This window comes from Lolium perenne, chromosome 5 (assembly GCF_019359855.2).
Source record: "Lolium perenne isolate Kyuss_39 chromosome 5, Kyuss_2.0, whole genome shotgun sequence".
Classification (NCBI taxonomy): domain Eukaryota; kingdom Viridiplantae; phylum Streptophyta; class Magnoliopsida; order Poales; family Poaceae; genus Lolium; species Lolium perenne.
Window position 1 is genome coordinate 9,492,951 of NC_067248.2, and position 72,089 is coordinate 9,565,039.

The following is a 72,089-nucleotide window of genomic DNA, read 5'->3' on the forward strand; positions in this document are numbered from 1 at the left end:
TTCAGGTTATCATCCGAACCCCCTCCAGTATTAAGTTGCAAAGCAAATGCACAATTGCATTAAGTATGGTGCGTAATGTAATCAACAACTACATCCTTAGACATAGCATCAATGTTTTATCCCTAGTGGCAACAAGACAACACAACCTTAGAACTTTCTCACATCGTCCCAGGTGTCAATGCAGGCATGAACCCACTATCGAGCATAAATACTCCCTCTTGGAGTTACAAGCATCTACTTGGCCAGAGCATCTACTAGTAACGGAGAGCATGCAAGATCATAAACAACACATAGATATAACTTTGATAATCAACATAACAAGTATTCTCTATTCATCGGATCCCAACAAACGCAACATATAGAATTACAGATAGATGATCTTGATCATGTTAGGCAGCTCACAATATCCGACAATGATAGCACAATGGGGAGAAGACAACCATCTAGCTACTGCTATGGACCGATAGTCCAGGGGTAGACTACTCACACATCACTCCGGAGGCGACCATGGCGGCGTAGAGTCCTCCGGGAGATGATTCCCCTCTCCGGCAGGGTGCCGGAGGCGATCTCCTGGATCCCCCGAGATGGGATCGGCGGCGGCGGCTTCTCTGGAAGGTTTTCCGTATCGTGGCTCTCGGTACAGGGGGTTTCGCAACGGAGGCTTTAAGTAGGCGGAAGGGCAGGTCAGGAGGCGGCACGAGGGCCCCACACCACAGGGCCGCGCAGCCAAGGGGGAGGGCCGCGCCGCCCTAGGGTGTGGCCCCCTCGTGGCCCCTCTTCGTCTCCTCTTCGGACTTCTGGAAGCTTCGTGGCAAAATAGGACCCTGGGCGTTGATTTCGTCCAATTCCGAGAATATTTCGTTACTAGGATTTCTGAAACCAAAAACAGCAGAAACAAAGAATCGCACTTCGGCATCTTGTTAATAGGTTAGTTCCAGAAAATGCACGAATATGACATAAAGTGTGCATAAAACATGTAGATAACATCAATAATGTGGCATGGAACATAAGAAATTATCGATACGTCGGAGACGTATCAGCATCCCCAAGCTTAGTTCTGCTCGTCCCGAGCAGGTAAAACGATAACACAGATAATTTCTGGAGTGACATGCCCTCATAACCTTGATCATACTATTTGTAAAGCATATGTAGTGAATGCAGCGATCAAAACAATGTATATGACATGAGTAAACAAGTGAATCATAAAGCAAAGACTTTTCATGAATAGCACTTCAAGACAAGCATCAATAAGTCTTGCATAAGAGTTAACTCATAAAGCAATAATTCATAGTAAAAGCATTGAAGCAACACAAAGGAAGATTAAGTTTCAGCGGTTGCTTTCAACTTGTAACATGTGTATCTCATGGATATTGTCAACATGGAGTAATATAATAAGTGCAATAAGCAAATATGTAGGAATCAATGCACAGTTCACACAAGTGTTTGCTTCTTGAGGTGGAGAGAAATAGGTGAACTGACTCAACATTGAAAGTAAAAGAATGGTCCTCCATAGAGGAAAAGCATCGATTGCTATATTTGTGCTAGAGCTTTGATTTTGAAAACATGAAACAATTTTGTCAACGGTAGTAATAAAGCATATGTATCATGTAAATTATATCTTACAAGTTGCAAGCCTCATGCATAGTGTACTAATAGTGCCCGCACCTTGTCCTAATTAGCTTGGACTACCGGATCATCGCAATGCACATGTTTTAACCAAGTGTCACAATGGGGTACCTCTATGCCGCCTGTACAAAGGTCTAAGGAGAAAGCTCGCATTGGATTTCTCGCTATTGATTATTCTCAACTTAGACATCCATACCGGGACAACATAGACAACAGATAATGGACTCCTCTTTTATGCATAAGCATCTAACAACAATTAATAACTTTCTCATATGAGATTGAGGATATTTGTCCAAAACTGAAACTTCCACCATGGATCATGGCTTTAGTTAGCGGCCCAATGTTCTTCTCTAACAATATGCATGCTTAATCATAAGGTGGTAGATCTCTCTTACTTCAGACAAGACGAACATGCATAGCAACTCACATGAAATTCAACAAAGAGTAGTTGATGGCGTCCCCAGTGAACATGGTTATCGCACAACAAGCAACTTAATAAGAGATAAAGTGCATAATTACATATTCAATACCACAATAGTTTTTAAGCTATTTGTCCCATGAGCTATATATTGCAAAGGTGAATGATGGAATTTTAAAGGTAGCACTCAAGCAATTTACTTTGGAATGGCGGAAAATACCATGTAGTAGGTAGGTATGGTGGACACAAATGGCATAGTGGTTGGCTCAAGTATTTTGGATGCATGAGAAGTATTCCCTCTCGATACAAGGTTTAGGCTAGCAAGGCTTATTTGAAACAAACACAAGGATGAACCGGTGCAGCAAAACTCACATAAAAGACATATTGAAAACATTATAAGACTCTACACCGTCTTCCTTGTTGTTCAAACTCAATACTAGAAATTATCTAGACCTTAGAGAAACCAAATATGCAAACCAAATTTTAGCATGCTCTATGTATTTCTTCATTAATGGGTGCAAAGTATATGATGCAAGAGCTTAAACATGAGCACAACAATTGCCAAGTATCACATTACCCAAGACATTTATAGCAATTACTATATGTATCATTTTCCAATTCCAACCATATAACAATTTAACGAAGAAGAAACTTCGCCATGAATACTATGAGTAGAAACCAAGGACATACTTGTCCATATGCTACAGCGGAGCGTGTCTCTCTCCCATAAAGTGAATGCTAGGATCCATTTTATTCAAACAAAACAAAAAACAAAAACAAACCGACGCTCCAAGCAAAGCACATAAGATGTGATGGAATAAAAATATAGTTTGGGGGGAGGAACCTGATAATGTTGTCGATGAAGAAGGGGATGCCTTGGGCATCCCCAAGCTTAGACGCTTGAGTCTTCTTGATATATGCAGGGGTGGACCACCGGGGCATCCCCAAGCTTAGAGCTTTCACTCTCCTTGATCATGTTGCATCATACTCCTCTCTTGATCCTTGAAAACTTCCTCCACACCAAACTTAGAACAACTCATTAGAGGGTTAGTGACAATAAAAATTAACATATTCAGAGGTGACACAATCATTCTTAACACTTCTGGACATTGCATAAAGCTACTGGACATTAGTGGATCAAAGAAATTCATCCAACATAGCAAAAGAGGCAATGCGAAATAAAAGGCAGAATCTGTCAAAACAGAACAGTTCGTATTGACGAATTTTATTAGGCCACCAGACTTGCTCAAATGAAAATGCTCAAATTGAATGAAAGTTGCGTACATATCTGAGGATCATGCACGTAAATTGGCTTAATTTTCTGAGCTACCTACAGGGAGGTAGACCCAGATTCGTGACAGCAAAGAAATCTGGAACTGCGCAGTAATCCAAATCTAGTACTTACTTTTCTATCAACGGCTTTACTTGGCACAACAAAACACTAAACTAAGATAAGGAGAGGTTGCTACAGTAGTAAACAACTTCCAAGACTCAAAATAAAAACAAAGTACTGTAGGTAAAAACATGGGTTGTCTCCCATAAGCGCTTTTCTTTAACGCCTTTCAGCTAGGCGCAGAAAGTGTGTATCAAGTATTATCAAGAGACGAAGTGTCAACATCATAATTTGTTCTCATAATAGAATCAAAAGGTAACTTCATTCTATTTCTAGGGAAGTGTTCCATACCTTTCTTGAGAGGAAACTGATATTTTATATTACCTTCCTTCATATCAATGATAGCACCAACAGTTCGAAGAAAAGGTCTTCCCAATATAATGGGACAAGATGCATTGCATTCAATATCCAAGACAACAAAATCAACGGGGACAAGGTTATTGTTAACGGTAATGCGAACATTATTAACTTTCCCCAAAGGTTTCTTTGTAGAATGATCAGCAAGATTAACATCCAAATAACAATTTTTCAATGGTGGCAAGTCAAGCATATTATAAATTTTCTTAGGCATAACGGAAATACTTGCACCAAGATCACATAAAGCATTACAATGAAAATCTTTAACCTTCATCTTAATGATGGGCTCCCAACCATCCTCTAGCTTTATAGGAATAGAGGCTTCGCGCTCTAGTTTCTCTTCTCTAGCTTTTATGAGAGCATTTGTAATATGTTGCGTGAAAGCCAAATTTATAGCACTAGCATTAGGACTTTTAACAAGTTTTTGCAAGAACTTTATAACTTCAGAGATGTGGCAATCATCAAAATTCAAACCATTATAATCTAAAGCAATGGGATCATCATCCCCAATGTTGGAAAAAATTTCAGCAGTTTTATCACAGGCAGTTTCAGCTTTAGCGATTTGTGCAGTTTCTCGCGCTTTGCATTAGAAGTGGAAACATTGCTAACACCAATTCTTTTATTATTATTAGTAGGAGGTGCAGCAATATGTGTAGCATTAGCATTACAAGTGGTGGTAATAGTACAAACTTTAGCTACATTCTTCTCTTTAGCTAGTTTTTCATTTTCTTCTCTATCCCACCTAGCACGCAGTTCAGCCATCAATCTTATATTCTCATTAATTCTAACTTGGATGGCATTTGCTGTAGTAGTAATTTTGTCATGATGATTTCCATTAGGCAAAACTTTCGATTTCAAAAGATCAACATCAGCAGCAAGACTATCAACTTTAGAAGCAAGTATATCAATTTTCCCAAGCTTTTCTTCAACAGATTTGTTAAAAGCAGTTTGTGTACTAATAAATTCTTTAAGCATGGCTTCAAGTCCAGGGGGTGAATTCCTATTATTGTTGTAAGAATTCCCATAAGAATTACCATAGCCGTTGCCATTATTATAAGGATATGGCCTATAGTTGTTACTAGAATTGTTCCGGTAAGCATTGTTGTTGAAATTATTATTTTTAATAAAGTTTACATCAACATGTTCTTCTTGTGCAACCAATGAAGCTAACGGAACATTATTAGGATCAATATTAGTCCTATCATTCACAAGCATAGACATAATAGCATCAATCTTATCACTCAAGGAAGAGGTTTCTTCGACAGAATTTACCTTCTTACCTTGTGGAGCTCTTTCCGTGTGCCATTCAGAGTAGTTGATCATCATATTATCAAGAAGCTTTGTTGCTTCACCAAGAGTGATGGATATAAAGGTACCTCCAGCAGCTGAATCCAATAGGTTCCGCGAAGAAAAATTCAGTCCTGCATAGAAGGTTTGGATGATCATCCAAGTAGTCAGTCCATGGGTTGGGCAATTTTTAACCAGAGATTTCATTCTTTCCCAAGCTTGAGCAACATGTTCAGTATCTAATTGTTTAAAATTCATTATGCTACTCCTCAAAGATATAATTTTAGCAGGGGGATAATATCTACAAATAAAAGCATCCTTGCATTTAGTCCATGAATCAATACTATTCTTAGGCAGAGATAGCAACCAATCTTTAGCTCTTCCTCTTAATGAGAAAGGGAACAATTTTAATTTTATAATGTCACCATCTACAACTTTATATTTTTGCATTTCACATAGTTCAACAAAATTATTAAGATGGGCAGCAGCATCATCAGAACTAACACCAGAAAATTGCTCTCGCATAACAAGATTCAAGAAAGCAGTGTTTAATTTCAAAGAATTCTGCTGTAGTAGCAGGTGGAGCAATAGGTGTGCATAAGAAATCATTATTATTTGTGGTTGTGAAGTCACACAACTTAGTATTTTCAGGGTTGGCCATTTTAGCAACAGAAAATAAAGCAAACTAGATAAAGTAAATGCAAGTAACTAATTTTTTTGTGTTTTTGATATAGCAAACAAGATAGCAAATAAAGTAAAACTAGCAACTAATTTTTTTGTATTTTGATTTAGTGCAGCAAACAAAGTAGTAAATAAAACTAAGCAAGACAAAAACAAAGTAAAGAGATTGAGAAGTGGAGACTCCCCTTGCAGCGTGTCTTGATCTCACTGCAAGCAACGGCGCTTAAAAGAGCTTGATGGCGTGTAACTCACACGTTCGTTGGGAACCCCAAGAGGAAGGTATGATGCGCACAGCAGCAAGTTTTCCCTCAGAAAGAAACCAAGGTTTATCGAACCAGGAGGAGCCAAGAAGCACGTTGAAGGTTGATGGCGGCGGGATGTAGTGCGGCGCAACACCAGGGATTCCGGCGCCAACGTGGAACCTGCACAACACAACCAAAGTACTTTGCCCCAACGAAACAGTGAGGTTGTCAATCTCACCAGCTTGCTGTAACAAAGGATTAACCGTATTGTGTGGAAGATGATTGTTTGCAGAAAACAGTAGAACAGTATTGCAGCAGATTGTATTTCAGTATAGAGAATTGGACCGGGGTCCACAGTTCACTAGAGGTGTCTCTCCCATAAGATAAACAACATGTTGGGTGAACAAATTACAGTTGGGCAATTGACAAATAAAGAGGGCATGACCATGCACATACATATCATGATGAGTATAGTAAGATTTAATTGGGCATTACGTCAAAGTACATAGACCGCCATCCAACTGCATCTATGCCTAAAAAGTCCACCTTCAGGTTATCATCCGAACCCCCTCCAGTATTAAGTTGCAAAGCAACAGATAATTGCATTAAGTATGGTGCGTAATGTAATCAACAACTACATCCTTAGACATAGCATCAATGTTTTATCCCTAGTGGCAACAACACAACACAACCTTAGAACTTTCTGTCACTGTCCCAGGTGTCAATGCAGGCATGAACCCACTATCGAGCATAAATACTCCCTCTTGGAGTTACAAGCATCTACTTGGCCAGAGCATCTACTAGTAACGGAGAGCATGCAAGATCATAAACAACACATAGATATAACTTTGATAATCAACATAACAAGTATTCTCTATTCATCGGATCCCAACAAACGCAACATATAGAATTACAGATAGATGATCTTGATCATGTTAGGCAGCTCACAAGATCCGACAATGATAGCACAATGGGGAGAAGACAACCATCTAGCTACTGCTATGGACCCATAGTCCAGGGGTAGACTACTCACACATCACTCCGGAGGCGACCATGGCGGCGTAGAGTCCTCCGGGAGATGATTCCCCTCTCCGGCAGGGTGCCGGAGGCGATCTCCTGGATCCCCCGAGATGGGATCGGCGGCGGCGGCGTCTCTGGAAGGTTTTCCGTATCGTGGCTCTCGGTACAGGGGGTTTCGCAACGGAGGCTTTAAGTAGGCGGAAGGGCAGGTCAGGAGGCGGCACGAGGGCCCCACACCACAGGGCCACGCGGCCAAGGGGGGGCCGCGCCGCCCTAGGGTGTGGCCCCCTCGTGGCCCCTCTTCGTCTCCTCTTCGGACTTCTGGAAGCTTCGTGGCAAAATAGGACCCTGGGCGTTGATTTCGTCCAATTCCGAGAATATTTCGTTACTAGGATTTCTGAAACCAAAAACAGCAGAAAACAGCAACTGGCACTTCGGCATCTTGTTAATAGGTTAGTTCCAGAAAATGCACGAATATGACATAAAGTGTGCATAAAACATGTAGATAACATCAATAATGTGGCATGGAACATAAGAAATTATCGATACGTCGGAGACGTATCATGTATCACAAGGGGTTTTTCTCAGGTGTAATAAGTGAAGCATAAGATTTCATTAATATGCCATTCCAGGGTTCTAATGATATTTCCATAATGGCCATGGGTTTGATTCTCAATTATGGCATGATTTTATATTATGATCACCATAGTGATACTTAAACTAGAGTTGAGATATAATTCTGGTTTATGGAATTGGAATGACCTCATATTGCATTTGCTAGGGCTTAATCTCCCCTAACCATGGTATTATGGTTACTTGCTTTATATCTTATGTGCCTCCCTAATTACTAAGGATTTGAGAATTGGTTTTTATCTTCTACCATTTAACTTCTATTATTATCCTCAATTTATCATTAAAATAACTACATTGGTTATAGTTCTTTTTATAGTTAACTTTGGTCATATGGATGTATGGTTTCTCACCATATAAAGTATAGAGTTTAACTCCAAAGTTTTCTTAGGTTCTTAAATCTTTGGAATATAGATATGGTAGGATTCTACTTATGAGCACCAAGTGATTCACAAGTTAAGGTTGGAATATAAGCATATGGTTGCTTACTAGTGATCTCCCAGTAATTTCATGTGGAAATGAGATCTACTTATCCTATTAGGGTTTATTCTCAATACCTCAAGTTCTTAGGGTTTATGATCATCACTGAATTAATAATGATCAAGGTTTGGCTTCCTAAGGATCTCTCATTAAATGGGGTTCTCACTTCCATGATCAAGTATTGTCTTGATCAGCTAAGGTATAGTACTTATACTTTACTTTCTTGGATGGGACTACTATGGTTGCCTCTAAAGTTTATATCCCAGGAGAATGCCTGAGATATTATGTTAGGGTTCTACTCAACAATGATGATATGATCATCTGGTCATAAGAATAGTTCTCTTTCTCAAATCCAGGTGTTGCCTCATCTATTTTTAGTGTAACTCCATAGCTTGAGTTCTCTCATATAGGAATGGTTGATTCTAGGGTTTATGGTGTACTCCTAATATTTATTTAGGTAGCTGAACTAAAGATTCAATTGTCTAACTTAGTTGGAGTAGTCCAATCCTTATTTCACTAATTCATGGATATAGTCTTATTCCACTTGGTATTTGGTTATCTCATCACTCCCAGATGAAAGGGTTTAACTCCTAATACTTTAGTTCAAATGTTGTCATTTATTCTTAAATAGGTAAAGCTTGGATTAGTATGAATGGTCACTCTCATTTAGGAAGGACTTGAATATTATCCCAAGGTTATGGTCTTAGGATGATGTTTTGATTACATGGATGTATATCTAAGATTTATCTCAAGGTTTGTCATTGCTTCTCTAATAAATAATATAGAACTCTCACCTCTCTAGGTTTGATGTATAATAATTTGGAATGTAGAAGAATATATACTTCTTGAGTGGATCTCCTTGTGATAAATCCAATGTTGAAGTGGAATGAATACCATGAGGTTTCATGGTAGGATCATGGATAGTTTTAAAACATGGAGAAGATAGTCAAGAATGGTTTCTCCATATTATTGTTACTTGGTTTGTAATTGAATAGATGTTCATATGCTATGGCAAGAATTACCATATTGTAATCTTTTATAAGGTCAAGCAGTTGATCATTGAGTAAAGTGTTGTTGTGTTGATTAATAGTTCCATTTGATCTAACCCCTTAGATCAAATCATCTTTACCCAAAACAAGGTTTTAACAAAGTCACATTGAGGTTTATAGCGCTTGACTTGATGAGCTACTTCAATTCCACCAAGGTCAAGTGAAACTTCGCCATTCGTGGATCTGTTTTACTTTAAAGCGCGAAAATTCCCCAGATTTTCTATGCATGAATGCAATGCACACATCTGTTTCCTCTATATTTGTAACCCCAATACCTGGGATATTACATAGTGCCCGCACCTTGTCCTAATTAGCTTGGATTACCGGGATTATCGCAATGCACATGTTTTAACCAAGTGTCACAAAGGGGTACCTCTATGCCGCCTGTACAAAGGTCTAAGGAGAAAGCTCGCATTGGATTTCTCGCTATTGATTATTCTCAACTTAGACATCCATACCGGGACAACATAGACAACAGATAATGGACTCCTCTTTTATGCATAAGCATGTAGCAACAATTAATTTTCTCATATGAGATTGAGGATATATGTCCAAAACTAAAACTTCCACCATGGATCATGGCTTTAGTTAGCGGCCCAATGTTCTTCTCTAACAATATGCACGCTCTAACCATAAGGTGGTAAATCGCACTTACTTCAGACAAGACGAACATGCATAGCAACTCACATGATATTCAACAAAGGGTAGTTGATGGCGTCCCCAGGAACATGGTTATCGCACAACAAGCAACTTATAAGAAATAAAATGCATAAGTACATATTTAATACCACAATAGTTTTTAAGCTATTTGTCCCATGAGCTATATATTGCAAAGGTAGAGGATAGAAATTTAAAGGTAGCACTTCAAGCAATTTACTTTGGAATGGCGGAGAAATACCATGTAGTAGGTAGGTATGGTGGACTCGAATGGCATAGTGGTTGGCTCAAGGGTTTCGGATGCATGAGAAATAATCCCTCTCGATACAAGGCTTAGTCTAGCAAGGTTGTTTGAAACAAACACAATGATGAACCGGTGCAGCAAAACTCACATAAAAGACATATTGTAAACATTATAAGACTCTACACCGCCTTCCTTGTTGTTCAAACTCAATACTAGAAATTATCTAGACCTTAGAGAGACCAATTATGCAAACCAAATTTTAGCAAGCTCTATGTATTTCTTCATTAATAGGTGCAAAGTATATGATGTAAGAGCTTAAACATGAGCACAACAATTGCCAAGTATCACATTATCCAAGACATTCTACCAATTACCACATGTAGTATTTCCCGTTTCCAACCATATAACAATTTAACGAAGCAGTTTCAACCTTCGCCATGAAAATTAAAAACTAAGAACACATGTGTTCATACGAACCAGCGGAGCGTGTCTCTCTCCCACACAAGTATTTATTCAAACAAAAACAAAAACAAGAAACATACAGACGCTCCAAGTAAAGTACATAAGATGTGACCGAATAAAAATATAGTTTCAAGAGAAGGAACCTGATAATTTGTCGATGAAGAAGGGGATGCCTTGGGCATCCCCAAGCTTAGATGCTTGAGTCTTCTTGAAATATGCAGGGGTGAACCACCGGGGCATCCCCAAGCTTAGGCTTTTCACTCTTCTTGATCGCATTGTATCATCCTCCTCTCTTGACCCTTGAAAACTTCCTTCACACCAAACTCAAAACAACTCATTAGAGGGTTAGTGCATAATCAAAAATTCACATGTTCAGAGGTGACACAATCATTGTTAACACTTCTGGACATTGCCCAAAGCTACTGGAAGTTAATGGAACAAAGAAATCCATCCCACGTAGCAAAAGAGGCAATGCGAAATAAAAGGCAGAATCTGTCAAAACAGAACAGTCCGTAAAGACGAATTTTATTGAGGCACCATACTTGCTCAAATGAAAATGCTCAAATTTAATGAAAGTTGCGTACATATCTGAGGATCACTCACGTAAATTGGCATAATTTTCTGAGTTACCTACAGAGAATTTTGCCCAGATTCGTGACAGCAAAGAAATCTGTTTCTGCGCAGTAATCCAAATCTAGTATGAACCTTACTATCAACGACTTTACTTGGCACAACAAAACACAAAACTAAGAGAAGGAGAGGTTGCTACAGTAGTAAACAACTTCCAAGACACAAATATAAAACAAAGTACTGTAGCAAAATAAACACATGGGTTATCTCCCAAGAAGTTCTTTCTTTATAGCCATTAAGATGGGCTCAGCAGTTTTGATGATGCACTCGCAAGAAATGGTATTTGAAGCAAAAGAGAGAATCAAGAGGCAAATTCAAAACACATTTAAGCCTAACATGCTTCCTATGAAAAGGAATCTTGTACATAAACAAGTTCATGAAGAGCAAAGTGACAAGCATAGGAAGATAAAACAAGTATAGCTTCAAAAATTTCAGCACATAGAGAGGCATTTTAGTAACATGAAAATTTCTACAACCATATTTTCCTCTCTCATAATAACTTTCAGTAGCAACATGAGCAAACTCAACAATGTAACTATCACATAAAGCATTCTTATCGTGAGTCTCATGCATAAAATTATTACTCTCCACATAAGCATAATCAATTTTATTAGTTGTAGTGGGAGCAAATTCAACAAAGTAGCTATCATTACTATTCTCATCATCAAATATAAGAGGCATATTGTAATCATAGTCAAATTTATCCTCCATAACAGGTGGCACCAAAAGACTACTATCATTATAATCATCATAAATAGGAGGTAAAGTATCATCAAAGTAAATTTTCTCCTCCATGCTTGGGGGACTAAAAAGATCATGCTCATCAAAACCAGCTTCCCCAAGCTTAGAATTTTCCATAGCATTAGCAACAATAGTGTTCAAAGCATTCATATTAATAACATTCCCATTAGCATGCATATAAAGTTCCATGGGTTTTTTAATTCTCTCTTCAAACACATCATGTCCTAATTCAAGATAAAGTTCATAAAGATCTCTCATATTTTTGTTGTTTTCCATTATGCCTAACTAGTGTAAACAAGAAACAAAAAGTTGCAATTGCAGGATCTAAAGGAAATAGCTTCGAGCACAAACACAATGGCGCCAGAAAAGTACTGTTACCTGGAACCGGAGTATGAGTGCCTTTTACCTTTCCTCCGACAACGGCGCCTTAAAAGTGCTTGATGTCTACGGGAGCTTCTATTCTTGTAGACGGTGTTGGGCCTCCAAGAGCAGAGGTTTGTAGAACAAGACAAGTTTCCCTTAAGTGGATCACCCAAGGTTTATCGATCTCAGGGAGGAAGAGGTCAAAGATATCCCTCTCATGCAACCCTGCAACCACAAAGCAAGAAGTCTCTTGTGTCCCCAACACACCTAATAGGTGCACTAGTTCGGCGAAGAGATAGTGAAATACAGGTGGTATAAATAAGTAGTAGCAGTAGCAACGGCACCAGAAAAGTGCTTTGCTGTCCAGGACTGGCGTGTGGTTGATGGTGGTAATATTGCGGACAGTACAGATGCAGTAGAACAGTAAACAAGCAGCGATAGCAGTATTTAGGAACAAGGCCTAGGGATCATACTTTCACTAGTGGACACTCTCAACATTGATCACATAACAGAATAAATAAATGCTAGACTCTACACCCTCTTGTTGGATGATGAACACCATTGCGTAGGATTACACGAACCCTCAATGCCGGAGTTAACAAGCTCCACAATATTCAATGTTCATATTTAAATAACCTTAGAGTGCAAGATAGATCAACATAACCAAATAGATCACATCAATACCATCATAGTAATAGTTAACTTCATAATCTACAAGAGATCACAATCATAACCTACGCCAAGTACTTCATGATGCACACACTGCCAACATTACATCATGGAGGAGGAATAGACTACTTTAATAACATCACTAGAGTAGCACATAGATGAATTGTGATACAAAACTCATATGAATCTCAATCATGTAAGGCAGCTCATGAGATCATTGTATTGAAGTACATAGGAGAGAAATTAACCACATAGCTACCGGTACAGCCCCGAGCCTCGATGGAGAACTACTCCCTCCTCATGGGAGACAGCAGTGGTGATGAAGATGGCGGTGGAGATGGCAGCGGTGTCGATGGAGAAGCCTTCCGGGGGCACTTCCCCGTCCCGGCGGCGTGCCGGAACAGAGACTCATGTCCCCCAGATCTTGGCTTCGCGATGGCGGCGGCTCTGGAAGGTTTCTCGTACCGTGGCTTTTCCGTCTCGAGGTTTTAGGTCGAGGGGCTTCTTATAGGCGAAGAGGCGGCGTCAGAAGGTCAACGGGGCGACGACACCATAAGGGGGCGCGGGGCACCCCCAGGCCGCGCCGGCCTATGGTCTGGTGGGCCTGTGGCCCCCCCTCTGGCGACTCTCGGGTGTTCTGGATGCTTCCGGGGATTCTAAGATCTTCGGCGTTGATTTCGTCCGATTCCGAGAATATTTCCTTACTAGGATTTCTGAAACCAAAAACAGCAGAAAACAGCAACTGGCCCTTCGGCATCTCGTCAATAGGTTAGTTCCGAAAAAAGCATAAATATGACATAAAGTATGCATAAAACATGTAGATATCATCAATAATGTGGCATGAAACATAAGAAATTATCGATATGTCGAGGACGTATCAATGATTGTTTGCAGAGAACAGTAGAACAAGTATTGCAGTAGATTGTATTCGATGTAAAGAATGGACCGGGGTCCACAGTTCACTAGAGGTGTCTCTCCCATAAGATAAATAGCATGTTGGGTGAACAAATTACAGTTGGGCAATTGACAAATAGAGAGGGCATGACAATGCACATACATGATATGATGAGTATTGTGAGATTTAATTGGGCATTACGACAAAGTACATAGACCGCTATCCAGCATGCATCTATGCCTAAAAAGTCCACCTTCAGGTTATCATCCGAACCCCTTCCAGTATTAAGTTGCAAACAACAGACAATTGCATTAAGTATGGTGCGTAATGTAATCAATAACTACATCCTCGGACATAGCATCAATGTTTTATCCCTAGTGGCAACAACACATCCATAACCTTAGGGGTTTCTGTCACTCCCCCAGATTCACGGAGACATGAACCCACTATCGAGCATAAATACTCCCTCTTGGAGTTACAAGCATCAACTTGGCCAAAGCCTCTACTAGTAACGAAGAGCATGCAAGATCATAAACAACACATAGATTGATATTCAACATAACATAGTATTCTCTATCCATCGGACACAACATATAGTATTACAGATAGATGATCTTGATCATGTTAGGCAGCTCACAAGATCCGACAATGAAGCATAATGAGGAGAAGACAACCATCTAGCTACTGCTATGGACCCATAGTCCAGGGGTGAACTACTCACTCATCACTCCGGAGGCGACCATGGCGGTGAAGAGTCCTCCGGGAGATGATTCCCCTCTCCGGCAGGGTGCCGGAGGCGATCTCCTGAATCCCCCGAGATGGGATTGGCGGCGGCGGCGTCTCTGGAAGGTTTTCCGTATCGTGGCTCTCGGTACTGGGGGTTTCGTGACGAAGGCTATATGTAGGCGGAAGGGCAGGTCAGGGGGCCACACGGGGGCCCCACACAACAGGCCGGCGCGGCCAAGGCCCAGGCCGCGCCGCCCTAGTGTGTCGCCAGCTCGTGGCCCCACTTCGTATCATCTTCGGTCTTCTGGAAGCTTCGTGTGAAAATAGGCCCCTGGGCGTTGATTTCGTCCAATTCCGAGAATATTTCCTTACTAGGATTTCTGAAACCAAAAACAGCAGAAACAAAGAATCGGCTCTTCGGCATCTCGTTAATACGTTAGTGCCGGAAAATGCATAAATATGACATAAAGTATGCATAAAACATGTAGATATCATCAATAATGTGGCATGAAACATAAGAAATTATCGATACGTCGGAGACGTATCAGCTGGTTATTGGCTATAGGTCCTATTAGGCAGGATTGATGATGATTCCTTATTTTCTTCAAAAGAATAACTTTTGAAGAACATACTTCTTAAATAATAAGAAGTATTACAATTAAGGTTGAGGTTGTCTTGTATTAGCCATTGGATCTCTAAGTAGAGAATATGGTTGGTTCTTAAATGGGATGGTTCCTAAGTGTCTCACACTAGTAGAGTTTAGTGGAGTATGGTATGTAATGCTAAACATTAGGTATGATTGTTATTAGGATTCATCACGATGGTGTGATGCTAAGTAAGGATAGTTAAGGATGATTGTTTTTGGTAATAGGATCTAGGGTTTATACTTGGTTAACCCTACTTGATTATCTAGGTCTGATGAAGATGAACACATGGAATGCTAATCTGCTAGTGATAGGGTTCTACATTTGATGTGGTCATAGCAAATATTTAGTTGCTACTATGGTTATATGACTATTATTGAAGTAATATGATCACATGTGAACTTGGGTTTATGTTTGGAAACTATTTAGGGTTCACATGTAATAATGGAACTAGGGTTCCTGATGGAGTTAGGGTTTTAGGGTTTCACATGAAATGATAGGGTTGTACTATCATTCAATATGGAATTAGGGTTTGCTATTTACCATGTAGTTATTTGTTTAATAACTTCATTTTAAAGTTTAAGTTATTAGTAACTTGGAGTTAAAAATAATATTGAATTTGGCATTATATTATTTTTAATGAATTAATAATTAAGGTAATTATTAATTAGGGTTTAAATCCTCCTATTAAGGATTTAATAGATTATAAGCAAAGTAAAATTAGTTTTAATATTTTCCTGATTTGCTTACTGGTTTTTATTAATTTTAGAAGTTTTTCTTAATTATTGAATTTTAATTGAATTTTGAATTAAAATTAAAGGCTTAATTAACAAGTATTAAATAAGTGAATTTTTATTAAAAATAAAAATTTCATTTTATATTTTTATTGGACAGAGTTTTCTTTTCTAAGAATTTTAATATCTCATTTGTATTTTTCTGAATTATTATGAATTTTATATGAATTTGTAAAGTTGTAGTAATTATTGAATTTGAATTTAAACCAGAAAAGCATACAGCTACCCGGGCTTCCTACCCACGAAGACACTGACCAGTGGGTCCTGCATCCACGTCGTCAGCCACGAAGGCGTGGACCAGGCCAAATGCACAGGAGGCCCACGGCCACATCACCTCTCCCCGGTGGCTTGACGCCAGCGGGCAGTCGGCGACGACGCCGTCGAGTTGAGGCCTCCCAGGATACAAGATTCGGTGTTTCTGAACCTCCTCGATGCGGTGAATACGATGGTGGTGGCTCCGCCACCTATTGGTCACCGGAGAGAGCTCCGGCGAACCCTACTGCGGCGGCGCACCCGGCAAGATCTTGAATCGGAGCTACAAGTGGCCCTAGGACGTGATAAAAGATGCTAGAGACGCGGGGGCTCACCCTGATCCTTCCTAGAGGGTCGCCGGAGTCGATCGGAGACGAGGTCGACGATGATTTCCATTTCCGGCGGAATACTGTCGAAAGGGAATGGAGGAGTGGCGGCTTCTGGGATCTCCTCTTCTCGATTCCTTCCACCAGGATGCTCACCAGAGTCGGGCGCATCCCACGACTATGCGCCGGACCGTGAGGTGGCTCCAATTGCCAGGTTCGTCCTCGACACCGGCGAACGTTCACAGAGAGGTGTGAGAGATTGAGGGCTCCAGGGAGGAAATGAGAAGATGGCGATGAACAAGGGCAGCACTTCGGTTCTTCTGACGGTTTTATAGTGCTGGAGGTAGTCGGAAACGACGACACGACTGTGACGGCTGGCGGAGATACACGGCCATGTCGGTGTGGTTTCTGGGCGTGAATCTTGGCGCATCTACTGGCGATGGATGATAGTGGCATCCACCATGGCTCTGGAATGGTGATTGACGTCCGGTTCATCCTTATCGGCGACGAGGACGTGGCGCTGGTCGACGCCGTGGCGGCCTCGCACCGCTGCAGAAGACGAAGACGATAACGTCTTCTCTGCGTGCGTTTTAAGTGAAGAGGTATCCTGGGCTACGAAGTGGCGCTGGGCCAGGCCGTGGGTTGGGCTTCTGGTGGGCTGTGGTGCTGGGCTGCTCGGCCAGGTGAGTCCAGGTAAGGTTTTTCTCCTCTTTTCTTTTTCTGCTTTTAATTTTCTGTTTTGTATTTGCCCATTTGAATTCATATTTGAATTCTATTATTTTTGCAGGTGTCTCAATTATGTTAATTCCATTTGGATGTTGTGAAATGACTATTACACCCATATTCCATTTGAAACAAGTATTTTATATTGGATTATATTACATACTTGTGTTTTATTAAAAATAGCAAATGAGCATGAATTTATATCCTCAATTATATTTTTATGTTTTTCTTGTGGATCAATCTGTTTGAAGTATTAGAGTTGGTAATTCCAGCTTAGGGTATTTTAGAGTTTATTATTAGGACTTGTTATCTTAATTAAGAAGTTGGTTGTTCACATATGATTTTATGTGAGCATCAATCTATTAGGGTTTTATGATTTCTATTACAACCCCCTTATTAAAGTTAATATTATCATTAAAATAACTACATTGGTTATAGTTCTTTTTATAGTTAACTTTGGTCATATGGATGAATGGTTTCTCACTATATTAAGTATGGAGTCTTACTCTAAGGTTTTCTTATGTTTCTTAAGTGAAGAATAAATGGAATGTAGATGTAGTAGAATTCTTCTTATGATCACCAAGTGGTTCACAAGTAAAGGTTGGGGTATAAGCCTAGGGTTGCTTACTAGTTACCTTCCTATAATTTCATGTGGGAATGGGATCTACTTATTCTAGTAGGGTTTAACTTATCCTCACATATCTCAAGAGCATGATCATGGATTAGGCATGATCAACTTGTTCTTAATCTCTTTACCTCAAGTTCTTAGGGTTTATGATTATTACTCAATTTATAATGATCAAGGTTTGGCTTCCTAGGGTATCTCTCATTAAATAGGTTTCTCACTTCCATGATCAAGTATTGTCTTGATTAACTAAGGTATAATATTTCTCTTATAGTTTCTTGGGTGGACATGGCTGTGGTTATTTCAATAGGTTATATCCCAGGAGAATGCCTGAGATATTCTGTTAGGGTTCTACTTAAACAATGTTGATATTATCATCTAGGTATATGGATAGTTCTTTCCTTCAAACTCAGTGTTGGCTTTAACATTCTTGAGGTTAACACCTTAGCTTGGCTCTCTTATAGAGGAATGGTTTATTCTAGGGTTTATGGTGTATTCACCATACCTCAATAGATATCAAGTCTGAAACTCCACTTGACTATCTTGGTTGAATTAATCTCCTCCTTACTTTATCAATGCATAGATATGGTATTGTTCCATGGGATATTAGGTTATCTCACCACTCCAAGGTGAAATGGTTTACAACCTAATACTTTAGTTCAAAGATTGTCCTTTATTCTTAAATAGGTAAAGCTAAGATTGGTATGAGTGGCCTCTCTCTCATTTGGGGAAGGACTTTAGTACTAACCTAAGGTTAGGCTCCATAGAGAATGATGTGGTCACCAATATCTATGGTTAACATAAATGGATTCTCTCTCTAGGAAATATCTTGAATAAGATCCTAGGGTTCCTCTTAAAGATGATGATTTGAATACTTGGATGTATATCCAAGGTTTAACTCAAGGTTTGTTAATGCTTCTCTAATAATTATAATAGAACTCCCACCTCTCTAGGTTTGATGCTTAGCTATTTGGAATAGAGAAGAATATATACTTCTTGAGTGGATCTCCTTGTTATAACTTCCAATGTTGAAGTGGAATAAATACCATGAGGTTTCATGGTAGGATCATGTATTAGTTTTAAGACATGGAGAAGCTAAGTCAAGAATAGTTTCTCCATTTTATTGTTACTTGATTTGCAATTGATTTGATGTTCATATGCTATGACAAGGATTACCATATTATAATCTTTTATAAGATCAATCAATTGATAATTGAGTAAAGTGTTGTTGTGTTGATTATTAGTTCCATTTGATCTAACCCCTTAGATCAAATCATCTCTACCTAAAACAAGGTTTTAACAAAGTCACATTGAGGTTTATAGCGCTTGACTTGATGAGCTACTTCAATTCCACCAAGGTCAAGTGAAACTTCAGTTACTGTGACTGTTTTACTTTAAAGCGCGAAAATTCCTCATATTTTCTATGCATGAATGCAATGCACACATCTGTTTCCTCTATTTTTGTAACCCCATTATCTGGGATATTACAATAGGTCTGGACTCTGTTTCTTCTTTGTTTTTTACTGTCATGAAGCTAGTACAGCCAGGAGAAAATCATAACCAAAATTGATACGGACGTGCTCTATTTGGACTCAAAGTCGATCGGTTAGGAGCAAACATATCTGAGATGCATATAGACGCCATGAGCAAGCACGTCTCGGATACGTACTGGACTTGACGCCATGAGCAAGCAGGACACATGCATGTACGTGTTTGAGTTGGATTCAAATTAAGTCGATGAATACGTGGCTGATCACTTTTGGATTCAAATGAAGATTGGGCCAAGGGCTCCCGAAAGATGTTGGGTCTAAAATTTTTTTTGGCCCGTTTGTGACACCAGCCAGTCACCTATTGCAATTTAATAGTAAAGATAGAAAATACTTTCCAGTTGTCTTAGAGTTCAAATTGAAGACATATTTTTTTGTATCAAGTTTTATTGAGTTTCATTGTGTAACATCATGTTTAATTGTTGAATTTTGTCGAAACAAACGCTTTTTAGGCTTGTTTAAAAGATATCATAAATACACTTATTTATACAGATTGTTAACCGACTTTATATTTTGGTAAATATGGCTCTTTGAAATTTCACACTACAAATTAAATCCACGTATAAATAAGTAAGAGAGATGGTACAAGTGTGGGATCCACATGCATGAAAAGATTATGGTATTTGTGTGGTAATCTCAAAGCAATCCAACATAGCTAGACGGTGGAGACGTGCACGGGAGGTCCCATGCACGCTAGCAACGCTGCTCCCACCACATGTGCCAACACGAGATCTCCCAACAACATCTCTTCAAAGTATATATATTCATTAACCATTATTGTGGGAGGAAACATTGATTTAGATTTCATTTTTTCGGACATTTACCAGCATAAGAGAAATGGGCGGCGATTCAGGAAATGTCCAACAATAAAGGTAAAAAAGAAAACCAAGATTTGTTTGTGAGGACAAGGTCTGATCGGTATTATGATTCTCAAGAAAACATAATCAATTTTTGATTTTAATATTTTTAATTTAGTTACAAATCTTTGTGAGGTAAACATTCTCATAGTGCCTCAATGTAATGGAGAAATTCGCCTGAAATTTGAGAATTCCGAGAAAAATCTAAATCCTTGGGCCGTGTCGGACATGGAGTCAAGAAAACTGTATCGAACTGCAGATTTCCAAATTAGCATCTATAAGCGTATATTTTCAAATAAAAATCCTATTTATTATATAAAAAAGTTAAAGTAGTTCATATGTATATCTCGCTATATGTTCCAAGTGCTGTGTCTAGGATAGTTTTTGAAATCGACTTTTCATATCCATCTGCTTTTTTCTACATATGTTTTTTCTTCACGTAACTTTCACAGATATGAATAACACTACAATGCACGTACAAGATAGAAAAAACCACTCCCTCCGATCCATAATAAGTTTTGGAGATTTCTTATTAACTTAGTACCAATTTTCCGACACTTATTAGGGATCAGAGGGAGTATTTGTATTGATCAAGCCAACGTTTCAACTGTTTTTAATGCAAATTTTTCATTTGAATATTTTGCATTCCTCAATAATTATTTTTGTATAGAAAAGTGATCAAATGTGCCAAATTCCAATGAAATGATCATTACTTACAAAAAAATGCACAACAAATAACCCAAAGAATTGAATTGTGCAAACATAATACCTCTGTTCATAAAAAAAAGTTGTCACAATTTTTTTTTTAGATAACAACTGATGGAATTCAATAATGGCGAAACCGATTACAAACGACTCTACAAGAAAAGTAAAATACAATATGGACCCAGGAGACCACCCACCATACTCCCAAATCGCAGTCAAGCCCATCGTCCTCATCGTCACCACCCAAGTACAGAGACCGAAACCGGAAGCCGCCCGTTTTCAGACACCATCGAGTCACCGCCGCCACCTTCGCCACATTGGGCTTTGAACACCGCAGGAGTGCCCACCCCGAGGGGTGAGAGCTAATAATCTTTTCCAAACCATCAGGCTGGCGGGAGCTGGTGGAGACCAAGCAGAACCTCCAAACCACGGACCCCGAGCAGTAGGTCCCAACCATCGACGCCACGTCAAGCCACCTCCTCCCCTCGCCACCATGGCAGGCCGGAGAAAGCTTCACGACGCGACAGTCGCATCTCAAGAAAAAGGCCCTAAAAACCCTAACGATGAAGGCGATTGTATCGTCCCCTTCCACTCCCTCGCCACCACGGTCGGCCGAGGGGGAGACATCAGAAACAACAGCCCTCCGACTCCCAAAGCTCCAGGCTGAGTTGACAGACGACCCTGCCCGGAGAGACCACCCTCCCCAGATCCACCGATCCGAGAGGAAACCAGGCCAGCAGCTCGCCGGCGCCGCCACACGTGGCCTTACCGAGATGGGGACCGAGCTCCAGCACCTTTATTCTGACGCGACGCTGCCTCCACCATCTCGGCAGCGCCTCCCGAGACCCTAGGGGCCCTCACCACTGGCGGTCCAAAGATCCGCCGCCAGGAGGGCGATCCCATCGCGCAGGAGGCAGATCCGCCAACGTGGAGACGTCCACGCCGCCGCACACCCGCGGCAGCTCGATGCCGGAGCCACCAGAGTCGCCGGAGACGCATCCCGCCGCCACCAGGGGAGCCGCCAATGCGCGAGGGACGAAGCCCCCGTCGCCGCCAGGGCTTTGCCCTGCGGGTCTTCCGGCGGCAGCGAGGGGGAGGGGGCGAAGAGGACGGTGGCAGGCGGCCGGCGGCGGAGGTTGCCCCCGAGTCGCCTAGGGTTAGGCGACGCGAGGGGGTTGGTATCGTGCCAAGAGCTTGTCAGCTAAACTTAAATTATTGCGCAAGTTGTCACAATTTTATTAAAATATACTTGTATCTAATCATGTTTTAGTGTGTAGATAAATAAAAAATTAACAAAGTGAAAACATTCTTTTATGAAGAGAGGGAATATTTTATATTCGAAACAATCGTTTTTGCTGTGTGGGAGAGCAACATGCAAAACTGCAAATGAATTCCTAATTGACTCCACAAACTAATGGCTGCTAGACTAACGGGCCTGCCGGGTGACACTCCGGCGATGCCAGTGACCATGCATGAGACCGAGCTTGTCCGTGCATGCCTGAATGCGGCTCTCTCTCCGTGGCCCCGCTCTGTTCCCTTCCGACAAGGCCGGCCGGAACGTAGGTAGAGCCCCCCTGCGACATGGACGGAGCGCCACCCATCCGGCCATAAACACCACACCCATCATCCATCACCAATTCAGAATTCACACAGCTATCTCACAGCAGCAGCAGCAGCAGCAGCACACACAACAAAAACCAACAAACTGTGAATGGCTTCGTCAAGCAGGATGCTCACCGCGGCGGTGCTGGCGGTGCTGTTCGTGGGCGCGATGTGCGAGGCCCCCGTGACGTTCACGGTGGAGAAGGGCTCCGACGAGAAGAACCTGGCGCTGTCCATCAAGTACAACAAGGCGGGCGACTCCATGGCGGAGGTGGAGCTCAAGGAGCACGGCTCCAACGAGTGGCTGGCCCTCAAGAAGAACGGCGACGGCGTGTGGGAGATCAAGAGCGACAAGCCGCTCAAGGGGCCATTCAACTTCCGCTTCGTGTCCGAGAAGGGGATGAGGAACGTGTTCGATGATGTTGTGCCCGCTGAATTCAAGGTCGGCACCACCTACAAGCCCGAGGAGTAGGCCATGGATTGTCACAAGTATTTGACTTTTCCTCCTATTGGGTCGTCGGGATTGTCTCGTTAATAGTTTTTCAAGACTTTTATTTATGAGGTGTTCATATGTATAATGATTCGGAGAAGCAGCGGCGGATGTGCTTGCTTGCTAGTATCTCTCATGCACCCGCTGTCTTGACGGTTCTTTTTTGGTTTTATAGTTATACACGTATATATCCATATATTGTGATCCATGTCATTGTGCCACTGTCCATGATCACTTTCAATATTCGTGAGCAGTTCATCACGTTTCCGACGACTTGGAAGAAATCCAAAGCAATGGCTTTCATATAAAATTGCAATAAGATTATTTGGCTATTTAACCCTTATGTTGTAACGTTCTAATAGTAATGTGTTGTATTTCTCTGATAGTAACGTTTGAACTTAGACTGCATAACGTCAACACTTAGAGTAGTGCACTGCTCCCTTCGTCAAAAAACAAGTGTATATTTAGCTTTGGTCTAAGCCAAATTATTGAATTTGACTAACTTCTAGAAAAAGTAACAATATTTATGGCACTAAATTAGTTCCACTAAATTCAACTTCAAATGTAGTTTCATATACTAATTTGATGTCATATATGTTGCTATTTTTTTTCAAAATATGTTGATCAAATATGATAAAGTTTGACTTGTGCAAAACGTAAACTGACACTATTCATGAATAGAGGGAGTATATTACAATGGGTTAAAGAGGGAAGGTTGATTTACAATAAACATTCCTGAATCTTGGAGTTAGAGCATAGCCAAATAATTTTCATGTCGGAGTAAATAAGAGTTGTTGAATGTTTTACCGATTTTGACTATCGAAGTCTCCCAAAAAGCAGTTTGTCACGCGCCGAGAATTCCCGTGTGAGACTCTCTCACGCCTCCGTCTCCTGCCCTGCTCCGCTAGACAATGCCCCCATGCCACATGGCTCGTGCGTCATCGACACTAGGTAATGGTGAGCTAGGTGAGAGGGGTTTGGAGCACGTGAGGCCTTCGGTTCTGTCATCGGGTGGGTCTGGGCGTCGCCTACGTAGCATGGACATGCAATGGTCATACGTGGGGAGATCATGTCGTGGGTGACGTTCATGCATGAGAATGGCTCTCACATATACGATACATATATGCACGAATCCGGCTTTGCGTCATGCTGCACGTTATGGTCGTCAGACATCGATCCCAACGACTCCTCTCCATCCTCGTTGGGGTAGCTCGGCCGTTGTTCGTTTCAAGGTAAGTCCTATTCATTTTTTCATGTGTTGTTGTCTTTATTCGTGCTTTCATAGCTGTCATGTAACTATCATGTAACTATGTATTCAACACCAACTATCTTTCTCTCTTTTTGACTGTAGGGTTGGCATAAACCGCTTAGACGATTTCTCCTATGGTTGCCTTCTTTGCATGCGCAAGGCAGGAAGCCTGTTTTGGTGGATACACTTCCGAGGTCTCTACGCCTTTGTCGTTGTAACCATGGTCACCCAACACCTCTTGAACACCCGCGGCAAGTCCTCATCGTTTTCCCATGTGTTGTTCCCTTTACTCGTATTTCGTGTGCATCACTTAATTTCTCTTATGTTTCATCTCTAGGTTAGCCTTGCAACTCGGGTAACTCCGTGGCTTCTATTGAGCTCTTTCCTAAGTTTTTCCGGCCGCGCGGTAAGTCCATTTCTCATACCTATGTCTATTTTTTCCCTAGATACCTTCCCTGCATCACTAACTTTCCCTCTCTTTTCTTTTACGGGGTTAGCTGCTCGATTCATACCACAAGACTGTTCAGCCTCTCTCACCGCTCGTTCTTCTTTCTCCTTTTGTGGCAGCAACATATTAAACAATGGCTTGTGCTTCCATAGACTACTAAGAAAACTTGGAACAATCGAGAGGCATATTCATTTCAACTGACCTCTACATATATAGATATTTACTTTTCTCAGTTCATGTTTAGTTGTGAATGTTATGTTCTTATTTTAATGTATAATGAGACACACTACACATTTTCGTGCCCCCCTACCACCATACTTCTGTCCGTAATGTATATCTTAACATTCTTACTATACAAGTGGAGCTAGGTTTTAACTTATCATGTCAATGGAAAAAATGTGAGGTACTATGTGACTCTACAATTAGGTTCTAAGCATGTGCACCTGCATTCTGAAATCTTCGGGTCCAAAGCCAACATCAATCATATTTCGCCTTGCCGAGTCCTTCTGTTTTTTCATCAAATTTTAATTTGTACATAATATGTTTCTTGTTCATAATTGAATCTTGATGTATTTCATACCATGTATTTCCATCGTAACGCGTGGGTATTCATCTTGAGAGATGGAGAGTGAGTATTCTAATGTTTACAATAATCAAGAAATAATGTCATTCCATGGAAAGTTCCATCGTGCGGCCTTGCATTGATCTAGAATTACATACTATAACCTGATGACTAAGTTATTATAATTTGATAAATAGGAACTCCCTCCATCCCGGTTTGTAGGTTTGCGCGTATTTTTAGATCATCAATTTGATCAATGTAATACATGATATATATTACAAACATATATTATTAAAAACATCGGATGTTATACTTTCCAAATGTTATACTGAGTACTTTTTATGGTGCAAAATTTATGTTACATTAGTCAAACTGAAAATGTAACGCATGATCTATAAACTGAGATGGAGGAAGTAGTTTATACCTAATATGATAACTCACAGATAATGATACGGAAATTAGCCACGGGAAAATATTATCAAAACATGTCAAGATGAGGACTAGTTTTAAAGCTATCATGGATTCGTGGCTAAGCCAACAGTTAAAACAGAACATCAATTGGGTTAGTAGCTGGAGAGTTCTCAAATCCTAACAACGAGTCATGACTGCATGTATTAGTAGTTGACCTGAAAGACTTTAAATAGCTTTAGTTTAAATTTGTCTAAATTTAAATAAAATTGCCAATATTTGTTATGCATTAAAGGGAGCAGAATAACTTTTGGAACGAAGTATATATGGACATGCAACTGAGGGGACCAACGGGTGAGAGCTCGGAGATGTCGGTGACAATGAGACCGAGCGTGTCCGTGCATGCCGTCGTACGAGCGTGGCTCCCTCTCAATCTCTCTCTGTGGCCTGATCTCTGCTCCCTTCCTACAAGCCAGAGCCCGTCGCGACGTCGCCGGAATGCCGCCCATCTGGCCATAAATACCCCACGTACGAATCATCCATCCATCAATTCATCAGCAATTGACAATCCGCAGCAGCGCGCAGTAGCACAAGAACCAACCAAAAAAATTCAGAATGGCTCCCTCAAGCAGGCTGCTCGCCGCGGCGGCGCTGGCGGCGCTGTTCGTGTGCGCGATGTGCGAGGCCCCCGTGACGTTCACGGTGGAGAAGGGCTCCGACGAGAAGAACCTGGCGCTGTCAATCAAGTACAACAAGGAGGGGGACTCCATGGCAGAGGTGGAGCTCAAGGAGCACGGCTCCAACGAGTGGCTGGCCCTCAAGAAGAACGGCGACGGCGTGTGGGAGATCAAGAGCGACAAGCCGCTCAAGGGCCCATTCAACTTCCGCTTCGTGTCCGAGAAGGGGATGAGGAACGTGTTCGACGACGTGGTTCCGGCGGAATTCAAGGTCGGCACCACCTACAAGCCCGAGGAGTAGGGTGGTTGCTACCGACCATGGATGGATCGTCCATCATCGTTGCGACTTTTTTGGCTTTCCATTTCGGCTCGTCAAGATCATATCATAAATAATTGTGAGGTACTTATGTGCGTGATGAGGAGAAGCAACGGCGGATGCATTTGATTGCTAGTAGTATCTCCCATGCACCCACTGTCTTGACCGTTTTTTTTTCGCTGGATGTAAAGACATGCCCTTGTTTCCGACTTAGCACATTGTTAGAAATTTCCAGCAACGAGATAAATGTATAGGCCTATAACATGGTTTTGTCTGTAGCTCCATATTTTAAAGTGCCCCCACCACCTATGAACTGCGAAAAACGACGCTGACGTGTAACCAGTTCTTTGTCGTGTGAAATATTGAGGGGAACTAGGCAAATACATGCTCTGCCGTGTTTGGCCACAAAAAACGCATGTCAACGACCGTGGACATGGCAAAAGACGAGGCAAACACACATCAACAAGGGGGACACAGTAAAGACCGACGAAAACACACGGCAAAAGGTCTAGTGAAGCACACTACAAAGTATCTTTGACGACAAAATTATGGGACACGTGGCCATGGTGGCCACCCTTCACGGATCCATTACAACATGTATTTTTCGAGTGTCCCTAATGGACACTTGGTGACGGGAATCCAGGATACCGGGTTCCTACAGGAGAAGGAGATCTTCCCTGCATCAACGTAGCATAGCCTGACTTCTCACATCTCAGATTACTACCCACTTCATCTTGGGTAGTTGGCCGATGGGACAACACCAAATATCATACCGTAGGGGACGTGGTCTCCTGTATTCTAGGGGTGACGCCACCCCTGGCAATATAAATAGGAACTTCTACTAGATAAGGGGGAGGGCTCGAAGCAACAAAGAGGCCAAGAAAGGCGAAAATCAAGCAAGAACACAAACCCAACAAGCTAGAGCTAAACAAGCCTTAGCACCATGGTCTCTCGCACTCGAAGATAACGAGGCGAGATGACACTCTTTCCATTCCAACATTTCATAATGTAGTTTCTACCCAAGAGGAGGAACAAGCATCAACCAACTTCCCGCCGGAAGCGGCACCCACTCAGACTCACTAGCACCTCACGCACAATCAATAAAAGCACCACCACCAAGAAGTAGGGTTGTTATTGACGATGTATTCTCGGTCCCTAAATTGTATATCTCTCATGTGCATGTGGATGTTACCCAATGGAATCGTGGTCACAAGCCCACCACCTACATAAGAATATAGGACCGGGAACCAAAACCCTGACACTAGGCAAATCATTAGGGCCACGCCGACTATCTCATTCCCGCACGCGTCTAGGTTTCCCACCCGTTTCTACCCCCGCGTGGGTATCCCCCATCATTCTTGTTTGTATTGGTCCAAAAAATCGGCAAAGTTTGCTTTGCCGTGTGTATTCATATAACACTCGATAATGACCCCATCAGCCTTATTTTTTTTTATTGTTTCCTTCCTGCCTTTTCTTCCCCGCGATCTTTCACCCCTTGTGTCCCTATATATACCCATCTCTTGGATACATAATTCACAACTCACCCCCACCATAAAGTACAAAGAAGAGCATTCACTCTAGGGAACCTTGAAGGTGTGGGTCTTGTATAAAGTCATGGCAGCGATGTACACGGCTTGCATCATCTAGGGTTCCTAGATGAAACACTTAGCATCAGCTAGGTAATAATAACCTTGGGTGACATAGTTGCCAAAACAAGCTCATATTGTGCACATCCGTGTGTCATGGGACTGGAAAGGGTCATCGGTGTGAACCACTGATGTGTGCTGCCATTTAGGAAGATTCTAGACGAATGGGGGAACTCCCAGGTCGGGTCCACCAGAGGAAATCTTGTGAGATCTTGGGCTCAATCATTGAATTTCATGTACAAAGTAACTAACCAAACAGAAACCAAGAGAAAATCTCATTGTTCAGCAGTCTTTCGTTGAATTTTAGAGGGATATGCGGTGGAGGGCCTCCGAGGCAACGTTTCACTGCAGACCACATTTCGGAGGGCCGAAATTCATCCAAAACTATCAAGTGGAACTAACACATGAACATACGTGTGTTGAGATTCTGAGATGCCCAAGAGCCAACTCCCGCGCGTGACCCACACTTCACCGGCGAGCGCTGCCACTTAGGAAGGTTCTTGACTGAAAAAGGGAAAACTCCCACGATGGGTTCACCTGAGGGAATCTTGCGAGATCATGAGCTCAACCATTGCTTTCCATTTCCTATGAACTAACCAAACAATCAAGTGAAAATCCCATTGGCCACCGGTAGTTTAAATAATTTCAGAAGCGTAGACCATGCTTCGGATGGCCAAAATCCACCTAAAAGTTGCAAATGGGCCTAATATGTGTGTAGAAGTGTGCTGGGATGGTGAGGGGGCCAAGAGCTAGCTAGGGTGGCGGCATGCTGTCGTGGGAGTAAGTATGTTTTAGGGCAACACTTGGCAAATGCGTGATCTTCAGAACGTCCCAAGCTTGGGACCATCAAGTTGCTTTTGTGCGCAAAGTAAACGCAAAAAACATATGCCACTCCTTTACCATATGCCGGACAAAAAAAAACTTGGCAAATGGTTATTTCCTTGGTGATCGGTGTTCTGCGCCGTATGCCGATGGTCGACATAGGCTTTGCCGTGTTGTGCGTTGCCTTTGTCGTGGCTTTTTTCCACATGGCAAATCCGTAATTTCCAGTATTGACTCAATAATATTTGAAGGCAAGAACACCCGGGAGCCGAATTGAATTTCCGGCATATCCGCTACTATAGATTGAAAATTAGGAGGCGGATGATCTCCTTGGTGGAACCCCTTTTTTGTCTAAAAATAGTTTTCTTTTTGAATATTTTACATTTCTTCATACTATAATTTTGGATACATAAAATGTTAACTTATATATGAAAATATAATTCCAATACTTTGCACTCATCAATAATTAATTTTCGATATATAACTAGTTGAGTTGTTTATGCAAAATTCCTATTAAATTATTGTCCGTACCAAACAATGTAAAATTAGTAAGGTCATAACTAGTTGTGCAACGTATACTGAAAAAAATAATTTTGGAGTTTCGCAAGAAAAAAAATGGATACATGGAACGCTCAGGCGATGTCTGTGGCCATGAAACCGCGCTTGTCCTGTGCAGGATTCTAGGGTGTGGGTGCTTCTATAATAAATGGATAATGAGCATGCATCAGAACGCTCCAGCGATGTTTGTGGCCATGAGACAGAGCTTGTCCGTGCATGCCTACACGGCTCTCCCTCGCCGTGGCCCAAGCTCTGTTCCCTTCCGACAGACCCGGCCGGTACAAGCGCCTGCGACATGGCCGGAGCGCCGCCCATCCGCGCATAAATACCCCCACACCATCTATCACCGATTCACAACCAACAGCAGCAGCACACATATACACACAAGAACCATCCAACAAATTCAGAATGGCTTCCTCATCAAGCAGGATGCTTGCGGCGGCAGCGCTGGCGGCGTTGTTCGTGGGCGCGATGTGCGAGGCCCCTGTGACGTTCACGGTAGAGAAGGGCTCCGACGAGAAGAACCTGGCGCTGTCGATCAAGTACAACAAGGAGGGCGACTCCATGGCGGAGGTGGAGCTCAAGGAGCACGGCTCCAATGAGTGGCTGGCCCTGAAGAAGAACGGCGACGGCGTGTGGGAGATCAAGAGCGACAAGCCGCTCAAGGGACCATTCAACTTCCGCTTCGTGTCCGAGAAGGGGATGAGGAACGTGTTCGACGACGTGGTTCCGGCGGAATTCAAGGTCGGCACCACCTACAAGCCTGAGGAGTAAAGAGATCTGCCATCGGTCGTCATAAGAAGTTTTTGATTTTCCTCATATCGTGAATAATTTGTCGAGGTTTTTGTCAGTGAGGTGGTGATTGGGAGAAGCACAACTATGGATGTGCTTCCTAGTATCTCCCATGCACCCATTACCTTGGCCAATATTTTTTTATATGAATCGAATTATGTTAGTTTATTTATGAGATATTTAAAAGGGATCCCAGATATTTTTGCCTTTTGAGTTTATTAGTTCTATTATTTTTATGGCGCTTATGTTGAGAACATTTGCCACAACATCTCAATGAGATGATGTACCAAAGGCGCCAAATCTAGATGTGCGAATCTCGTGCCAATGGTATTCAGAACTAGTCTGAAATGACATGAGCAATGCATTTCAGTTAAGAAGAAATTCACTCTTGCAAATAACACTCCAATTTACAACTTATTATGTATTGTTTATGAAATATTCAATTGGATTCTAATAGTTCTCCACCTCTAATATTGTGCATTTTTATGGTACTTACAATGTGAAGATCTCGGCACAAGATCTCAAAGTGTTGTGTAAATGATCTACTGAATGACTAATGGTCTATTTCTTGGAAGTGACATGATCATTACATTTGGCTAAGAGGGAAACAGAGTAATGCTTTCATCAACATTTGATTATGTGCAAGATCAATGTCTTTGTTGGCAGATGTGTTGAAGAAAACAGTCATGAATGATCAAACATCTGCACCGCTGACAAATAGTTTTCTTCTTGAAAACATACAAGCTCCAGGGATAGAGATGTAGCAGAGATGATATGCATAGTGCATATTTCCATGTTGTAGCCAACCAAAGAAGGAGGATGAAATTCATTCATGGCTTAGATGGGCCAGTTACTGATAACAAAGACATGTTAAAAATAGCTTCAGACTGTTACAGAGATTTGTTCAGTTTTGAAAGCAAGCTTGACATCAAACTCAAGGCTGACTTCTTCTCTAGGGGGAAAAGGTCTCTGTAGCTGAAAATGAAATGTTGAGTAGTATTTTTTACTGAGGAGGAAGTTAGATAAGCTGTTTTTGGCTCATATGCTGATGAAGCTCCTAGTCCAGATGGACTCTCCTTCATGTTTTACCAAAATTTCTGGGATATCAAGCCATGTTTGATGTCTGGCGTAGGGATGGATTAGATCTATATAGACTTAATTTTGCTAGGATTATATTAATCCCTAAGGAAAATGATGCTAGATCAATGAAGAAGTTCAGGCCTATTAGCTTGCTTAATTGTTCTTTCAAGATCTTCATTAAAGTCTTAACTAATGAATTAGCCAAGATAATTGACAGGCTTATTTCCTTTCATCAATCTTCCTTCACTAGAGGGAGATTCATATTAGAGAGTGTAGGCACTGCCCATGAGGTCCATAGTAAAAACAATAAAGGGCTTGTCCTAAAATTTGATTATGAAAAAGCATATGATAAGGTTAACCAAGATTTTCCTTTTGAAGTACTACAACTGAGGGTTCAGCCCTCTCTCCATTAGGCTAATTAGACAGATCAGGGAGGTGTAGGGATTAAACTCAATGGTCTAGAACAAGATTTTATTTCCTTATTGGCAAAGGTTTAAGACAAGGTGATCCCATTGCCCTCTCTTGTTCAGGTGTGTGGTAGATGTTTTTTTTTCTGGTATGCTAATCAAGGGTACACAATGTGGGTTAATTAAAGGGTTGTGCCCTAATTTTATCCCTGGTGGGGTGGTTAGTCTCCAGTATGCTGATGACACCTTACTGTTTCTACAAAATAATGTTAGAGTTGCTTTAAACTGTAGGTGGATTTTGACTTGCTTTGAGAAAATATCTGGGATGAGGATTAACTGCCATAAGAGTGAGCTCCTGCCCATAAATATGGATAATGAGGAGGTCAAGCCTTTTGTTGATATTCTTCAATGTGTAGTTGGCAAATTCTATGTTATGTATTTAGACATACCTCTTCACTTTGATAGACCCGAAAGAGAAGATCTACAACCTCCTATAAAAAAAACCTGCTTAAAAGGATCACTGGATGAGAGGAAAACTACTTTCTTCGGGTGCTAAGAAAACTCTCATTCAAGCTTGTCTATCTTGCATCCCCATATATTTATTGTCTTTCTTTAAATATCCTAAATGGGTTCTTCGTCTAATAGACTCGTAGTTATCTAATTTTATGTGGAGTGATGAGGAGGGGAATCATAAGATCCATCTGGCAAATTGGCCATCCATATGTATGAAAAATGACTATGGAGGTTTGGGTATTCCCAATCTCCATGATCTAAACATCTGTCTCATAGGGTCTTGGATTAAGAGATACATAGAGGTGAAGGTGCTATGTGGAAGAGAGTGATTGACTCTAAATATAATACAAAAAGTTCAAATATTTTGTCTTGTCATTACATCCAAGCATCTACCTTCTAGTAAGGTGTGATGTGGGCTTCAAAAGTTGTCAAAAAATGGGTTATAAATGGCATGTAGGTAATGGTAAGTCCATAAAGTTTTGGGAGGATATATGGTTTGGTAATTCTCCCCTAGCAACCCATTTTGGGATATTTACTTTGTCTCTAATCAACAAAAACCCAGACTATTTTTTTTTCGAAATGGGGTATATCCCCAGCCTCTGCATCAAGCGATGCATACGGCCTCTTTTATTAGAATCAAAACTGTCTTACAACCAGCATCGTCAATGGCAAGAGATGATAAGTCAATGGCAAGAGATCCTTGAGATTGCCAAAACCATTAATTTCTCTAATGAAGAAGATCAACTTGTCTGGTAGTTTGAATCAAAAGGAGTCTACTCTTCTAGTTCTCTCTATGATATTATTAATTTTCGAGGCATTAAGCAATTTTAATTGCTCTCAGTTTGGAGCTTAAAATTTCCTCCCAGATTGCAAATCTTTCTTTGGTTGTTTTCGCAAAAAAAATTTATGACTAGGGATAATCTCAGAGCTAGGGGTATAGTTAAACCCATGAAGTGTGAGATGTGTAAGGAATTTCAATCTGCGGAACATCTTATGTTTGAATGCATTGTGTATAGAGCTATCTGGGATGAGGTTGCTGAGATTTTTGAAATCCATGTTCAGAATTTTAAATCGGTTGCATATAGATGGCTCTATAATAAAAGATTCATGCATTTTAATGTTATTTCTTCTGCTATCCTGTGGGGATTGTGGATAAATAGGAATAATCTTGTTTTTAATAAGGTTACTTGGATAAATATCAAACAGGTGTGGCGTCTGGTGTTCTCTGGAAGAGGCCTTTGAAAGAGTGAAAGGAGGCAAGGTCGGTCAATTCATGGACCGGCTGCTTGCCAATCTAAGAAAACTTTTGTGCCTGCCAGTGAAAAAGGGTGAGCTGCCCCAGATTTTATTGGATCTCATCCTGGAAGTCATTTGGATTCTCGAGCTATGAAGGAAGGGCAACTCTGGAATATCTCCTGGGATATCCTGAGGAAGCAGATGATATCTATGTGGTGGTGTGAAGACAGCTTCATCCGATGGTCCGTCTGCGCTGTGAGAGGCCTAGTATCTGTAGCTTTTCAGTGGTTCTACCTTCTGTAAACGTTCTTCGCAGTAGTAGTACTTTTCCTTCTGTTTGTTTTGTGCTTGAATTCACAGAGCAGCTGGGATGGCAGCTGTTATCAGTTGTCGTGCTCTTTAGTTTTCCTTTGTTGTTTCCTTTTTAGCTTAAGGTTGTAAGAGACTCGCTGGGCTTCTTTCTTTGAATGGAGCTGGGGAGAGATCCCTTTTCATCTAAAAATAAAATACATGCTCTTCTTTGATTTGCAAATCAAGCACCCTTACACCCATCTGTCACTTCATGTATATTTCTTCACCGAGATCACCGTGCAAGAAGAAGTCCTCCAGATCACGACCATGATGCGTATGCCATTAGAGCATGTCTAACATGCCCCTTATAACCCGCCCACCCCGTAAATTCCAGCGGGATATGGGGCAGCTGCGGTTTGGGCCGTCTAGCAGGTCCCGTATTCGGGTCGGCCTGTTTCGGTGGAATACGGGGCCCAGGAAATCCGCACCGCCGCCCCCTACTTATACCGGGCGAAGGTGCGAGTGAGGGGTTAACCCCTCACTCGCAACCCTAGCTCCGCCGTGCGCCGCCGCCTCCTCCATCCTGCTCCGGCAAGCAATCCCCCACCTCTCGCGTCCGCATTCAAGCCGCAGCACGCCATGTCCGGTCGCCGAAGCCGCCGCGCGTGTACGGCGAGCGGATCGAAGCGATCCCGCTCGCCGGACACCGTCGAGGAGGCGTGGCGGCGCCAATGCAAGCGCTCCGCCGCGGGGAGTCACCGTGCGGCGTGCCGGTACGCCGGCGCGCTTTACATGCCGCCGTCGCTCCGTGAGTTCGCCGCGGGTGGGCGGTGGTACCAACAAGACCCGCCGCTCAAGCCGATGAGCGGCGCGGACTTCGAGAGGTGGCGCACCGAGTGGGAGAGAGACCGCGCTTCGAAGGCGGCATGGGCGGCGCGCATCGGCAGCACCAGCAGCGGAGGAAGCGGAGGCGATCCTCGTGCCGGCGAGGAGGAAGCGGAGGAGGCAAAGGTGGAGGCGGCGTTCCTGCAGGCGGTGGCCGCATCCGAGGCGGAGGCCGCCGAGAAGGCTCGGGCGGAGGTAGAGGAGGAGGCGGCGGCCATCGCCGCCGTGGCAGAATTCGAGGCGCAGGAGGCTGCCGCCAGGGGGCGTTCGTGCCATTCGTCATCCTCGACGATTAGATAGGATCGCAGTGTAGAATCCGCTATGTATGTATGATCCAGCGTATGATCAATGAAGATGAACTATGGTTTTAATTTTCTCGGGGTTTTAATTTTAAAAAATACGGAGCGAAATACGGGGTCTGCTAGACGGAATGGTTCAGCTAGACGCATTTTTTTGATACGGGGCGAAAAACTCACGTAATGCGGGACAGAGAAATAAGGGGCCTGTTAGACATGCTCTTGCCTACATCTTTGTTCTTCGCCCCAACAGCAAGGCGGGGCCATAGCCATAAGTCCATAAGGAATCATGAAACACCAAGCGTCGCCATGTTTTGCAAACGACCACAGATGATGCCGTGGAATAGATGTTTACATGATCTTGCTGAGCTCATTTGAATTCACTGATTCTGGTGCAGACAGGAAAAATGGTAACGTGCTCACTGCTCAGCAAGATACCTGATCAATGGTTGTAGATGCAAATAGCAAGCATGAAACTAACAACAGATGATGCATCCTCCTCTCCCAAAGATCCAATTGAGTAATCTAGTTTCATGGATATAGCTAGACCAACAAACAAATCGGCAACAAACTGCAAAGCAGCTCAATGGCAGGAACCGATAAACATTTTATTGAGTGGACACACATTCACATATGTACAAGAAGGACAACTAGGTTGATTCATATGGTTATAACGATAGGGTTCTTTATCTAGCTAGCAGAAGCTACGATTCGATATGAATGGGATAATGTTGGAACTGCAAAGAAGCAATTTGCAGTGCGAGGGGAACGACCCTAGCTAACACTAACAATGTACAGTCATGTCTGTCATACGAGGAAATCAATTGGTCTTGCGTTGCAAACTGAGTGTCACGCGGCGCCCTGATCATCGTCCTCGCTAGAGCTTCTGCGGCCGTCATGCTCGGCCCACAGCTGGACACGGCCGGGAGGGACGCCAGAGTTTATCTTGAACCTGCGCATCAACCAGAGAAGAAGATGATTGATTTCAGAATCTGGCGCGTGCATTCCGTGGCAAATCTAGCTAGGTTCCAAACTCCGGCAGTTCTTCAATTTGATTCTCAAGGAATATCGTGTTTAACATTTTACTTGAGTGTTTGTTAGTGCAGTTAGTAGGGTATACTTAACAGGGTTAGCGTGAAAGTACATGACCGGCAGCAGTAGCATGTTCAGTTTGTCAGCACAAGTGATTAAAGATGGTGTCGGAAAAAATGAAGACTGTACGTAGCTAGTTGTTTCATGTGGAAGCAAATTGAGCAAGCAATGAGAGGAGAGGAGAGCAGAGCAGAGCAGGGAGGCATGTAGGAAGGTTTGGACCTCTCGAGGATGAACTTGCCCTCCTTGTACCTCTGCTCCTTCTCAAATGCAGAGACCTAATTATGTAAACATGTACAAAGTAAGCATACTTAGACAATCAAATTAAGGATGGAGATTGGACGAAAAGCAGAGCGGAATCAAAGCGGTTGTTACGTATTTCCACCCGAGGATGGACCCGCAGGCGACGCAGAAGATGTCGCGGACGGTGTGCAGGCCCGTGGTCATCATCCGGTCGTCCTTCTCCCCGACATTCACATTCACACTGGAGACATTATCATGCATAGGTACAGTAAAACAGGGGAGAAGAAAACAGAGCAAGAAACTGAGCAAGATTCCCTATCATGATGATGATGATGGAGGGCAGTGTACTTACACCTTGTCGAAGAGGTAGGCCTTGCCGTGCTTGCAGCGGAACAACTGAAAGTAACAACAAGAGACAAGAGTCTGTAGTCAAATTATCAGGACAACAAATAAATAAATAAATAAATAAAATAAAAATGGCGATGGAAATAAGGGGAGACCCTGGAAAGGATTTGGTGTGCGTAGGCGAGGGGGGTGTCGCAGTGCTTGCAGGAGTAGATTGTCCCCGTCGGCGCAAGGCTCATCAAGAACAGACGCCCCATCCTCCCCTCCGATGACCCCCTTCTTCTTCTTCTCCTTGTCCGGTCGGCCGGCCAGCGAACTTGATGCTTGCTCTGAGGTCGATCCACTGGATCCGATCCCGGGCTGGATTGGACGGACGCCGGCGATCGGCAGCGGAGACGGTGATGCTGCAACGGGACGGGGATGGGGGAAAATGTGAAACTTGTGGGAGAAGGAGAGACGGGAAGCAAGGCAACGTGCGTGCGTGGAGTGCGAATGGGGGATTTGTTTGACGAGTCGGAGTGATGACGGTTTTGCCCATATTTCGGACCGCACTACGCAACCTTTTTTGGCTAGGGCTGCTCCCACTATTTCAACCTTTTTTTGGGGCGCCCCGGTCTGAAACAAATCTGTATTTTTTTTTCCTTTTTTTTTTTTTTGATAAAAGGGGATTCATCTCAGTTTCATTAACAAAAGTTGGCATGTTACATGGTTTTTGAAAATGAATGTGAAATAGTGATTCCCTCGAGTTTTCCCCCTCGATTTTGGTCTTGTCTAGTGGGGCCTCTATATGCCAACGTGGGCGTCATGTACGTGAGCTTCTTTACACCGACCTGGTTGGCACGGACCAGGTACACCCCAGGCTGTGTGGCGGACTAGCCTAGCGTCATTTTTTTTTCTTCTATTTTCTGGGGTTTTCTTTTTCCCACTGTTTCTTTTCTATTTTTTGGGGATTTCTAAAATTCAAAATCTTGTTTTTTATTTCCAATTTTTTTTCTTAATTTGAACATCTCTTGAAATATGAATATTTTTCAGTTTTGGAAATTTTCCAATTTTGAATATTTCTCGAATCCTAACGTTTTTTTAAGCTTTTTGTTAAACCTAAAAATAAAAATAAGGAAACAGTAAACAAAAAAGAGAATAAAACACAAAAGAAAAATGTACCTAGGTTAGGCTCACACCTGCAAGCGGGTGTGTGGTGATTTCTATGCACCGTTTGGTCGTTGTATTGGATTTACCGCCCTTAACGCACATCGCACATATATCCTAGGTGTTTATGTATTTTCCTAAATAAAAATATTTCTTACAAACCTAATATTCTAAAACCTAAAATTTCCAGATCTTGACAATTTTGAACAAAAAAGTTTTTTGAAAAATCGAACAGTTTTTAATATGGACATTTTTTCTAGAAAAAAAGTCCTTCTTTGTCGAAATCTAAATTAACATTTTCAGAATTGGAACAGTTTTCAAATCTCAACATGTTTTGAGTTTGAACATTTTTTTTGCTTTGAACATTTTTTTCAAATTTAAATATTTTCTAAATCTAAACTTTTCAAATATATAGACGCAAATAAGATAGACCTGAGAATGTACCTAAGGTAATTCACAAGCAATAAATGTTGCAGATATTCTTGACGTAAACAGGATACTACTGTATATCACAAGAGCACCCAGGTTGTATTTACGGAAATACATATGTACACGCAAGGATGGGTGTGAGTGCTATCTGTACCGTTGATATGCTAGTGCTGCTTTAAGATTCGGAGAAAAGAGCGACAGGAGAAACATTTTCTATCCGGAAATGCTAGAGTTACGGGCAGATTGGTTACGGACTAAACTTACGGGATAACGTGGCTATCAATCGTGAATCTGGATGAGAAAGTCTCGGGACAACTGCTACAGGGTATCCAATCGTGTTGAGCCACGTAATACCCGTAAGATAATTCCGTAAGATGATTCCGTAGGTGTAGCATTACTGTTTTCTATCTCCAGGTAGGCCCCGCGAGAACAAGCCTAAAGCCATCAATCACGCACGTCCATCAGACCAATGCTCCAGCTAACGACAAACTCGGTCCAATCATTCCTACGAAGGGAGCGGAGCAACTGGTGGTGGTGGGGCGGCGACGAGCTGCTTGTGGTGGTGGTCGGCGGCCACGCCTCAAGCTCGCTGCTGCCGGCCCCTCTGCCTCATGCTCTCTACCCGGCCACCGCCGGGCACTCTCGCACAAGCTCGCCGGCTGCTCGCCCCGCCGCCTGATCCCGGTCGACATGCGCATCCTCTGCTATGGCGTCGACGGTAGGTGCTATCGCAGTCCGGCTCCGCCGCAACCAGATCGAGAGCAGCTCTCTGTCGTGCATTGGACTCTCTTTCCCCGAATGATGAGCTCCCCATCGGCTCACCGACTCCAGCCGTGGTCTCCGGCGTATTCCACTGGGAGAGGCCAGGTCGTCCACCTGCACGAGCGCGCCGGTGACGACTGACGACGCCATCCCCCGGACGAGCTCGCTCTCGCTGGCGCTGGCGAACAACATGGACGCGGAGACGCTGAAGATGTGCGGCGTGACGTTCGGCGTCAACGCGCTGCTCACTTGAGTTGTGCTTGCTAGGCCTCTCACAAACAACTAAATAAGAGCAAGCGACTGGACGAGCTCTAGTAGAAGAGAAAACATCAGTTCACCGCATCGCCCTCGATCAAATCGCTGGCGAACAATGTGGCGAGCTGCCGGCTGCCGCCACGGCGCCGTCGCCCTGTGCTGCGGCCTCCTTAGCGGCGCGTATATACGTACGCAGCTGGCTCCTGCCAGAGATGGGACACATGATGCCGGTGGTGGCCGCAGAGTCCGACAACGACGTGCACCTTTCCTCGAGAAGCGTCAACAGCACTGGAGGCGGTGGTGGTGGCGGGAGCATCCACTTCAAGATGCTCTGCAGCTTCGGCGACCGCATCTTCAAGAAGCGTCAGCAGCAGTTTCGGCAGCAATGGTGTCCACGGACTGGAGCCGACGGTGTCTGTCACCTGCGACGAGGAGCTGCTCCACGTCCGCGTCGCCGCGCTTCCGCGTCTACGTCTTTGGGCCGCAGCAGAACGCGCCGCGGGACACCACGTTGCGCCCTAGCCTGTCGTAGCCAATGTAGCTGATACCCGCCAGTTGCCTGCTCGTCGCCGCATCGCCCTCGCAGTCTCGCACCTCTCCGCTGAACTAGCGCGTCGATGACAACCTAGCGAAGCGAGCGAGCACGGGCACCCATACCGACAGCGACGCGGGTAAATGCAAGCTCTAGGACGGCCACCTCCATGCACGAGCTCCAGGACGGCGCTGGCCTCCGATGGGACGGGCCGGCGTGGTGGACTGGAGGCGGCGGCGCGGAAGTCCTCGGTGTACCACACCGTGCGCGACTCCTTGCCGACGCAGGCCGCGCTCGAACGCCGCCAGTGCCGCCATGGACTCGCACCCGCCCTCGTACGCGCCGCACTTGCCCTCGAGATTGTCCTGCAGTGCCTGCACGCCAGCGCCTCCTCGTCGCTGACCTCCGTGCACGCCGGCCGACGACGACGGTGTGGAAGTCCACTCTCGACGGGTCGCCGCGGGCCTCCTCGAACAGCACCCTTCGTGTCACGGTGGTCGCACCACCAGCAGCCACGCCGGCGGAGAGGACGGGAGACGGAGCAGCCACGCCGGCGGACCAGCCGCGTCGGCCAGATTAAGGGGCCGCAAATCGGAGAGGACGGGAGACGGAGCAGGCGCGCCGGCGGCGGCGACGGAGGACTTTGAAGTGAGGAATTTTGAGGGGAGATGGGCAGCGGTGACCGCGGCAGTCGCTCCCTTTGTCTGGTCTGGTCTGGGAAGGAATCTCCGTGTCGGGCGGAGCAAAGGCCGGGAAAAGACAGCACTGAAGAAGTGCACGCATGACGCAACTGAATTCCTCCTCCTTTTCTTTTCTCCGGATCTCAAAGCAACCTCATATTCTGTACGGTACAGATTACTTCCTCACCCATTCCTGCGTGTACAAAATCCACACTCGATGATGCAGAGAAAATAGCACAAGATGGTACAGGTATGCGGTTTATTTTATAATGTCTCATGTGCTAAGTTTGGTGAATAGCATGAATAAAAAATCCATTTTATGAAATTTAATACAGTACAAATTTACTCCCAAGATAACATATTATTTTCAATATGCAACAAAGCTTAAATCAGCTTTTCTTATAAATCTCTACAACAGAACAAATTATATACAACAAGACGGGAGATTCAGGAAACAAAAAAATGGATAAAACTTACCCATCATCCGGAAATGAATGAAAAGGTTAATGGTATTAAAATGAATGAATTTGGCCTTCTCGGTATGTCGGCTCAATCACTCAGTGAAGCATTCCACAAGCGTGCACAAAAGTCCTAGGAGATATAAAATCATGTATATGCTGACTACAACCAGACGTGTGGGCGGCATCCAACCTCAGAGCTGAACGATTGCGAGGTGGGATTTGAATAGAGGGCACATTGCAGATGATTCATTCAAGAAAGAGAGGAAAAGAAAACAAAAGAACAAGTGTGAAAATGAATTAGTAGTACACAACCAGTGCATCTTGGATACCTTCACCGAGCATTTATTTAACTGTATGATATTGACACGGGCCTTGAAGAGAAAGTTCTAATATCCAAATTGTTTGAGTAAATGACAGATCTACCGAACTTTCCAATATCAAAGTTCTGGATTCCATTTACCAAGACAACTGATGTTGCTTGCATCAGTGAGAGCACCTTCTCCAAACTCCAGAGATCAAATCATAAAAGAAAAACCGGTATCTTATCTTGCCTTAACACCTCCATGGTTCATCCAGGTTGAGGAGGTGCGCCCAAAATGATATGACTTATATACAGAGTTGTTTGGTCGTGGGCAAGGCCAATTTCCTATTCGCTATTTGGGTACTCCGATTCATTATCGGAGACTTACAATTGCTGAACGAAAAAATTGTGGAAGAAAGATTACAAAAACACCTTAGTAGTTGGAAGGGTAAATTGTTGTCCCTGGCGGAAGATTGGTACTCATTAATTCGGTACTGACAAATATGGTACTGTATATGTCATCATTTTTTTTGCTACCGAAAAGAATTATGCATAAACTTGATTAGTATCGAACCAGATTCTTTTGGCAAGGGGATAGAGAGAAAAAAGAAATATCGACTAGTTAAATAGAGTATAGTTTGTAGTCTCAAAGATCAAGGCGGGCTTGGAGTTCATGACCTGGAGGTCAAGAATTCAACTCTGCTAGGTAAATGGCTTTTTAAGCTTCTTACCGAGGATGGGATTTGGCAAACTATTCTACGGAGAAAGTATATTGGCACGAAGACGCTATCCCAAGTGGTTTGGAAACCTGGGGATTCTCACTTCTGGGCTGGTCTCATGGCGACAAAAAATGTCTTTTTTTGCCATGGTACTTTCTCGATTAAGCATGGAGCACAAATACGGTTTTAGGAAGATGTTTGGTTAGACAATGCTCCCTTAAGTGAACAATATCCTGCTTTGTATAGTATTGTTCGTCGCAAAGGTGATACCATTGCCACAGTAATGGTCACCTCATCCCCGAATGTGACGTTCAGACGGGTTTTGCTTGGACAAAAGCTACATGCATGGAATGCTCTAATTTTGGCTGGGAGATATTCACCTATCGCCTGAACCAGACGAATTTAAATGGAATCTTCATGTAGATGGCACTTTTTCGGTCAAATCTTTATACAATATGACCTTCATTCTGATATACTAGTTGATAATAATAAGAAAATTTGGAAGATGAATATACTATTAAAAATTAAATTTTTTGGATGGTATCTTCGTCGACGAGTTATTCTTACCAAAGACAATCTTGTTAAGCAGAATTGGCACGGAAGTACACGGTGTGTTTTCTGTCACCATGATGAAACCATTAAACACCTATTTTTCCAGTGCCAATTTGCGAGATCTATATGATTAGTCATCCAAGTAGCGTCTACCCTGTATCCCCCGACTAGTGTGGCCAATATCTTTGACAATTGGCTCCACGGTATTGATTCAAGGTTCAAGTTACTTCTTAGGGTGGAGGCGCTAACAGTTATCTGGGCGCTTTGGCTAAGTAGAAATGACAAGATTTTTAACGATAAAAATTGTTCTTTGTTGCAGGTCATCTACAGATGTACATGTATTCTCCGTTCGTGGTTACCTCTTCAGCGAGTGGAGAACCAAGACCTATTTACGGAGGTCTGTACACGGTTGGAGGCTACGGCGAGGGATACTTTCTCCCTACATGAGTGACAGCATAATCTACGGATTGAAGCCCCACCCTCACCTTAGGCGTTATATGTTCGATATGTATTTCGCTAGTTTTTTTTATATTTTTTGACTTCAGACACTTAAACGGCTGTGTGCATCCTGATTATGCAGAGGCTGAATATAATTGCTTCCCAAAGTAATAAATCATCCTTTATCAATAAAAGGTTGAAGAAGTGCGCGCCTGACAATTTTGGGTTCTTCCTGTCTGAAGAACATTCAGAGCATAGTGTCACGTTACACTACAAGCCCAAATGAAGTTGATACGAAAATTAAGTTGCTGATTGTTGAGAAATTCAGAATACGTGGCAATTGGGGATAATCGGAAGGCAGCGTCACTAGCCACTAAACTCAGGAAGGACTCACCGAGAGGTCCAGCTGATGGTACTATGAACGACGCTGGCTGGCTAGTGCTGCGAGTGCCCTGCCAATTCCGACCAGCGAGCTCTGTGATGACGTCCGCGGCACGGCTTGGGCACTGCTGCAGGAGTCCGGCGGCTAGGCCGAGCTTCTGGACGACCTTGAGGAAGTACCTCTGAGCATGGCTATTTATCCGCACACAACACGTGAACATAGATAGATAGAAGAGTCTGCATTACGGTCCCTGCATTCCTCAAAACACTGATAAATGAACTGACCAAGCTAGTCTCGATGTTTAAATTACAAGTTATATGAATTTTCTCTTTTGAACTGTCTTGGTTGCGCTGAGATGGGTTCAATGATATGATTAATAGAGAATGGGAATCAATTCATGTAGGAAGCTCACCCGTCGAGACATGGCAGAATAAGATTAGACATCTTATGCAATATCTTCGTGGATGGGCAAAAAGATGGAGTGGATTTTATCTTGAGCTTTCCACCCGTAGTCGCTCCGCGTCGCCCCCGCGGCGACAGGGGCGACCCCTCCTCCTCCCCGCCTCAGCCCTCCTCCCCCGCCCCTCCCCGCTGCCGCCGCCGGCGCGAGCCGCCGGGCAAAGCCCCGCGGTGCCGGCGGCGGTGGTTCTTCTCTGCGCGAGCTGCTGCAGGCCTCGCGGGGCGGCCTGCAACGGCGTCGGCGCCCCTCCTCCTCCGGCCGGCGCGGGTGTGCCTCCGGATCCTGGCGTGGTGGCGGCGCAGCACGGCAGCCCAGACACCGGTGCTGGCGCGCCCTTGACGCCGGGGCGGCCGTGGCCAGGGGTGGCGGCGGCGGGCCCAGATCTGGGCCGGCGGGCCTAGGTCTGGGCCCCATCTGGGCCTTCGCGGGTTGGAGGGCCAGATGCGGCTGGAGCTGCTGGGTGTGGCCTCCTCCCTGGCTAGCTGTGCTGGTGGCCGGCGCTGGGGCTACCTCGGTGACCGGCGCGGTCCGAAGCCCTATCTAGCTGCAGTTGTCCTTTGGCAGGGGCAGGGACAGCTTGCACGATTCTCTCGGGTTTGCTCCGCTTGACAGAATCTGGGTTCGATGGCTGTGTGGGTGGCGCTTCATCGGAGTGGCGGCATGTCTCGTCGCCACAAGTTGCTTGATTCCCCGGCCAGTTGTGACGCTCGTGGGGACGACGCGTCCCGGAGTTGCGCCTGAAGGACTGGTTGGCCCGCGAGGTTTGGCCTGCAGGGACGCTAGCGTGCGCGACGGTGTGTCCGCGAAAGCACCGCAAGGCTACGGCCATTGCCGGCCACGGCGACGTCTTTGGATGTCGTTCACCTTGTTGGAGGGTGGCCATGACACACGTCCTGCCTCTGGTTGCCTCCCCTGGGGCTCTGTCTACGACCTTGCTGACCTGCGTTCTCTCCGAGGTCCTCCTCGGAATACCTCTAGTCGATGCCCTGCGTCTTGCTGTCACTAGCTTCATATAGACGGTGTTCCTCCGGTTTGCGCGGCCTCTCTCGTGCCTAGGGTGGCTGTCGGAGAGTGTGTCGTGGCACCGGGGGACAACGGTGGTTCTAAACAGCCGGTGGCTGTCCTGATGGCAGGTGCAAAGCCTTTGGCTTTCCTTGGGGTGGGGTTAAGACTTCCGCGAAAGCATTGCACGGCTCCCCTGTGCCGACAACGGCGACGCTCGTGAGCGCCGTTCCCCTTCCTGGAGGCGTTGTCGTGAAGTTCTTTCCCCCTTTGAACTCTGGAGGCTCGTATGCTCACTTGCGCCATTAGCCAGCTCCCTCGGTGTGGGTGGTCCTCGGCATGTCGGCCTTGCGCCAATCCAGTCTGGTGCGGCTCCACGGAGTGGCGGCTCGTTGCTTGAAGTTCCAGCCGAGCTGCCGATGTTTAGCTGTAGTCTCGGGCGCCCATGTATCTTAGTTTAGGCTATAGCTTTGCATCGCTTGGGCTTGTATCGTTAGCTGGCAACCCCAGTTTTGTTTCTTTTTCTTTCCTTTGGTTGTTCGTTGTATCGTTGTACGCCTGGCCGGTTGATGGCTTTGTTAATTCAAAGTCGGGCTCATCGAGCCTTCTGTTTAAAAAGTGGATTTTATCAAAAGAAAAAGGAGAGGTTGCTCCTTTCGATTGATGAACTCGACATCAGAGCTGAAAGTATTCCTCTATCTAAAGCCGAAAGGGTTGTAAAGAGAAACGCTGATGATTGTTTGGCCAAGCTGAGGCGTGAGGAGTTGACTATGTGGAGTCAGCGCGCTAAAGTAAAGCATATGCTGGAGGGAGGGAATAATACAAAATATGTTCACCTTGTCGAGGATGGCAAACATAAAAAGAAAAATATTTTTCAATTAGAACATGATGAGGGAACTATAGTTGGAGAGGCTAGCTTAAAAGTTTTCATTACCTAAGTTTACAAGAAACAATTTGGAGCATCGGCGCCAAATAATTTCTTGATAATTGAGGATTATAATGGAGATATTCCAAAGTTATTGGAGGATGAAAAGAATATTTTGATTAACGACTTTACGGAGAAGGAGGTGTTTGATAGCTCCCAATTACAGGCGGTCAGTTGTAGTATTTTTTAATAAAAAATATTATCGAACCCACGAAGAGCTGAAGATTTTGGATAATAAGTTTTATAAGTAAAACAATAAAAAGGTGAAGTGGTTTTGGAGTTTTGGGTTTGTAGTTTGCAATAAAATAAAGTACTAAAAGTAAATAGCAACAAGTAAATGGGAAAATACATCAATGCTCGTGGGTGCCAAGCACCATATACATCCAAAAAAAATCATGATAATTTTAATAAAGGTTACAAAATCTGTTTTTTTTAACGGAAGATGATTAAGTATTGTACTTGTATAAAAAAAATTCTCGAGGAAATTACTATCATTGTACGATGGTGTAAAAATGACAAAATCGAACAAACCCCATGTCCATGTACTATTCACACTATATTCTTCATAAACTTGTCTTTTTTGCTTGGGACCCCAATTTTTTGCACATGGGTGCTATGCACCTCATAAACCCCAAAATTCGTGGCAATTTGAAATATTGAAGAAAAAATGGGATCCTCCTGGGAACGCAAGATGATCAAGTATTGTACTCGTATAAAGTAATATGGGCTCGAAATAATTCTCAAGGTATCATGGGCAAAAACTTGGCGTCTCAAGTATTGTTCCCTTTCTGCATAGAGGATTAGGCTTTCTCGCATAGCACCCAATGAGAGAAAGCCTAATCCTCTATGCAGAAAGGGAACAATCTCAATTTTTTGTTTGCGAAATTATATGTGACACAAGGGTGTCATGAATTTATTTAGCATTTATATTTTTACAAAACATGTGAATATCTTGTCAAGTTTCATTCCTTTAGGGTGGAGCTCAAAATTAGGTGCAGCCATAGATATGAGAAAATACACCACTTATGATGTGTCCTAGAGCTATTTTCATGAGAAAGTATAGAAATCATTAAGACATACATGTCCCGCCATAGTAGTTAGTTCATTGTTCCCCGACAAAAACCCTTTAATGCAACTCAAAGTATTGGAAGACAGTTTCTGATATTTCATCCCTTCCAACCATCATTATTGCATCAAACTGCATACCTATGAGCCCATATAGATCAAGTAATATGTAGTCGATTTTCGCATAAAACTGCATACTTTTGTTCTTGTTTCCAATTCGAAGAAACAAAAAATATTTGTTGTTCTTCTTTGGTTTTGTAAAGTTTATTATGGAGTTCAGAGGTCTCCGGTGGCTGGAGCTTGGTTTTCATTCCATATTATTCAAGCTACACAAGTGAAAGGCAATAATGACGATCTACGACAACTCGACTGTTGTGAGAGGCTAGTATGAACTCTATTTGTTTTCATTTTTGTACATATACTAATCCATGTGAGCATGCTTAGTTGGTTCATGTGAGGTATATGTCATTTAAGAAAGTCTAGTAGTTCATGATCTCTCATGTCTAGCTCCAGTTTATTAATATGAGTAGCATGTCATAGATGTTTGCTTGCATTGTTTTATTCATAAATAGGTATGACATTGTGGTATCCTCCTCTGAATAATTCACTTGAATCGACTTGGCACATGCTCACGCATGCATATGACTGAACAAAAGTCAATTAAGCCTCGATGATTTACTTTGCCTCAGAGTTCTTGTATCACTTTTATGCCTCCATTAATTTATTTTGCCGCAAACATGATTATGATAGTTACTGCTCTCTTGATTGTCGCTTCTCAGTCTATTGCTAGCCTTCACTTGTACTGAGCGGGAACGCTGCTCGTGCTTCCAAACCCCTGAAAAGTAAGTTATTCCAAAGTGTCCACCATAAATACCTATGCATGGCATTTCAAACCATTCCAAGTAAATTCTCATGCGCTACATTTAAACCTTCAAAATACTTCTCAATTTGTGTCGATGTTTTATAGCTCATGAGGAAGTATGTGGTGTTTGTCTTTCAACCTTGTCATTTACTCTTGACGGACTTTCATCAATGGACTAGTGGCACATCCGCTTATCCAATAATTTTGCAAAAAGAGCTGACAACGGGATTCCCAGCCCCAATTAATTAACTCTCATCAATAATTCTCTTCACATGTTTTGCCCTGATTTATCAGTAAGCAACTTAATTTCCAAATAGACACTCCTCAATGGTATGAGAATGTTGGAAGAAACCCGAGGATTCGGTTAGCCATGGCTTGTGTAAGCAAAGGTTGGAGGGAGTGTCATCCATAATAAAACTAAAGTACGTGTGTAAACAAAAGAGAAGAGGGATGATCTACCTTGCTGGTAGAGATAACGTCCTTCATGGGAGCCGCTCTTGAAAGTCTGGTTGACGAGGTAGTTTGAGTGCACACTATCATTCGTTGACAACAACAAACACCTCTCAAAATAATTTTTCTTCTGTTTTAAAAATGAAAAGCTCTAGCGCATGTTAATCCCTGCTTCCCTCTGCGTAGGGTCAATCTTTTACTTTTATGTTGAGTCACCATCCTTTCTTTGAGCACTTTCTTGAGAGCACAACTTTCATTCTTAGTATAATATGCTTGTCCCAAAATGTGATTAACTGTGGTATAACTTTGATGCTTTTATCTTTGATAATCTCTACTTCCAGTCTTTCCATGAACTTCAAAGGTGCCTGGGCATTTATGTTTTGCTGTACAAATACGGGAAAGCGAAATACCACTTTATCATGTCTTTTTATGAACATTGCAATCCTGCTGATAGACATGATTCATGATGCTTATTATTAATTTGTTGGTACCTTTTCCATGATTGACATAGCTATTAGATGATTTTATTTGCATTTATCTTATTATGAATTGCTTAAGTACTTGTCCATATCATGAGAATATTTACATCATATGAACAAATGTGTTCGTGAAAGTTCTTTTATCGCACTCAGTTGTTAACTGAATTGCTTGAGGACAAGCAATAAGCTAAGCTTGGGGGGAGTTGATACGTCCAAAACGTATCTACTTTCCCGAACACTTTTGCTATTGTTTTGCCTCTAATTTGTGTATTTTGGATACAACTAACACGGACTAACGCTGTTTTCAGCAGAATTGCCCTGGCGTCTCGTTTTTGTGCAGAAACTCAACTTTCAGGAAAATCCCCGGGATTAATTCCAATGGGCCTATTTTCACAGAAGAATAACGGAGCCAGAAGACCAGAAGGAGGGGGGCCACGAGGCGGCCACCCCACAAGGCGGCACGGTGGGCCCCTGGGCCGCGCCGCCCTATGGTGGCGACGCCTCGGGCAGCCCCAGGTGCCCCCCTCTGGACTACTTAAGGGTTTCGACCTAAAAACGCATGGGGGTTAGACGAAATCGCCAGAAGCCATCCAGAACACCGCCGCCATCGCGAAACTCCGTCTCGGGACCAGAAACTCCGTTCTGGCACTCCGCCGGGACGAGGAATTGGAGGAGATCATCGCCATCATCACCACCGACGCCTCTCCATCGACCAGCCATGTTTCCCCCATCCATGTGTGAGTAATTCCCCCGCTGTAGGCTGAAGGGGATGGTAGTGATTGGATGAGATTGGTCATGTATTAGCATAAGATTGTTAGGGCATAATGCCTAGTGTCCATAATTGGTACTTTATGATATTGTTGCAACTTGTTATGCTTAATGCTTGTCACTAGGGCCCGAGTGCCATGATCTCAGATCTGAACATGTTATAGTTTCATGATGATATTCATTGTTTTATGATCTTACCTGCAAGTTGTATACACATATTGCTGTCCGGAACCCGAGGCCCCAAAGTGACAGAAATTGGGACAACCGGAGGGGAAGGCGGTGATGTGAGGATCACATGTGTTCACGGAGTGTTAATGCTTTGCTCCGGTGCTTTATTAAAAGGAGTACCTTAATTTCCAGTAGATTCCCTAGAGACCCGGCTGCCACCGGCTGGTAGGACAAAAGATGTTGTGCAAGTTTCTCATTGCGAGCACGTACGACTAAATATGGAACGCATGCCTATGGATTGTTTAGTATTTGGATACTGTTTTATTACTATCTGCAAATGCCCTACTTTGATTGTTACATGGTTTCTCTCATCCATGCAGCGGCCGTTCATTCATCCCTGTGCCTACAATATTTTAATCCTGCTGTTTACTATAATCACTACTGCTGTCTTTGTTACACTGCTGCTGATATTTCACTACTGCTACTGCTATAAAACTGTTGCTACTGATAAACTCTTGCGAGCAAGTCTGTTTCCAGGTGCAGCTGAATTGACAACTCCGCTGTTAAGACTTACAAATATTTTTTGGCTCCCCTTGTGTTGAATCAATAAATTGGGTTTTATTTCCCTCGAAGACTGTTGCGATCCCCTATACTTGTGGGTCATCACTTATCACCGGCGCACCATCTGGTGCGCCGGCGGTAACTCGATTTATCTCCGGCGCATCAGCCTGGTGCGCCGCGGTATGATTTCAAGGATTAAAAAAAGCAGATCTAGATCTTGATCTAGGTCGATTGGGTTCTAGGTCGTTGGTCAAGCTCTAGGTCGTGCCCTGGGTGATGTGTCGCCGCCACCGTTGTCATCTGCTTACAGAGAGGAGGTGGTCGCCGGTGTGGGAGGAGGTGGTCGCCGGGGTGAAAGGAGGTGCTCGCCGGTGAGATAATTGAGGAGGTGCTCCGGTGAGTAGCTTGAGGAGATGCTCGCCGAAGGGATGGATTAGAGGGGAAGAAGGTAGAAGATGAGGAAAAATGGAGGAGAAGAAAAGGTGGCCGGAGGAAGGAAGAGAGAAGGAGGAGGAGGAGGAGAAGTGTAAGAGAAGATAGGGGAAATGTAAGAGAGAGAAGGTGCGTCGGCTGGTTTGGGCATATATAGCCTAGGTTATCGCCGGCGCACCAATATGGTGGTGCGTCGGGGGTAATTTTTTTTATTTTTTCATCAAAATCTAAAACCTGAAAAAAGTCCCGTTTCTGTTTAGAATTTGCCGAATTCAATTTTTGTCCAAATAAGTTGCAAATATCATTCAAAACTAACCATATAAATTACTATATTGAAGATGTAAAATGCACGTGTCACATTCACACCGGGAATAGGATGGACTTGATGCTAGCTAGTAGGACTTTTTATTTTGTAGAGCGATGAATTCTGCCTCCGTGTGGCCTCATGCCATTGAGGAGATGTCATGGAATCACGGCGATCACGGGGTTCAGAATGAGCTAGGTCAGCTGCATGCATGACCCATGCGTGTGATACTCCAGTACTCCACGCAGCCACGCTACAGTTCCATCTTGTCGCTGCTTCGGATGGGATATGCTGCGCTGCAACCATACGTCGTAACTCGAGGATGCGGTGGAGGAAAAGAGGATTTTGGCCCAGTAGCAGTATCAGACAAGGACGGCCCAGAAGAACTGGCCGGTTGGGTTGGTGATGCAGTAGTGCCCGGGACGGCCCAGCCTGGGAGGCCAACCCAGTTGTAATTGTACCGCAGAAGAACTTTTTTTTTGAGGGAACGGTACAATTACAACTTTTTTTTGTCTAACTTTTTTTGAGACAAAAAAGTTGTAATTGTACCATTCCCTAAAAAAAAAAGTTGTAATTGTACTGGCAGCAGGCGACGGGGGAGACGGACCGCGCGACAGAGTGTAGATTTACCACGCGAGTATATGAGCACCTATGCCCACACCTGCATGATGATTAGCAAGAAGAGACGGAGTATATGCAACATCAACAAATGACAAATTTATTGATGTTGTTTCCGTGAAGTAAGCTGTAGCCAAGAAACACAGACTATTTAGAATGTGTGTCATGTCAATTTTTTGTTTAATATATGGACGGAGGTGAGGCCAACACGCACAACTAAAAACTTAAATAATATATAATCAGGAAGTTTACCTATGAGACATTCAATGGGAGTTTGCATCGAGATGACACGACTAGGTAGTCGATTAATAAGAAATCACGTGGCAATGAAGATATTACTCCAAAAATGAAAGGGGACTGAGGCATGTGTTAAAAGCGGTAACCCCGTTTCAACGATGTGGCGATGTTTATGCTCATCAGTACCATTTTGTTTGTGTCCAATATCAGAAAAGGATTTGTTGAGTCTATGATACTCACCACCCCGGACAGCTTGAACATGGATAATCTTTCTACTAAAGAGATGTTCAACATGTTGTTGAAATTGAAGAAAAACTTGGAACACATCACATTTATGTTAAGGAGGTAAAGCCATGTAAACCGACTAAACATCAACAAAACTCATATAAAATTGTTGTTCATTAATAGAGGTTTGGACAGGACCCCAAGCATCGAGATAAATAATCTCAAGTGGTGATGTAGTAACACGAGTAGAAAGAGACACTGTCAGTTGACGAATCTTGCCTTGGTGACAAGCATCACAAATTACAGCTTCATTAACTCACACCGAGGGAAGCTCATAGCGATGCAAAACATGCTGAACTATTTGGGTAGCTGGATGACCTAGGTGTGAGTGCCACTGCTCATGTGACACCTTGATACTTCTGAAAACTTGCTTGATAGACGACACATTGAGATTATAAAGACCTCCATGACATCTAAGAAGAACCACCCTTGAATCCCCATCCTTGACAAGAAAATACCAAGGGTGAAATTCAAAGAACACATTATTTTCATAAGAGATTTTTTTAACAGAAAGGAGATTGCGTGTGACAGAGGGAGCATGGAGAACATTTTTAAGATGCAGTGGATGTGATCGAAGTTAATGTGCACCATCTCTGGATGGCAATCGTCTTCTGTCCTGAAACGATGAATCAAGTTTCATGTCGATGCAACGGAACACCACATCGATGACGTTGGTGATGTGATGGGTAATAAGGATAGTGGAAAGCTGCAGTCACCAGGGACAATTTGACATTCACGGGATTCCACTTTCATGTTTGTGTTCATTTCTTTCTACATTTGGGGCGAGCAACTAGATTTCAGATAGTCGATCATCTATTCATGTGGTTCTTAGATTTAATTGTTTTGTGAGACCAGCTAGATTTGTCATTGTGCAAGCTGTTGAGGTTGTATCAGTGATGATGATTTTTTTTGCAGGCAAAAGTGGTTTTATATTAAGCAATAGGACTTACAACAAGGTCTTGGTCGAGAAACAGAGACAAAACTTCCGTCCCTGAGCCAAACCAGACAACCGTGCACAATCCTGTCCTCACAAAGTTTGCTAGACAGTGACCAGCCCTATTTTGCGAGCGATCCACTTTTACAAAAGAAATATGTCTACCACCATTAGATAAAAATTTAATCTCCTCGATCAAATGCGCGAGGGACGAGCGACCTTGGAGCTTCCCATTAATTGCTGAGATAACAGAAGCAATCCGATTCCACCTCAATTGGTAACTCACTTTGTTGTAAAGCTAAAGTTAAACCTTCTTCGGATGGTCTTGCCTTAGCTTCCAAAGGATCAATATATTTAAACAACTGACAACAAGCAGAGAAAATAACTTGGCCATCATCATCTCGAAGCACCATTCCAGGACCCGCTGTGCAATCCTCAAGTTTAAAGGAACCATCAAAATTGAATTTCACCCAGCCCAGAGAAGGCTTGAGCCACCACTTGTCCTTTCGGTTCTCTAAAAGTGCCTCTTCAACAAACGCAGGAGCACCCGTTCTCAGTATTTGCTTTCCTTTAATCACGTAATCCGTGTACATGACTTTGATATTTCTGATTGTATTTAAATAACTCACAAGGAAGCGCTAAGAGCTTTCAATGGATTGCAAAGGTTTGGGTACATGATGATGATTATTGATTGTAAATCTCTACTGCTGAGGTAATAATTCATTCCCTCCTCTGCTCTTTCTTGTTTAACACATGAGCAAGCCCATATGTATTCATATTTTTATTCAGAAGAGGACAAACATGCACACAAGCCATCACGAAGAACACACGATCACACAAAGGAGCTTTTATTCATAGCTAGGTGGCCACATTTATCTTCCACATGGGCAGGTGATGTATCTGTGAAAGTTTCCTGGCCGCGCGCTGACATAGGGGCTACATCACCAGTAATAGCCAGTATTAGGACTGGTAGGATGGAAGTCGCACTCGGGGCCCATGTTGCACTTGGTTGGGACGCTCTTCGCCCTCTGTATACGTTTGCCTATATCACCTCTCAGAAAGCCCAAGAAACCACCTAGCTCGCCCTGGACGGCTCCCCAGATGGCCTTGCAGCGGCACTGCTGTGCCACCTTGTTTAGCTGCTCGCAACACTGCTCCCGGACCTCGTGCTCGCACCCGCCCTTCCACCATTTCGACGGCCATGACACCGGGAAGTCCTTCATGGTGGCGCACCGCTCCATCACGTAGTCCTTGCAAGAGCTTAGCCTCACCTGCTGCTGCTCGCATTCGCCCCCTCCACCGGCTTGGTCGGAATAGCCACCATATTCTGCGTAATGGTACTGCGCATAGGAGGTGGTGCTCGCCGCGAGCGCGAGGAGAGCGATAAGCAATAAGCAGGTCTTCATGTTTCCGGCCGGTGTGGTTTTGGTGAAGGTGGAGATGAGTAGCTGAGATGAGGCCCGCCCTTCATTTATAGGGCATGCGACACAGGGTTTCGGTGTGCCATATATCGTGTGCTGTTGTTGTGGCTAGTTAGTACTAACAAATTTAGTTGGATACTACTAACTAAAGTTACTTTGCAAACGCACAAACGCTATGCTGGGTTGTTGAGATACTGATGCTTTACATGTATCCTTTTCTTGAGATCGATAGACCACAGAAATGGTTATGCTTCTCTGTGGGCGGAACTTATAGTGTTGTGCACGCTGTTCGAGAAGGATCCCGACCAAAGTATAACAAATTTTGTTTTACAAGGTAGTACGGCAAGCAATGTCTAAATGTCGTCCACTTCTAGCCATGGTTCTTTCTCTTTTATGTAGAAATCATGTGTTGCTCAGACGGATAATCATTATAATTCTTCAAAATATGAGCTGGTGCTGACGATCCATCCCCCTCCACCCCATTTCATGCTTAGTGTTACATATCTCATTGCTCACAAAAGAAACAATAATCTGATTGCTTAATTTGTTCCTTCCAGCCTTTTAACGCACCATCTCTCCCTTCTCCTCTTAAGTTCATTTTTAGGAAATTCTTCTCTTTAGTTTGGCATCCCGTCCCTCCGGCGCCGCTACCATGCTAAAGACTAGGCCATATAAGTTTCTCCCTAATTTTACAAAGCATATAGTAGTATTTGAGGCGTGTTACACGAACCTGAGTAAGCAGGACCGGAGCACTACAACGCCTTCCATCATTTCAGGCGTGTTTTTTTTTGTGGTACACATGTGTTGGTTGTTGTGGCAGATGGTTCATTCATAAACTACAAGGAAAATGTATATAGGTAGAATCTGACTATAGCAGCGCGGCCTAATAAGCATATGCTGCCCCTAACTGTGGTAGCGTGCCTGCGGCCCACGTGAGGAAGGGACCTTGGACCCGTCTCCTCCCCCGCTACAGTGTCAGAAGCGATTTCTTGGAAACACCTAGTCAATACACATCGCCGGCGCCGATTCGCTGATTCCCCTTCCCTCCACCGGCCGCTCCGGTAGCGGGAGGGTGAGGGAACCCCGGATCTCGTCGTGTACATAGTGTAGGCTTGAGTAGGGTGCTTGCCTGAGGCGTCTTGGAGGCGGAGGCGTCGGCGGTCGGTATTTTGGGGTCGTCTTCTTCCTCTCTGGTGCGGGCGGTCTTCGGAGCTTCGGCATCAAGCAGGCGTCTTCCCCCGTGCTCGCGGTCTTGGGTGTTTGCCGTGCGCGCTTGTTCCCCGGCTGGATCCCGGAGTGGTGGATCCAGATCTAGAAACCGGAGCTGCTGGTGTTGGAGTCCGGCGGTGGTGCTGGCTTGGCGAAGGATGGAGGCTCTCTGGAGTTCGAGTTTCGACAACTTCCCGTCCGTAGGAGATCATCTTCGTTCCAAGGTTTCGAAGATGCAGCGCGCGGCGCGTCGTCGATGCGTCTGGTTCCTCGCCGTCGTCACTCTGTTGCAGAAGGACCTGTGTGTTATTTCTATCTTTGTGGGGTGTCTTTCTGTAATTTCTGGTCTTTAATATACGCAAAAAAAAAAAAACAGTGGTAGCGTGCCCAAGCGAAGAGCGCTAGTAGCCTAGAAGTCCTAGGCGCACACTACTAGCTTGTGGGCAAGCTGCCCACGGGGACAGAACTTACCTGTGGCCTGCGCCATTGGAGGTACGCTGCCGATAATATAATAACAAACGTCTCAGAATTATGCGTTTCAGCATGTAAGAACAAATACATATGATGCCACATATTTCGACAAACTTGCTACACTAGTGGAAAAAAGGGCTTTCGTGGGAGCCATTTATCGCGGGGGGCGCCTGCACCCGCGACAAATGGGGTGGTCACGTCACTCCGAATTCGGCAGAGGCTTTTGTCGCGGCCTTTTGTCGCGGGCCGTATTACGACCCGCGACAAAAGGGGTGGACAAAAGGGGTCGGCACCCCTTTTGTCACGGGTCGTAATACGGCCCGCGACAAAATGACCATGCCTATATATATAGACAAGCAGCCAGCCACCCCCACCTCATTTTTTCCTTGGTGGTGAAGGTGGAGGTGTATGCTAGCTCATTTTTTCTACATGTGCACAAGAGGTGTTTGATGGAATGCTTGTGAGAGGGATGCCACTTGGTTTTATTTGATAAGATTTCTCCTCTTTTTGATCCTAAAAGGTTAGCAACTATTTTCTCGTATATATATGTATAGTCCGTACAATACTAATTTTAGCAAGGTGATTGTATCTGATACATATAATTGTACTTATGATGCAGATGAGTCATCCATGGATGTACGGTAACCGATGTGCTCCCGCTTTCAGAGAGGGCGTGAATTCTTTCCTGCTTGTGGCCGAGGCCAACAAGTCGAAGGAAGGTTTTATGTGCTGTCCATGTCTAAAATGTAAGAACGAGAAGGATTACTCTTGCTCAAGAGACATTAAGAGCCACCTGCTTCGGTTTGGATTCATGTCCAGCTATAATGTTTGGACCAAGCACGGAGAAGAAGGGGTTATGATGGAAGACGGCGAAGAAGAAGAAGATAATGATGACCAGTACCGATCTATATTCTCTGAATGCTTTGATACCGCAATGAACGACAATGAAGAAGAAGGAGGTGAAGAACATGCATCAGATGATCCTGTTGATGATGATCTTCGTCGGGCCATTTCTGATGCAAGAAGAGACTGTGGCACGGATAAGGAGAGGTTGCAGTTCGACAAGATGTTAGAGGACCACCACAAATTGTTGTACCCAGGTTGTGAAGATGGCAGAGAAAGTCGGGTAGCATATTGGAATTGCTGAAATGGAAGGCAGAGGTCGGTGTGACTGACTCGGGATTTGAGAAATTGATGATAATATTAAAGAAGCTGTTTCCAAGAAATAATGAATTGCCCGTCAGTACATATGAAGCAAAGAAGCTTGTCTGCCCTCTAGGATTAGATGTGCAGAAGATACATGCATGCATTAATGATTGTATCCTCTACCGCGGTGAGAAGTACGAGAATTTGAATAAATGTCCGATATGTGGTGCATTGTGGTATAAGATCAGAAAAGATGACCCTGGTGATGTTGAGGGCGAGCCACCCAGGAAGAGGGTTCCTGCGAAGGTGATGTGGTATGCTCCAATAATACCACAGTTGAAACGTTTGTTCAGAAACAAAGAGCATGCCAAGTTGTTGCGATGGCACATGGAAGAACGTAAGAAAGACGCGATGTTGAGGCACCCCGCTGATGGTCGGCAGTGGAGGAACATCGGGAGAGAGTTCCCGGAATTTGCAGGTGAGGCAAGGAACTTATACTTTGGTCTAAGTACAGATGGCATGAATCCTTTTGGGGAGCAGAGCTGCAGTCACAGCACTTGGCCCGTGACTTTATGCATCTACAACCTTCCTCCTTGGTTGTGCATGAAGCGGAAGTTCATTATGATGCCAGTGCTTATCCAAGGCCCAAAGCAACCCGGCAACGACATTGATGTGTACCTAAGGCCATTAGTTGATGAACTTTTGGAGTTGTGGGCCAAACCAGGTATACGTGTGTGGGATGAGCACACCGAGCAAGAATTTGACCTACGAGCGTTGCTATTCGTAACCATCAATGATTGGCCTGCTCTTAGTAACATTTCAGGACAGACGAACAAAGGATACAACGCATGCACACACTGTTTAGATGAGACTGAAGGTAAATATTTGGGAAAAGGCAAAAAAAGTTGTGTACCCGTACAATCGCCGTTTCCTTCCGCGCAAGCATCCCTTAAGGAAAAAAGGCAAGTATTTCGATGGTGAGGCAGACAATCGTCTGAAGCCTGTACCCCGTAGTGGTGCTGATATATTTGACATGGTCAAGGATTTAAATGTTATCTTTGGAAAGGGTCCAGGCAGTCGACCTGTTCCGAAAGACGATGACGGACACGCGCCCATGTGGAAGAAGAAATCTATTTTTTGGGAGCTAGAATATTGGAAAGTCCTGGAAGTCCGCTCTGCAATCGACGTGATGCACCTGACCAAGAATCTTTGTGTGAATATTCTAGGTTTCCTGGGCGTGTATGGGAAGACAAAAGATACACCAGAAGCACGGGAGAACCAGAAACAACATAAAGGACGAAACGACAATCATCCAGGGAAGTTTGAAGGGCCTTGATAACCCACAAGTATAGGGGATCGCAGCAGTCTTCGAGGGAAGTAAAACCCAAATTTATTGATTCGACACAAGGGGAGGTAAAGAATACTTATAAGCCTTAACAACTGAGTTGTCAATTCAGCTGCACCTGGAAAAGCACTAGTAATAGGGGTGATGTGAAAGCAGCAGTAATATGAGAGCAATAGTAATAGTAACACAGCAGCGGTAACAGTAACATAGAGGCAATGGCACCAGAAAACAGTTGATACTACTTCCAATGACATGTAGAACGAGTATATGATGATGAGAGATGGACCGGGGTTCCCATCGATCTACACTAGTGGTAACTCTCCAATAACAAGTGACAAGTGTTGGGTGAACAAATTACAGTTGGGCAATTGATAGGATTGATAAAGCATTAAGAAAGAACATCAATTCATTAATCATGTAGGCATGTTTTCCAATTATAGTCGTACGTGCTCGCAATGAGAAACTTGCACAACATCTTTTGTCCTACCAGCTGGTGGCAGCCGGGCCTCAAGGGAATCTACTGGATATTAAGGTACTCCTTTTAATAGAGCACCGGAGCAAAGCATTAACACTCCGTGAAAACATGTGATCCTCACATCACCGCCATCCCCTCCGGTTGTCCCGATTTCTGTCATTTCGGGGCCTTTGGTTCCGGACAGTGACATGTGCATACAACTTGTAGATACAATCTAAGCAATAAGTATAGAGCTCAAATCTAAGATCATGCCACTCGGGCCCTAGTGACAAGCATTAAACATAACAAGATTGCAGCAACAATAACTTCACAAACTTTATAGATAGACTAATCATAATGTATCATCCATCGGATCCCAACAAACACAACACCGATTACATCAGATGGATCTCAATCATGTAAGGCAGCTCATGAGATCATTGTATTGAAGTACATGGGATAGAGAGTACCAACTAGCTACTGCTAGAACCCGTAGTCCATGGGGGAACTACTCACAGAGCATGATGGAGGCGGTGGCGTCGATGGAGATGGCTTCCGGGGGCACTTCCCCGTCCCGGCAGGGTGCCGGAACAGAGATTTCTGTCCCCCGAATTGGAGTTTTGCGATGGCGGCGGCGCCCCTGGAGTCTTTCTGGAGTTTCATTAATTGGTACTGCGTTTTTAGGTCGAAAGGGCTTAAATAGGCGAAGAGGCGGCGCAGGAGGGCTGACAGGGTGGCCCCACACTAGGCCGGCGCGGCCAGGCCTGGGGCCGCGCCGCCCACATGTGTGGTGGCCCCTGGCTCTCCTCCGACTCTACTTCGGTGTTCTGGAACCTTCCGGGAAAAATAAGATCTTTGGCGTTGATTTCGTCCAATTCCGAGAATATTGCCCGAACAGCCTTTCTGGAACCAAAAACAGCAGAAAACATGAACTGGCACTGTGGCATCTTGTTAATAGGTTAGTTCCGGAAAACGCATAAAAACATTATAAAGTGCAAGCAAAACATGTAAGTATTGTCATAAAACAAGCATGGAACATCAGAAATTATGGATACGTTGGAGACGTATCAGCATCCCCAAGCTTAGTTCCTGCTCGTCCCGAGCAGGTAAACGATAAAAAGAATAATTTCTGTAGTGACATGCTACTTACATAACCTTGATCATACTATTACAAAGCATATGAAATAAATGAAGTGACTCAAGGCAATAATCTATAGTTGCTAACAAATAGATAACATATAGCAAAACTTTTCATGAAGAGTACTTTCAAGACAAGCATCAAAAGTCTTGCACAAGAGTTAACTCATAAAGCAATAGATTCAAAGTAAAAGCATTGAAGCAACACAGAGGAAGATTTAAGTTTCAGCGGTTGCTTTCAACTTTCAACATGCATATCTCATGGATAATTGTCAACATAAAGTAATATGATGAATGCAAATAAGCAAGTATGTAAGAATCAATGCACAGTTGACACAAGTGTTTGCTTCTAAGATGGAAGGAAGTAGGTAAACTGACTCAATATAAAGTAAAAGAAAGGCCCTTCGCAGAGGGAAGCAGGGATTAAATCATGTGCTAGAGCTTTTTAAGTTTTTGAAATCATATAGAGAGCATAAAAGTAAAGTTTTGAGAGGTGTTTGTTGTTGTCAACGAATGGTAGTGGGCACTCTAACCCCCTTGCTAAACAGACTTTCAAAGAGCGGCTCCCATGAAGGACGTTATCTCTACCAGCAAGGTAGATCATCCCTCTTCTCTTTTGTTTACACATGTACTTTAGTTTTATTTATGGTTGACACTCCTCCCAACCTTTGCTTACACAAGCCATGGCTAACCGAATCCTCGGGTGCCTTCCAACAATCTCATACCATGGAGGAGTGTCTATTTGCAAAATTAAGTTGCTTACTGATGAATCAGAGCAAAACATGTGAAGAGAATTATTAATGAAGTTAATTAATTGGGGGCTGGGAACCCCGCGCCAGCTCTTTTTGCAAAATTATTGGATAAGCGGATGAAGCCACTAGTCCATTGGTGAAAGCTGCCCAACAAGATTGAAAGATAAAACACCACATACTTCCTCATGAGCTATAAAACATTGACACAAATAAGAGATAGTAAATTTTGAATTGTTTAAAGGTAGTACATGAAGTATTTACTTGGAATGGCAGGAAATACCACATAGTAGGTAGGTATGGTGGACACACATGGCATAGGTTTTGGCTCAAGGTTTTGGATGCACGAGAAGTATTCCCTCTCAATACAAGGCTTTGGCTAGCAAGGTTGTTTGAAGCAAACACAAGTATGAACCAGTACAGCAAAACTTACATAAGAACATATTGCAAGCATTATAATACTGTACACTGTCTTCCTTGTTGCTCAAACACTTTTACCAGAAAATATCTAGACCTTAAGAAAGACCAATCATGCAAACCAATTTCAACAAGCTCTACGGTAGTTCTCCACTAATAGGTTTAAACTACATGAAAAAACTTTATCATGATCTACTTGAGAGCTCAAAACAATTGCCAAGTGTCAAATTATCCAAGACATTATGAGGCATTTTCTGTTTCCAACCAAATAAAAATAATTATTGTAGCTTCCAACTTTTATCATTGAATATTAAAAGTAAAATGAAGAACAAGCGTTCATATGAAAAAGCGGAGCGTGTCTATCTCCCACACAAGGATTGCTAGGATCCGATCTTATTCAAACAAAAACAAAAATAAAAACACACAGACGCTCCAAGTAAAGCACATAAGATGTGACCGAATAAAAATATAGTTTCAATAGAAGAAACCTGATAAGTTGATGAAGAAGGGGATGCCTTGGGCATCCCCAAGCTTAGACGCTCGAGTCTTCTTGAAATATGCAGGGATGAACCACGGGGGCATCCCCAAGCTTTGACTTTTCACTCTTCTTGATCATATATCATCCTCCTCTCTTGACCCTTGAAAACTTCCTTCACACCAAACTTCTCATAAACTTCATTAGAGGGGTTAGTACTCAAAAAACTTGAATCCACCTTGGTCCTGTAGTGACACATTGCAAGAACTCAATAAAAAATTAGCTACAGCTCTCCACGTCTAGAAAACCTCGCTTAAAGTCCACAAGAGACAATGCAAAAAACAGAGACAGAATCTGCCAAAACAGAAAAGCCAGTAAAGAAAAATTTTAAAGAGGTACTTCCGTTGCTCAAATCAGAAAACTCAAAACTAATGAAAGTTACGTACGTATCTGAGGAACACGCACGTAAATTGACAGATTTTTCTGAGGTACCTACAGAGAAAACAGCCCAGATTCGTGACAGATAGAAATCTGTTTCTGCGCAGAAATCCAAATCTAGTATCAACCTTCGATTAGAGGCTTCACTTGGCACAACATTGCAATAAAATAAAGGCAAGGAGAGGTCGCTACAGTAGTAACAACATCCAAAACACAAATACAAAATATAAGTACTGTAGCAAAATAAACACATGGGTTATCTCCCAAAAAGTTCTTTCTTTATAGCCATTAAGATGGGCTCAGCAATTTTGATGATGCACTCGCAAGAAATACGAGTTGAAGCAAAAGAGAGCATCAAAAAGGCAAATTCAAAACACATTTAAGTCTAACCCGCTTCCTATGCATAGGAATCTTATACACAAATAAATTCATGAAGAACAAAGTGACAAGCTTAAGAAGATAAAACAAGAGTAACTTCAAAATTTGAAGCACATAGAGAGGTGTTTTAGTACCATGCAAATTTCTACAACCATATTTTCCTCTCTCATAATAATTTTCAGTAGCTTCATGAATAAACTCAACAATATAACTATCACATGCAGCATACTTTTCATGATCCATAAACACATAATTTTTATCAAGCTCAAAAATAGTGGGATTAAAACTTTCGAACACACTTTTATCAATAATATAACAAGATGAATGATCAATCTCAAGAGATATGGGACACATAGATAGTGTCAAGAACTCTCCAATCCCATTTTCATTAGTAGTACAATTAATAGTATCAAGAAACATAGGACCATCATCTAGAGCTTTATCATAAATATTTGCTAAACAAAACTCTTTAGTACCATGCATTTCGACATCAGGCACAAACAAAGCAGTATCATAAGATTTATCAAAGTAGCATGGATTATCATATATAACAGTAGCATAATTATTCTCACAAGTTTTACTTATAGGAAATATTTCAAGAGAATCCACAGGAACATAACATTCAACCTCTTTCGGTAAGCATGGAGGACAATCAAATAGTGTAAGAGATAAAGAGTTACTCTCATTAGAAGGTTGGCATGGGTAGCTAATCCATTCTTCCTCCTTTTGTTCGTCGCTCTCCTCTTCTTTTTCATCCAATGAGTTTTCAGGTTCATCAATTTCCTCCTCTTTTTCATCCAATGAGCTTTCAGGTTCATCAATTTCTTCTTCCACAGGTTCCTGCAAATTGTGAGTGCATTCTTGTGCATGAATGAGTCTCTCTTTATAATCAATGATATAAGGATTATCAGTGTAACTTTCATTGCAAAAATTAAGGATAGAAGAGACATAATCTTTAAGGTCCTTACAAACAACACAAGTTTCATAATTCTCAACCATGAAGGATTCTATCTCATAGGCTCCCATAAATATGACAAATTGTTCTACCTCTTCAAACCCAAAATGAATATAGCTATTCCGATTATAGTTCTTAATTAAAACTTCTTCACTAAAGCCACATTGAAATTTCAGATGTTTAGTATCCTGTTGAGAGCAACAGTTTATATCATGGTGTTTAAGCAAGATTTTAGCAATTGTATTCAATTTTTCTATCACAGCACTCATCACTTCACCCGCTCTTGATTTTCTATAATTATTATATAATTCTATAAGCTCCAACATGGTTATGCGTTCTTCCATAGCAACAGTTTTTAATTTTTAGGTTTTTCAAATTTTTATGGATTTTTGGGTATATGAGAAAAGTAAAACAAAACAAAAAGAAACTAAGCAAAAGTAAACTAAGGAAAATAATACTAGACAGAAATAAACTAAGCACAAATAAACTAAACAAAAGTAAACTAAGCAAAACAAAATAAAACAAAATAAAAACAGAGAGAGAGGTAGAGTGTACTCCCCAGGTGAACTTATGAGTAGAGCTATGCCTCCCCGGCAACGGCGCCAGAAAACAGTCTTGATAACCCACAAGTATAGGGGATCGCAGCAGTCTTCGAGGGAAGTAAAACCCAAATTTATTGATTCGACACAAGGGGAGGTAAAGAATACTTATAAGCCTTAACAACTGAGTTGTCAATTCAGCTGCACCTGGAAAAGCACTAGTAATAGGGGTGATGTGAAAGCAGCAGTAATATGAGAGCAATAGTAATAGTAACACAGCAGCGGTAACAGTAACACAGAGGCAATGGCACCAGAAAACAGTTGATACTACTTCCAATGACATGTAGAACGAGTATATGATGATGAGAGATGGACCGGGGTTCCCAGCGATCTACACTAGTGGTAACTCTCCAATAACAAGTGACAAGTGCTGGGTGAACAAATTACAGTTGGGCAATTGATAGGATTGATAAAGCATTAAGAAAGAACATCAATTCATTAATCATGTAGGCATGTTTTCCAATTATAGTCGTACGTGCTCGCAATGAGAAACTTGCACAACATCTTTTGTCCTACCAGTAGGTGGCAGTAGCCTCAAGGGAATCTACTGGATATTAAGGTACTCCTTTTAATAGAGCACCGGAGCAAAGCATTAACACTCCGTGAAAACATGTGATCCTCACATCACCGCCATCCCCTCCTGTTGTCCCGATTTCTGTCACTTCGGGGCCTTTGGTTCCGGACAGTGACATGTGCATACAACTTGTAGATACAATCTAAGCAATAAGTATAGAGCTCAAATCTAAGATCATGCCACTCGGGCCCTAGTGACAAGCATTAAACATAACAAGATTGCAGCAACAATAACTTCACAAACTTTATAGATAGACTAATCATAATGTATCATCCATCGGATCCCAACAAACACAACACCGATTACATCAGATGGATCTCAATCATGTAAGGCAGCTCATGAGATCATTGTATTGAAGTACATGGGATAGAGAGTACCAACTAGCTACTGCTAGAACCCGTAGTCCATGGGGGAACTACTCACGGAGCATGATGGAGGCGGTGGCGTCGATGGAGATGGCTTCCGAGGGCACTTCCCCGTCCGGCGAGTGCCGAAACGAGAGACTTCGTCCCCGAATTGGAGTTTCGCGATGGCGGTGGCGCCCACAGTCTTTACGGAGTTTCGTTAATTGGTACTGCGTTTTTAGGTCGAAAGGGCTTAAATAGGCGAAGAGGCGGCGCAGAGGGCTGACAGGTGGCCCCACACTAGGCCGGCGCGGCCAGGCACAGGCCGCGCCGCCCACATGTGTGGTGGCCCCCTGGCTCTCCTCCGACTCTACTTCGGTGTTCTGGAACCTTCCGGGAAAAATAAGATCTTTGGCGTTGATTTCGTCCAATTCCGAGAATATTGCCCGAACAGCCTTTCTGGAACCAAAAACAGCAGAAACAGAACTGCACTGTGGCATCTTGTTAATAGGTTAGTTCCGGAAAATGCATAAAAACATTATAAAGTGCAAGCAAAACATGTAAGTATTGTCATAAAACAAGCATGGAACATCAGAAATTATGGATACGTTGGAGACGTATCAGGCCTGCCAGCTACGCTCTTACCAAACAAGAGAAGGAGATCTTTTTTGAAGCCCTATTCAGTATCAAGGTTCCGTCTGGTTTCTCGTCGAATATAAAGGGAATAGTAAATATGAAGGAGAAAAAATTCCAGAACCTAAAGTCCCATGACTGCCACGTGCTTATGACACAATTGCTTCCGGTTGCATTGAGGGGACTTCTACCAGAAAATGTTCGACTAGCCATTGTGAAGATATGTGCATTCCTCAACACAATTTCTCAGAAGGTAATGGATCCAGAAACTTTGTCAGGATTACAGGAAGATGTGGTCGAATGTCTTGTCAGCTTCGAGTTGTTGTTCCCACCATCCTTCTTCAATATTATGACGCACCTCCTCATTCACCTAGTTGAAGAGATTAGAATTCTTGGTCCTGTATTTCTACACAATATGTTCCCCTTCGAGAGGTTCATGGGAGTTTTAAAGAAATATGTTCATAACCGAGCTAGGCCGGAAGGAAGTATCTCAAAGGGCTACGGAACTGAGGAGGTCATTGAGTTTTGTGTTGACTTTATTCCTGACCTTAAGCCGATTGGTGTTCCTGAATCTCGGTATGAGGGGAGGCTGACTGGACAAGGCACCCTAGGAAGGAAAGCAACGGTGTGCAGGGACAAGATTTCCTTCAATCAAGCACACTACACAGTTCTATACAATTCCAGCTTGGTGGCTCCGTACATCGAGAAACATAAGAATGTTTTACGAGAAATAAACCCGGGCAAGCCCCATTCATGGATTACACGTGAACACATAAATACCTTCGGCAATTGGTTGCAAAGACATCTCATCTTTTCCATCAAAGCGGACACCACTGTTGTAGAGAAGTTGTACTTGTTGGCCAGGTTACCATCTTCAAACATATATACATTCTAAGGGTACGAGATAAATGGGAATACATTTTACACGATCGACCAAGATAAAAAGAGCACCAACCAAAACAGTGGTGTCTGCTTCGATGCAAAAGACGAGCAAATCATCAGCTAGAAGTGCAGCCGAGAAAAAGTCAAGTTCAACAAGTGCACCCCTCAAGGCCAAGCAAACGACAAAAGGAAAAAAGATAAAGGAAGTTCCCCTCCTCGGAGATCAGCCCAAACAATCGATCCCAGCACTCAAAGTGTTTAATGTTCCCAAGGTGTACCAGGAACATGGTGGTTTCGATATGGAAGAAGCTGCAAGCCTAGCGGCTACCTGTAAAGTTACCGTGGAGGAATTGCTGCTTGCAGCAGATGCTGCACTACCCACTGCTGATATAGCTCCTAAATTTGTCTACGGGGCCGACTTGGTCAGCAAAGAGCGGCTGCATAAACTGCCAACACATATGCGGAATTTGCATCAGTGGTACCTTGATGCATGCAAGGAGAACATAAGGTACATCCTGGTGAATATACCAGTTGAATATTACTACCGAAAGGAGGAGATCCATATTGAGATGAATGAACTCTGGCAGTTATTCAATTTAGAAGCCCTCGACAAATCTCTCATGAGTTGCTATTGCTTGTAAGTTGTTAACTACATATAAGTTCATTTTCATTCAGTTCATGTTCGTTTTCATTGCATATACTCATTATATCTTATGTGTTCTCTTATGCGGATCAAGATCAGTGAATGCAAAAGTAATAATATTATCAATATTGGGTTTGTTGACCCAGATAAAATACATGTTGAAACGGTAAAGCATAATGCCTCAGAAACGGGGGGAAACCTACTAAGGTTTTTGGGGGAGCAATTTTTCTGTGATTCATTATTGTTTCCTTACAACTACGAGTGAGAGTCTTAATGATCTTTTATGCACATTCAATTTTTCTTACTCGATGTTAAGTGTAATTCCTGACGTATATACATAACATGTGCAGCTTCCACTAGATTCTACTAGACATTCAACCTGATAAGGGAATAGTTGAAGTAAGAGACCCACTGAGTAGAGGCGTGGACGGGTTCCGCGACTTGCAGAAGTTGCTCCAACTGTAATTTCCTTCATCGCCGCGCTTTATCTTTCGTGAGATATCAATTAATTATCCACTCATTCATTCATTCTTTTGCCTAGCAGGGCTTGGAGAGCTTTGAAGACTCATCATAAGGACATTACCTTGGCAGAGAAGCTAACATTTACTCCTGTACCGTGCCCCCAGCAGCCACAAGGGCCGCATCTATGTGGATACTACGTTTGCGAGTCCATTCGCATGTTAACCACTGAGAAGCAGAACAAAAATAAATTTAATGTAAGCAATAACATTCACAACTTCATTTATTATCATCAATATTTCGTTATCAAGATTGATATAGTCATACTCATCTCATTTTCGTATATAGGTCGACTACATGCTGGACATACTCCAACCAAAGGAACACCTACTAGGAATCGCCGAGGAACTGGCGGGACTTTTGGTTAGAGAAGTATTAAACAACAAAGGCTTGTTTAGTCCAAGTAGATGCTCTACCTCCAAATAGACGGTTGTTAGTACCGCTTGTCTGTCGATCGTGAGCTCCATATATATATATATATATGTAAGGGAAGAATATGTAAGGGGAATCGACTTGTGCTTCCATATTTGTTTGATCGATCTATATATATATATATATATATATATATATATATATAATGAATGAACGTGTATAACTTCTAGTAGCGTACAAATATATGCAACTTTTATTTTCGAATGAAAAAAATGAAATAAAAGGGGGGTCGGTGGCGGGGGGGGGGGGTGCTGCACCCCTCAAACCCTAAAGCAGCAGGGTTGTGCGCGCGCCACGTAGAGGGCCTTTTGTCGCGGGTGGTATTACCACCCGCGACAAAAGGGCATGTCCCCTGCGCGCCCCGCGCCTGCCACGTGGTGGACCTTATGTCGCGGGTCGTAAGCGACCCGCGACAAAAGGTGAACCTTTTATCGCGCCTCCCTTGTCGCGGCTGGCCGCCCGCGACAAAAGGCCCTTACCACCCGCGACATTAGGCCTGTTTTCCACTAGTGCTAGAGCAGGTGATGATTTGTTCAAGCACGAAAACACTACGGGAGAGACGCCGTGGGCCGACGGACAGCCCTTGTGCCGACGGCCAAATGTCGGGGCCGTCGGCACAGAAGCGCTCGTCGACCGGCGACGGAGCTGACCGTCGGCACACAGTCACCGTCGGCACACTGCGGGCTACACCGACGGCCACCGTCGGCGCAAAATGGACCGTCGGCACACGAAGCTGGCGCCCGAAGGTCACCGTCGGCACTGTGACGGCCGTCGGTACATGCGCTGACAGGCGGGCCCAGCCGTTAAACTGTCATGGCGCCGTCTGCACTGTGCCGACGGTAGCCCTCGGCGCAACGGTGGTCATCGGCACATAGACTGACTGCTGGGTCCCTCCAATGCTGTGCCGATGGTGACCCACGGTGCAACTAAGGCCGTCGGCACAGACTAATATGCACATTTTTGTTTTTTCATTTTTTTGCATCAAAGAGATAATTATTACCCATATAATTATTAATCCCAATCATTTTTTGTTTATTTATTTCTCACTGCTATTTTGGCAAACCCCTTTGCGGGAAACCTATATATATGTATAAGGGTGGTATAGATCCCCCGCCGGGACCCCGGTCTAGGGTTTTCTCAGAAATCGAGGATCAGAGAGTGATTTGAGATGGTTTTATATCCAATGCTACCCTGCAGGTGTGTCCGGGGTCTCGGACATGGGGTTCTACCCTTAGGCAGATTCTGGATGTATTGGGGGAACTCGCTCGGAGGTGAACCGGAGAGAACCTTGAGATCATATGGGACGATCCTTGTTACCACATGTACCTATGACCTAACCAAACTCAAATGGAGGCATATGCCCACCGGGAGACCCCCGATGGGATGCAGTCAAAGGGGTAGACCGCGCGGTCAACAGAACTAGGGTTTCGCCAGAAATCGAGCCTCGGAGGGGGTGAATGGCCCCAAAACTTGTGTGTGTACACATGGCATGCACAAAAGTGATACATTTAAGAACTTAAGACCCACACACGATACAAAACACTTAAATAACTAGACCCACACACATACCAAAGCGCATAAAGAACTAGACCCACACACGAACTGAAACACTTAAAGAACTACACCCACACACAGGAACCAAAACACTTAAAGAACTACACCCACACAGGAACCAAAACACTTAAAGATCTAGACGCACACACAAACCAAAACATTTAAAGAACTACACCCACACACGAATAAAGCACTTAACACTAGCTGGGTCGACGCATGACCCGCTAGACACACGGACTCGACACACACACATATTAATCAGAGAAGTCGAAATCTTCGTCCTCGCTGGGGGTGTCCTCTGAAGCGGTGGTTGTGAAGTTCCACGACCACCGTTCATCATCCTCCCCCCATGTCGACGCCTCTCCTTTGGCGTACTCTGCTTCAACCGCGGCCTTCCTCTGCCGCTTTCCCGCCCTCCTCTCTCTCCTGTACGTCTGCTTGTCCTTCCAGAATGCGCGCTCTGCCTCGACGGCTCCGGGATGGTCTCTGCGCCACTGTGCCATGAACTGCTCGTCCGCCTCGGTGGTATCAAGCCGCCGCTGGCCAGACCTGTACCGCCGCGCTTCACCCTGTGAGCGAAGTAGCGGCTCAGTAGAGAGACTCTGAGCTTCCATCAGAGACCTGACCTCTGGGAAGTTCATTTCGTGGCGCGGCCGGCCAAACCTCCAAGCCGCAATGTCGTATGCGCGGGCAGCAGCCTCCTTCGTGTAGAAGGTGCCGAGCCACACACGCGTACCACCGGCGGTGATTTCAGCCGCGAAATGTCCCGCAGGCCGCAGGCGAACGCCGATGAAGCCCGTGTTGCTACGGCGACGAGGAGCCATCTCAGCGGCAGCTCAGCTCAGAGAATTTGTGGTTCTATTGGATGAGAGAAGTGATGAAGGGAGAAATGTTGCTGGTGCTGTTAGTGGAGAAGACATGGCTATATATAGGCCGACGAGGGGCTGAAACGGCGGGAAAACATGGCGGGAGAGAATGGGCGGGAAAGGGTGGGCGGGAAGACTTGGCGGGAAATCATGGTGGGAAAAAAAGGCGGGAGAGAAGGAGCGGGAAAGGTTGGGCAGGAAAAAAGGGCGGGAGAGAAGCAGCGGGAAAGGGTGGGCGGGAAAAAAAAGGGCAGGAGAGAAGTAGCACGAAAGGGATGCAGTCTCACGGAATGGCCCCAAAACTTGTTGTGTCCACATGGCATGCACAAAAGTGATTTGAGATGGTTCTATATCCAATGCTACCCCCTCCGGGTGTGTCCGGCTTCTCGGACATGGTGTTCCTACACTTAGGCGGATTCTGCATATATAGGGGGGAACTCCCTCGGAGGTGAACCGGAGAGAACCTTGGGATCATATGGTATGATCCTTGTTTCCACATGTACCTATGACCTAACCAAGCTCAAACGTAGGCATACGCCCACCGGGGGACCCCCGATGGGATGCAGTCAAAGGCGTAGACGGCGCGGTCAACAGAACTAGGGTTTCGTCAGAAATCGAGCATCGGATCTAGGGAATGGCCCCAAAACTTGTGTGTGTCCACATGGCATGCACAAAAGTGATTTGAGATGGTTCTATATCCAATGCTACCCCCTCCGGGTGTGTCCGTCTTCTCGGACAGGGGGTTCCTACACTTAGGCAGATTCTGCATGTATAGGGGGGAACTCCCTCGGAGGTGAACCGGAGAGAACCTTGGGATCATATGGGATGATCCTTGTTTCCACATGTACCTATGACCTAACCAAGCTCAAACTTATGCATACGCCCACCGGGGGACCCCCGATGGGATGCAGTCAAAGGGGTAGACGGTGCGGTCAACAGAACTAGGGTTTCATCAGAAATCGAGCATCAGATCTAGGGAATGGCCCCAAAACTTGTGTGTGCCCACATGGCATGCACAAAAGTGATTTGAGATGGTTCTATATCAATGCTACCCCCTCCGGGTGTGTCCGGCTTCTCGGACAGGGGGTTCCTACACTTAGGCGGATTCTGCATGTATAGGGGGGAACTCCCTCGGAGGTGAACCGGAGAGAACCTTGGGATCATATGGTATGATCCTTGTTTCCACATGTACCTATGACCTAACCAAGCTCAAACGTAGGCATACGCCCACCGGGGGACC

General features: G+C 43.7%; 5 protein-coding genes across 5 annotated transcripts; 3 read left to right on the forward strand and 2 right to left on the reverse strand.

Moving 5' to 3' along the window:
• Positions 1-22,691: 22,691 nt before the first annotated feature.
• LOC127299012 (pollen allergen Lol p 2-A-like) lies at positions 22,692-23,343 on the forward strand. The gene has a single exon (XM_051328873.1). It carries the CDS (start codon positions 22,755-22,757, stop codon positions 23,115-23,117), a length of 363 nt encoding a protein of 120 aa, XP_051184833.1. The 5' UTR covers positions 22,692-22,754; the 3' UTR covers positions 23,118-23,343.
• A 3,025-nt stretch (positions 23,344-26,368) lies between these two features.
• LOC127299013 (pollen allergen Lol p 2-A-like) lies at positions 26,369-27,066 on the forward strand. The gene has a single exon (XM_051328874.2). The coding sequence runs from the start codon at positions 26,418-26,420 to the stop codon at positions 26,778-26,780; it is 363 nt and encodes a 120-aa protein (XP_051184834.1). The 5' UTR covers positions 26,369-26,417; the 3' UTR covers positions 26,781-27,066.
• Positions 27,067-30,011: 2,945 nt separating this feature from the next.
• On the forward strand, positions 30,012-30,826 carry LOC127299011 (pollen allergen Lol p 2-A-like). Its single transcript, XM_051328872.2, has one exon. It carries the CDS (start codon positions 30,038-30,040, stop codon positions 30,593-30,595), a length of 558 nt encoding a protein of 185 aa, XP_051184832.1. The 5' UTR covers positions 30,012-30,037; the 3' UTR covers positions 30,596-30,826.
• Positions 30,827-35,908: 5,082 nt separating this feature from the next.
• LOC127299010 (protein yippee-like) lies at positions 35,909-37,508 on the reverse strand. Its single transcript, XM_051328871.2, has 5 exons — positions 37,157-37,508; positions 37,009-37,052; positions 36,789-36,897; positions 36,636-36,691; positions 35,909-36,273 (listed from the first exon to the last, which is right to left on the reverse strand). The coding sequence occupies exons 1-5, from the start codon at positions 37,256-37,258 to the stop codon at positions 36,171-36,173; spliced, it is 414 nt and encodes a 137-aa protein (XP_051184831.1). The 5' UTR covers positions 37,259-37,508; the 3' UTR covers positions 35,909-36,170.
• A 16,532-nt stretch (positions 37,509-54,040) lies between these two features.
• LOC127304577 (puroindoline-B-like) lies at positions 54,041-54,614 on the reverse strand. The gene has a single exon (XM_051335220.1). The coding sequence runs from the start codon at positions 54,612-54,614 to the stop codon at positions 54,150-54,152; it is 465 nt and encodes a 154-aa protein (XP_051191180.1). The 3' UTR covers positions 54,041-54,149.
• Between the last annotated feature and the right edge of the window lie 17,475 nt (positions 54,615-72,089).

What these genes read in the sequence shown, in the direction of transcription:
- LOC127299012 (XM_051328873.1), top strand. Translation starts at nt 22,755, where the DNA reads ATGGCTTCGTCAAGCAGGATGCTCACCGCGGCGGTGCTGGCGGTGCTG.
- LOC127299013 (XM_051328874.2), top strand. Translation starts at nt 26,418, where the DNA reads ATGGCTCCCTCAAGCAGGCTGCTCGCCGCGGCGGCGCTGGCGGCGCTG.
- LOC127299011 (XM_051328872.2), top strand. Translation starts at nt 30,038, where the DNA reads ATGCCTACACGGCTCTCCCTCGCCGTGGCCCAAGCTCTGTTCCCTTCC.
- LOC127299010 (XM_051328871.2), bottom strand. Translation starts at nt 37,258, where the DNA reads ATGGGGCGTCTGTTCTTGATGAGCCTTGCGCCGACGGGGACAATCTAC. An exon ending in GCCTACCTCTTCGACAAGGT is followed by an intron (nt 36,898 to 37,008) that starts GTAAGTACACTG and finishes TAATGTCTCCAG; the next exon opens with TGTGAATGTGAATGTCGGGG. An exon ending in GGCAAGTTCATCCTCGAGAG is followed by an intron (nt 36,274 to 36,635) that starts GTCCAAACCTTC and finishes GTTGATGCGCAG; the next exon opens with GTTCAAGATAAACTCTGGCG.
- LOC127304577 (XM_051335220.1), bottom strand. Translation starts at nt 54,614, where the DNA reads ATGAAGACCTGCTTATTGCTTATCGCTCTCCTCGCGCTCGCGGCGAGC.